The sequence below is a fragment of the Neltuma alba genome, unplaced genomic scaffold (assembly GCF_004799145.2).
Source record: "Neltuma alba isolate B1F8T4 unplaced genomic scaffold, ASM479914v2 tig00010927_pilon, whole genome shotgun sequence".
NCBI classification, from domain to species: Eukaryota; Viridiplantae; Streptophyta; class Magnoliopsida; order Fabales; family Fabaceae; genus Neltuma; species Neltuma alba.
In genome coordinates, this window is record NW_021635703.1 from 240879 (window position 1) to 312967 (window position 72089).

The following is a 72089-nucleotide window of genomic DNA, read 5'->3' on the forward strand; positions in this document are numbered from 1 at the left end:
TATATGAAAATGATGAACTTGCCATGGTAGCTACATATCCAATTGCTTATCAAGAGGAACTTGAAACCATAGAAAAGAACTCAACTTGGGAGTTGACTATAACACCTCACAAAAAATTTCCACCAAACATAGCAATTATTCAATGCATAACCATGATATAAAAGAAATAAGATACAATTATCCATGACTCACCATATCGTGGTCATAAAAGATTCCTTATGCCTTAAATTTTATAACCATGTTAGAAAAAGAATTAAACTACTAACATGGTTATAAGGAGCCCATGTTGTAACTGATAAACACAATTAAGATAGCAAAATAGATAAATACAAAATGAAACAAATCATCAAACTGAGTCCACTTATTTACTGTAAAAAATGTTGCCAATTATAATACAAATCGGACCCTGAGTCAGGCTACTCAACAAAAATCCAATTTAAACAGAAAATGTGACCAAAACAGAATTAACAACCGAGTCAACAACTTTTACAATAATAGAGAATACCTATATCCTAGGTGGCAATTAAGCAAAAGTTAACATAATAGAAAGACTTGCGAGGTAGGTTCACTTCACTATGTGACCTTAAGCCTCAGGTTCTTTTCTTGCTGCAACTCTTCTAGTACGCTCACCTATAAAAAGTAACAGCATGAGATGTAATATCACAGTAACAAAATTCCTACCCACCACACTTACAGGCACTGCTAAGAGGTACCCAGGTAGGACTAACAATTAAAGTGATTATCATTTATAATCATGTTCCACAACAAGCTACCGATATCAAACATCAGGAAAGTAAGTAATTAAAATATGATCAAGCAACAAGTCATAATCATTAATACTATTTTTGAATAGTTGAATTTAATTCCCGTCTTACATCATTCTTATACCTATCAAGATTTAATTCACATATCCGCTAGTGGCTAGCATACTATATCACATATTTATCTCAAGTATGAGCATTACACAAGTATATAAAGGAAGAATAAACCAACATATGAACCTGAGCTCCTTGTCGTAGTATTATTGTCTGTCACCGCTTTGCTGCAGTGTGCTTTACCTTGGCGATACTCACAGTATCATGATAAACAGATGCAAAATCAATAATCAAAATTTAGGCTTTTCTCCATTCTTAGAGTTTAAAAAACTAGGATTTTTTTGACAATCAACTATATAGAACTAAACCCTAGATATATCCAATGATTTTGGAGGCTGTTTGATTTATTTTTCTATTCTAGGTCATTTAAAATCTGACCTCAAGGTTACTCTTTTAATTAGAGGCACTCTCAAAGGAAATAGCAAGAGAGACGGATAAGAATTCATATTACCTGGATGCCAAAAGTAGTTACTAGTGCTCCTGGATCATCCATCAAACGTTCCTTAAGCATTTAAAACTACCGTCACCAGTGGAATTCTAAAAATTCCAAAAGGTTGCTCTGAGTTTTTCATAATAGAGAAAACCCTATTTTAAAACTTTTAACACCAAATGACGCCGTATGACCCTTACCCACATTTAAAAATTTGACCTTTCATCGTGATGATTGAGGTGCATCACCGTGTTAATGTTTTAGGTGTTCATCAAATTGATGTTACCCTTGACCTCATCGATCTATCCTGAAAAGAGGATGTTACATTGACAGATTTGTTAGATTTAAGGTTTTAATGATGACAACGTAAGTAGTTAATTTTTTTTTACATTACTATTAAGATTTGATAACCTACTGCATATTTGATTTTATTGATAACCTTAGAAATAGATGTATTTATCGACCACGTATTAGATAAATAGCTAAACCTCTTTGAATATTGCTAGTGTTAAGAAATTATCAATCACTTGATCAATAAACAAGGTTTTCGATAAGCCATCAAGTAAAATGATAAGTTTCTCTCTATGTGAATAAGTATTTATTGATGACCTTAGGGATAAATAAGGTTATCAATCACGTTTCAAATACTTCGTAAGTCTCATTCAAACCATATCTTGTTCAAAACACTTTATGAGGTATCAATCATCTTATTGATGCTCATACTTATCGATAAATTATTCTAAAACTGAGTAAGTTTGGTTTACTAAACTTCTTTTGATGTTCAATAAGCTATTCGATTTAGTTTCATTTTTTTTCTCTAAAACTTCAAGTTTATTTAGACATTAATCAATAACCTTGTTGATAACCACATTTATCGGCCAATTAATCAGTAAATACACTTATTGATCACTTTATCAATCAAAGTAACGTTTCCCCATCGTGTTTTGTCTCTAACTAAGTTACCTTTCTTGAAGAGTTTTTCTAGCAGTTTTTTGATAAACCCATTTATCGATAACCTTTTAGATAAAACTATTTAAAAAAGTTTTCTACAGTTTCTTCAATTATTGATAAGCTTTTCGATAAAGCAAATTATCGATAACTTGTTTCATAAGGTTCAAATAAATTTCTTGAAATTGTTCTTCACAATATTTTTCAAAAAATATGACATTATTCTATCTTTAAGCTTTCCTTAGCCTTCATTATTCATCTTATATTCTTTTAAAAAACAGAAGAAGGCACCTGATTCAAGTTACAAATTTTTTAATTGACTTCAGAAGTATTTTCATGATAAAATCACTTTGATTATAATTCACTCTTAATCGATAACCTATTCCATAAAGTGGATGATCCATAATGACTTTGATAAATGAATCTAATTTTCAAGTTCTCTTATTTCCAGTTAATTGATAACTTTATCGATCAAGTTGCTTATCGATGAGATCTTCGATAATTTGATTCACTAATTATCTGATCCTTGATTTATGATTTTTACTTTATGCATTAAAAAACCAAAAATAAACATTTCTTCTATTGTTCATTCATATTCTCTTATGAAGAAAATGTATTTTTCTACCAAGACATTTCTATAGGTTACGAGGCTCAATGGTTATATTATAGGCTCAAACTACCTGTGTCAAAAGTGCATTTATTATGAACAACCATTGCAATTGCCAACATGCTCAAATGATATCTCAATGGTTACAAGCTCATATGTCTAATGGAAAGTTAGAAGTCTCTAACTATAAAAACTGCAAAGAGCATTTAATGTAATGAATGAGCTGAACTACCAACTATCGAATTAATTTTCTACATTCAATACTCTGTTTTCCATTCTAAGCTTCAGTGTTTATCCTATGCACTCTTAAGAGAGAGTTTGTAAATCGTTTATTACTTTCAACGAGTGACTAAGAGTATAGGACTCTTGAGGGGATTGTAACCTTACGGGAAGTAAACAGGAGTGAATTAAGAGTGAGCTCAATTACTATACTATGGCACCAAGAGTCCATTGAATATTGGGGTATAGTGAAAAAAACAGAGGTGTTCTGAGAATTGGATATAGGTCAAGTGGTTAAAACCAAACTAGTATAAATTCATGTGTATTCCTCTTTTGCTCCTCTTCGGTGAAATCCTGTTGAACTTATTTCCTTCTCTTTATTCAATTGTTTAATTTTTAAAAGGCATTTTTGTATTACCCAATTCACCCCCTCTTAGGTGAAACTACCACTAACATTTAGTATCAAAGTAGGTCTCTTAAAAAAGGACTTAACCATCTGAAGAGAGATCATAATGGCAAGATTTGGTGATAATGTGCTACCCGAAGGATGCTTAACGACAAAACCACCAGGCTTCAATGGAGAAAATTTTACATTTTGGAAAATGAAAATGAAGATTTTCATCAAAGTGTTAGAATACAATTTATGTGACGTGACATAGCACTACAACTATGTTCCAATGAAGACAATAAATAATCAACAAGTTCCCAAGAGTCCAAGCGAGTTTGACGATGAGGATAAAAGACTTATTCTGCTAAATGACAAGGCAATCAATATGTTGACTTGTGCCTTAAGTTAGAAAGAGTATTTCTAGGTTTCAAGCTTGGAAACCATAAAAGAAATGTAGGAAACACTAGAGATTACTCACGAAGGAACAATCGGGGTGAAACAGGGCAGGATCAATACCCTTACCATCGAATTTGAGTTGTTTAGAATGAAACACGGAGAAAGCATTTGAGATATGGAAGTAAGATTATCACACCTCATCAATCACCTGACTGCTCTCAGCAAGAAATATAGCCAAGAGGATCAAGTAAGAAAAATATTGAACGGACTCACCAAAGAGTGGAAACTGAAGGTAACAGCCATTGAAGAAATGAAAGGAGAATCAATCAGCCCTGTTGCTATACTCTTTTAAAGCTTGGCAAAATATGAAAGCAAGCAAAAGTATAAAAAATAAATGAACGAGAAAACCTACAAAGGTATCGTTCTTAAAGCTCAAGGGAGTGAAGATGATAATGATGAAGATCTAGAGCAAGAAGACATGGGTCTCATAATTAAGAGATTCAAAAAATTCTACAAGAATAAAGTTGGGAGAAAATTCCAATCAAAGTGAAGTGCCTCTACATCTCAAATAGAGCCTAAAGAACCAATCATATACTTTGAATGCAAGAAACAAGGACATATCAAAGCAGATTGCCTGCAATTATCTAGATTGAAGTATATAGACAAAAGAAAAGAAAAATTCAGAAAAAAAAGGGCCTTCGTTACTTCAAGGATAGTGACGATGAAGAGATGGTCAATATTTGTCTCGTGGCACAAGAAGAGGCAAATTCAAAGACCGATGAGGTAATTATTTCTAAACCTTCCTATGATGAATTATAATCTGAATACAATGTTTTACATTCTGAATTAGTAAGAATAGCTAAGGAGTTGGTAAGCTACAAAAAGAAAATCAAAAGTTTAGAAGAACAGGTAAAGCAGAAAGAGGTCAGCTTGCCAACATGTACAAAGTGTGAGTAGAATAAAAAGAAAAATGAGGGACTCACAAAGACTCTGGAGAAGTTTACAAAGGGCAGTAAGATGCTCAAAGAAATATTAGGAGCTCAACAATGTTCATTGGATAAATTTAGAATAGGATATGATCCTACTTAGAATAAGAGAAAAGGAAAGAAGAAAAGCGGTGAATGATCATATCTAACATTCTTTAGAAATTCAGTTCATTCATCTAATCCTTTTGCATATTGTTCTTACTACAACCGTAAGGGTCATACAACATCTTCTTGTCATCATAAGACGAAAGGAACTTATGGAACATTAAAATGGGTGCCCAAAGGTACTTATGTACCACAAACAAACCAAACTAACCTGAAAGAAACCAAGAAGGTATGGGTACCTAAAATGTGATTTTTCTAATGCAGGTTTGTTTAAGGCATCCAAAACAAACAAATGGTACATCAGCAGCGAATGCTCAAGACACATGATTGGCGGTACTGACAAATTCTCCACATTCAAACCTAAAGAAGGTAGTAAAGTAAGCTTTAGAGAAAATCAATCTGGAAGAATAGCTAGAATTGGAGAAATAGGAAGTGACAAGGAAATAAAAGTCAAAGACGTGTACTACGTTAAAGGACTATATCACAATCTGCTCAGTGTCAGTCAAAGTGCCAACAAAAACAACTGGATAATTTTCGATTCAGAGGAATGTATGATCATCAACAAGGAGAACCTGCCACTTAAGAAAGAAGAACTAAATGTGAAACTAAGAGCTCCAAGAGACGGTAACTACTATACTATTCAAATAGATTCAACTCTTTTTGAAAACTATTTTGTAAGTAAAAATGATGAAAGTTGGCTTTGGCATAAACGTCTTGCTCATGTAAATATGAATCAACTTTCAAAATTAACTAAAAAGGATTTAGTAATTGGCTTACCTAAAATTCAATTTAAACACAATATTATCCGTGATGCTTGTCAAAAGGAAAAATAAGCAAAGTACTCTTTCAAATCAAAGAAGATAGTCTCAACTAAGAGACTACTTCAAATGCTTCATATGGATTTAGTTAGTCCATCAAGAGTCAAAAGCTTTAGTGGAAACTTACATACCCTCGTGATAATTGATGACTATTCAAGATTTACTTGGACTCTGTTTCTCTCCTCAAAAGATGAAACTTTTAGTGCATTCATTGTTTTTGCCAAAAAAGTCCAAAATGAGAAAGGTATGTCTATTATGTCAATAAGGAGTGATCATGGAGGAGAATTTGAGAACAATAAGTTTGCAAACTATTGTGATGAACACGAGATTGATCACAACTTCTCAGCACCAAGAACACCTCAACAAAATCAATAACTTGTTTCATAAAGTTTAAATATATTTCTTGAAATTGTTCTTCATGATTTTTTTCAAAAAATATGACATTATTCTATCTTTAAGCTTTTATCAGCCTTCATTATTTATCTTATATTATAAAAAGAAAAAGAGGGCACCTGATTTAAGTTACAAATTTTTCAATTGACTTCAAAAATATTTTCATGATAAAATCACTTTGATTATAATTCACTCTTTATTAATAACCTGTTCCATAAAGTAGATGATCCATAATGACTTCGCTAAATGAAGTCTGATTTTCAAGTTCTCTTATTTCTAATTAATCGATAACTTTATAGATCAAGTTGCTTATCGATGAGATCTTCAATAATTTGATTCATTGATTCTCTTATCCTTGATTTATGATTTTCACTTTATGCATTAAAAAACTAAGGGTAAACATTTCTTCTATTGTTCTTCATATTCTCTTATGAAGAAAATGTATTTTTCTACCAAGACATTTCTACAGGTTAGAAGCTCAACAGTTATATTATAGGCTCAAGCTACCTATGTTAAAAGTGCATTTATTACGAACAACCGTTGCAACTGCCAACATGCGCAAATGATATCTCAACGGTTACAAGCTCATATGTCTAACAAAAAGTTAGAAGTCTCTAACTGTAAAAGCCATGAAGAACATTGAATGAAGTAGTGAATGAGCTGAACTACCAACTATCGAATTAATTTTTTGCATTCAATACTCTATTTTCTGTTCTGAGCTTCAGTGTTTATCCTATACACTCTTAAGAGAGAGTCTGTAAACCATTTATTACTTATAACGAGTGACTCAAGAGTATGGGACTCTTGAGGGGATTGTAACCTTATCGGAAGTAAGAAGGAGTGATTGAGAGTGAACTCAATTACTGTACTATGGCACCAAGAGCCCATTGAATCTTGGGGCATAGTAAAAAATTCAAAGGTGTTCTGAGAACTAGACGTAGGTTAAGTAGTTGAGACTGAAGCAATATAAATCCTGCATATTCCTCTTCTACTCCTCTTTGATGAAATCCTTTTGAACTTATTTCCTTCTCTTTATTTGGTTGTTTAATTTCTAAAAGAAATTTTTTTTATCACCCAATTCACCCCTTCTTGGGTGAAATTGCCATTAACAAGATTTACCGGAAGTTAAGGACGTGATGTCACATCCCAAATTTTAGGTCTAGAAATACCAAAATTAGTCTAAAATGGGTAGGCTACTAGACCTCTTTTGACAGAGATCCCAGAGGTCCCCTAAAGGTAAAGAGGGATTCCCAAGGACTAAATGGAAAAGGAAAATTTTTCTAGGACTGAGAAAGGAGAAAGTTAGAGACTTTAGTGAAGTCTCGAGGCCCAAGAATGAGAAATAGAGATGAATGTAGGCCAAAGGTTATGTTGATGCCTCAATGAGGTGAATTATGGGGTTAAACCAAACCAAGGCAAAATCATAATTTTACAAAGTTTTGTGCTAGTAAGGACAAAAATAGAAATTATACTCGAAAATCTCAAAAAATAGGAAATAGCATGTTAAGACTAGTATGTGAAGTTTTGGGATCCAGTATAAGCAGTTGAGGTAATTAACGGCTAAAGGTTGTGTTAGGAATCTTAGTAAGAGGACTCATGAGGTTAAACTCAAGCAGGGACCTAAAACATAAATTCGGAAAGTTTTCAGGCCGAAAAAGGGCAATGATGGAAAGGTGGTCTGAATACTTCAGATAAATTCCAAAAAAATAGGAATAAGGTCCAAAAGCCCGTATAAGGCTAAAAATGACGAAAATACCCCTGGAAGGAATTTGTGGAATTCCCAAGGTTTCGGCTAATTTTGAATATTAGCAGAAATTGAATTATTTAAAATATAGGGAGGCCTTAGATAATTGGATGAAAATGGAAAAAAATACTTAAGGAATTATCACAGCTTTTAAAAATAATTTTGTCCCCAAAAAGCAAAGAGATTAGCTTTAATAGAATTTAAAGCCTATTTATACACTATCCAAGTAAACTATCTAGAGGTTGACTTTTGACTTAAGAAAAATTAGAGAAATTTCCTATGATAAATAAATAGTATTGGTACTCGGAGACAGATTCTTAGAGTCATGGACCAGTAAAAAGAATTTAGTCAAGTTCACTTTGAAATAAATATTATTAATTGTTTTAATGGAAGAACAAGGGAAGAGCATCACTTCCTCTTTAAGCATGTTATATAATGCCATACGGACTTATTTGAGGTGAGAAAATGGTGCTAGAACATGTCCCAGTAGTCCCAGGTGAGTCAAGACCCAAAAAAGTACCTGATATGGTACAAAATGACAAAGATAAGTGAAGTAATGCCTAAGGGCTATATTTTGCACCAACTTTATATTAATTTTCTCCCTATCTTAATGCCAAAATGATGAAGGGACATGTAAGGGATTATGTGTACAGTTGTACGGTTGGATGCAAGACACATGTATAATCGGATGCAAGACACGTGTATAGTTGGATTAAAGACATTTGGTTTGATGATGTAAGCATGATGAGGTAAGCATGATATCATAAGGACACTTGTCATTACAAGACAGAGAGGAAAAGATGAATGGCCAACATTTAATCTTGCAATTTTAAGATCAATGGCTAGGATTTGTTCACAAACTCTATATATACCCTGTAACATCCTGAGTTTTATCGGGTTTTAATAGCCTCTTTTAGGTTGATTTTGAGGATAGATTAGTGATTTAATCTTGATCTTGGTGTTTGGGTTGGATTTGAGGTTTGTTGGAGGAATAGGTGAACGTACCCCTCTCAGGGTATGCTCGCCGCGGCGCACCGGGAGTTTCAGAGGGGAGTGTCTTTTCGGAAAGGTTTGGCCGCGGCGAAGTTGTTCAGGTAAGCGAGGCTTCCCTTTTTTTCGCCGCGGCGAAGGTAGGGGTATGCCGCGGCGAATATTTTCTGGGCGAGCGAGAGTTTCCTCTCGGGAAGCTTTCGCCGCGGCGAAGTCAGGTTTTCAGGCGAGTAATCCCTCTTGGGATTAGTTCGCCACGGCGAAGATGGAGTTCGCCGCGGCGAAAGGTCGCGAATCTATATAGTCGCGGGAGGGTTCAGCGTGCGAAAATAAAAAAAATCTGAAGGAGGAGAGAGGAGCTCTGCTAGGGTTTCGAAGTTTTGGCTTGGAGGAGACATTTCTAAGGATCCATTACCTCAAGTAAGTGATTTTAACCTCTAATCTTCTTTCTTTATTGGAATTTCTTGGAATTTCTGAGAATTTTTGGTGGAACCCTAGGATTTTCTAAGTTGTGATGGAACTGAGGTTTTTGACCGATTGTTTTGAGTTTAATTGATTGCATTGGGTTAGTTTAAGTATTTAATCAGTGTAGTTTTCTTGGATTTAAAGAATCTTGAATTTTTGGAGCTAGGGTTTATGGAATTGGATGATTTGGGATTGAGGATGACAATGTAGAGGTTGATTTTGAGTTTTGTGAATTGGGCTATGTTAAGGAGGGTTAAATTGGATGTTTAATCGGTTTAGATTTGTTGTTGGAACCTTAATTGCTCAAATGAGATGTTGGAGGTTGAATTCCTATAGTGGGTCCTTGAGGTTTGAATTCTAATTGATGCTTGGAAGGAGACTTGATGTTTTAATAGACTTTGAGGACTTTAAAGTGTTGTTTTGATAGTTATACCCTTTGAGTTGGGTAGAGTTTTGATGGGAGATAGGAATTTTGTGTCCCCAAGTGTTGTTTTGGCCATATTATTAGTTTGAAAGCTAATATATAATGGTTGTGTGTTTGTGTGCTTGTGTAGACCGGTTGTGAGTCGTGGTGGTGCACGGGACCACATTGTCAGTTTGTTATTCCTTGCTCAGGCGAGAGGTAACCACTTTCCAATCCTTAGTACTTGCTTCTGTGGTATTGTAAGTAGATTTGTGTTTTGTGCTCCAAATAGTAATTGTGTTCAAACTATATGTTGTGTATAAAAAGGAAAACCGTCTTGTGGGGTTTTGATTGATGATGAATGAATTTTGGGATTGTGAAAGATATGCCACTGAATGAGGTTACTTGTGAAATGATTATTACTCTTTGATTATGATTTGAGCATGATGCATTAATTGGGAATTGGTGAGAGTTTTGTCGGTTACTACCACGTGGTAAGGCCTCCATTAATGCATGATGGTTGGCTTAGTACGTCCCCCGTAGTGAGGGATAGGTCGGCTTCGGCTCCTGAAAATCCCCCAAAGTGAGGGATTTGGTTGATGGGATTGCATCATTGCACTTACATGAATTGTTGTGGCTATCGTTGTATATTGTTTGTGAACTGCCCCACTTGACACCGCACGAGCACCTATTTAGTAGTACCTAGTATTGGAAAGGTTGGTTACTGGGACTTTGTCTCACCCCGTGGTTTACAATGTTTTCAGGTGAAGGTTCCGGGCGTGCGCCTTCGGGAAGAGACGCAGAGGCTTGAGATTGGTTAGCTTTAGGCCTCTAGCATTTGTATATGTATGACTAGTATATATTGCCACATTTAGGACTGCTTTTTGATATATTTGATTACCCGGCCTTGTTGTAAACTGGAGAGAATGTATCTCCTTATTTTGATTGGCCGGAGGCCATTACTAGTGTTTGATGAACTCTGGATTATATGGTTGAAAACTTTTTAGATGGGCTGACTTTGATGTATGTGTTACCCGGGCTGGAGGCTCGGAGGCCCAGTAGATATGAATGGATTATTTTAGTTGCATACAACGTCTATCGGGTTGACCCGAGTTTGAAAGTCAATTTCTAAAAATATGAAATTTTCCTTCTACTATGGTAGCTCATTGTAACAGCTTTCTTTTTCTACCATAGTAGTGGTTTTATGACGGGTTATAATGTTTTAAGGTTAAGGGTTTTACATACCCCCTCCTCTCCCCTCATTTCATCCAAGACTGTTTGAAACCATGGGAAAACTCTTACAAAATGAATTCTAGAGAGAGAAAGAAGAAGGGAAGAGAAAGACCAAGTGATCCCATACAAGATCAAGCTCTAAAACAAGGTATGTTTATGGTCTTTGATGTAGTTTTCACTACCATAGTTGTTGTTGAGCTTGGTTATGGATTTTAATAGTTTGTGGGAGCTTGAAACCTAAGAGGATATGCTGCACGAAATTCTTAAGAGTAAGGGAAGATGAAATTGATGTTAGAATAATGTTTAAAAGCTTAAAAGGAACAAGAATCGAGTGGTTTTATGCTAAAATTAGTTGAATTTCAAGATTATGTAACTTAAGTAATATTTCAGATAGAGCTGGTTCTTAGGGCTAGGATTGGATTTTGATGATTTTGATGCTTCCAATATGTTTAAAATGAAAATTTATGCAGGGTAAAGGTGAGAAAAGAACTTTGGAAGCATTAGAATTGAAAATAAAAGTTTTGAATCCTAAGTGCTTGTTGTTCGGCCAAATGGAATTCAAAGGGAAGGGGTTGGATTTTGATAAAACCAAACTCATATTTGGATTTCTTATGAAAAATTGATTGGAAAATGGCTAAGAGAATGAATTTAGAAATCAAGATTAAGAAAGTGAAAAGTTAGAGTTAAAGAGGAACCAAGTTAAAAAAGTAAGAGTTGTTAGTGGTTTTCGTGGTCTTAGTGGATTTGTTATTATTATGTATTATGAATTTAGGACTATGAGATACCAAGAAAGAGGAACGAAAAGGTTGTTCAAGTAATCTTGTTGGTTGGAAAGTAAAGAGAGTAAAAAGAAAGCTTAAAGGTTAAAAGGTAGTGTACTTATATTTCTTGTGTGCTTGATGTGCATGTTTGTGTGTCGATATGCATTATGTGATTTGATGATGTCATGAGATGTTAATGCTAGTATGATGGTCTATTCCATTGATGTTTTCCATGGCCATGCATGTTAATATAAAACATTGAGCATGAGAAGATGTTATAAGTAAGCATGAGCTAGATCAAGTAAGCATGTCATATACTTGTATCCATCTTGTATGTATTGGTGGTAATGTTTACTACTGAGATTCTCCCAAATCTCACTCTCTCTTAACTAATCATAATAGATGATAATGATTAAGCAAAGGATGCATGGAGTGGAAGCAAGGAAAGAGGAAAAGAATTAAGGAAATTTATTGGGTTACATTGTATAATTTATGTGTTACTATATGATAAAGGCATGCCATTAATGTTATGTAATATTAAACGATGATGATGGCATGTATAGCTGACCATGATAATTTACGGGGTGGTTAATGCATGAATAGAAGGAGATTATGTATGGAAAGAATTAATTACGAATTCTTAATGCAAGTTAGAGAGATAAAGCATCCCTAAAGGAGCCACAAATTAGTGACAGAGCGGAGGTAAGGCAAATGATTGATTCTGCCCATGAAGTTTGGCATGGTGAAAGTATACATCCTACATTTAAAGCAAGTGGTAGATCACTTAAAATGGATGTGTGTGCTAAGAGTTATGCTTGATCAAAGTTAGGGCAAGGAAACTGAAAAGTACATTTTTTACCAAATGAACAGTAAATTTCAATGAATAAAATGTTCGAATTGGCAAGGGTTAAGTTTATTATTATATTTTTTCCCTGTAGAGAGTTGAAAGAGCTTCAAATAAAATTTTGAACTATCTCAATACGATTTTTCTATAATTATTTATGATTTTTTAAATTTGGACTAAAAATATGGAAGTTAACTAGTGAATAATAACATGAGAAACAAATATTAAATTTTTAATCCATAGGCTTGTTTTGTGTTCCGCTTGAACCATAACGCTTCCAAATGTGTATTCTAAGAGATTAAAGAAAGCATGTTTCACATGATTAGGCTGATATGTGTTTTTAAAGCAAAACTTAATGCAGATAGGAGCTAAAAACACAAAACCCGATTGGTGGCAAAGGGATATTCTCAACAAAGAATTGACTTTGAAGAGACTTTTTCACTTTTAGCAAGGCTTGAAACAATAAGACTTCTCTTAGCACTAGCAGCTTGACACAAATGGTTAGTGTATCAACTTGATGTCAAATCTGCATTCTTGAATAGAGGCCTCAAATATGAGGTTTAATTGCTAAACATTCAAGTTTTGAGACTTAAAGAAAGAAGGATATCACACCCTAGAACTTAGGGCTGACTACCAAGGAATATGGGGAACAACGCATATTCCTTAAGCCTTAAAATATAATTAAACTTTTGACTAATGGCTTTTATAACATTTACAACAACATATAAATAATATTATAGTTTAAAAAATATATACATATATTTATCGTATTTCTTTTAATAAAAAGTTAGGAATGTTGTGGAAATTTTGACAGAGTCTTCCTTATAAAGTAGATTTTTTGAAAATCCCAGAACAGCCTACAAGTTTCATACAATATAACAAAAGAAGACATGATCTTGCCTATACAGTACGTGGAGCAACTCTAGTATAATGCATCAAAGTATAGTCAAATATTTACATCAAGTGTGTAGTTCCAAAAGCAGTCCAAAAGCTTCTTATCTTAGGTTAGCTTCAACAATCAGCTAGAGGAATAAGTCTACTTCTAATATCTGAATGCCAAAAGTAAGGTACCAATAAATAACATTCCCACAGTAACAAATAAAGGAATCATAATATCAAGTTTATGAAGATATGACCAATAGAAAAACTTGAACTTGTAAACAAGATCAATTAATTTATTTGTTATTAAGTTAAGAATACAAAACAAGCAAGAAATAAATATCACTCTTAAGGAAAATATTAAAATAGAATTAGAAACCTTGCTCAGTAAAAGCCAATAAAAGGAATTTAGAAACCAATTTTTTTCTGATTAGGACTTTAACACAACTGTAATAAGCACAGACACACAATCCATAAGGGTAAGTAACATATCCGGCGTGACTAGAAACCATGAAAATAAGTATGAGTGCTACTCACAAAATCCACCCTCTATCCCATGTGCGTTGGCCGTCACATAAGGCTAACACCTCCCAAATCACCCTGCTAGCTAAGTGTGCCATGTTATGCTAAGGGCTAACAAAATTGCCATTAGCAACCAATGTTCTGCTTTCAATCCCTTGAAAAGGTTTTCCAGCATACATGGAAGTAAACGATTTTGGATTACACATCAAGTTCAATACTAAATGGACAAAAACTTCCTTAAGAAAATCTTATCCCTTCCATGTATACATAAATAAATGAAATTCTTATTTCTTTTTCAAAGATTTTTCACATTACCTACAAGGGTGTCAATAAAAATGTTATGAAAAATATAATACTAAAAAACATACAAGTTTAATAAAGAAGAATCAATTATAAGTCTTATAGGATACTATTTACTCACCTGACAATTCAATAGTTATGATCTAACTATTTAATAGTCTTGAGACATAATTCAGCTTTAATCCCTTAATGTACAAATAAAATTATTAGAAATTAATCATACATATATATGTGTAATAAAATTCTTTTACATTCTACATAAAACCCCTTTCTCTAATTTTTATAGAACCCAAATAAGTTTGTGAACTTTATGATTCATTCAATCATTCAATATAGTTGTAATACGAAGATCTGAAGCACCTATACAAATAAGCAATCATTCACAAATCTATGGTTTACAATAGGTCTAGAAAATAAGAACCATTTTAGCTTCTACAAGTATAGAAAGTGTATATATAACGGTCAATCCGGTATAAATGAGATCATGTAACACCTTATCTTTGTACCCAATAATGCATCAAATAGAAGCATTTGAAGCCACATATGTTGGCCACAAGGCTTGAAAATTTAGTTTTCAAGAATTGTCCCAGGGTTACTATTCACAACAACCTTCAAAATTTTAGACAATTTTGAAAAATCATAACTAAGTCTAGAAACATCAAAATGAAGTAGTTCCAAGTTCTAATTAAAGCTCTGTTAATGATCTATAAGGAAAAACGCTTGCTGGTCTCATTACATTCTCAATCATACCCAAATTTAATGCCAAGTTGTACTATTCATTTGGACATTTTTTAATTTTTTTAATTTTTCAAAATGTTTGCTTAATTTTGGATAGGTGTAACTTTTTGTACAAAATTCCAATTTTAATGTTCTACCACTCATTTTAAAGCTTAAAATGAGATCTATCAACCTAAATTTTGTGATGCTCTACTATTTGCTTAGATTAACGTGGTTGCCAAGTTTGGCCCTTATTTAGTCATTTTTATTCCCTTTGTGAGTCATTACTTGGAAATACATGTCAAACCAACCCATACAAGTAATTTTCATACATAACATCATCTCAATATATTCTAACAATAATTTATAGTATAATAGGTCATTGTGTCATACATCCACATTCATTACATAATTATATAAAACATGCTTGAAAGGTTTAAAGTCATATAAAAGCATGATATAATACTTGCTTCTTCAATCCAAGGCTACCTCCTTCCTTTTTTGTCTTGTAATTCCAGCTCTTAGGTGGGAAGGATTTGGACATAATAGGGGTGAGATTTTGGAAAAAAATCTCAGTAGCATAGAACCACAATAATAATGTGAACGATGCAAAGTAAGTCATGCTATGTTTCTAATTATCAATATGCTTTCTTGCAATGTTCATGCCATAGTCAACGAGCAAAGTAACATGCCATAAGTAACTCAATAATGGCATAGCTAAGACATAAAATGCATGGAGTTTAATACATTTCAAAATAGCAAGTTATATCAAATTATGGCATTAAGACAAATAGCAAACAAATGATGCAAAGTTAACATCAAAATTGGAAGTTCTAGCTACCTTTCTTTGGGTTTGTCCTTTTGCCTCTTTGCTCTTCCTCTTAGGACTCTTCTTGCTCTTGATCAATACCTATTAATCATGCACCAAGGCATTTCATATTACTACATAATTCAACATCAAGCACTTCCTAGTTTCCCTTAACCCTTTCTCTTGACTCTCTGGAGTCAACGTATCTCCTTTATTTTACTAACTCTTTTAGATTTTTCCTACACAATTTTGCATGTAGAATTCATGTATCAACTTAGTTTCATCAAAATCCATCTCCTTCCCCATGATTCCATGTTGGCCGAATAGGATAGGATTTTATGTTCAAAATTTTATTTTCAATTTTTAATGCTTCCAAAGATATGTTCTCAACTTAATCCTACACACTTTCAACTCCTAAGAGGTAGGATAGGAAGCATTAAATCAACTTGAATCAAACCCTAGCCTATACTTCTTCCTTGGCCAAGAGGTGTACATGGGTTTAGGGTCTTGAAATTCTTCCTCAATTCATGCATAGTCATGTATTTCCAATCAATCTTTAACCGTTAATCCTTAACCCAATCTCTAATTATGTTTATCAAACCATATGGTGATTAAGGCAACATAATCCTCTCGGTTTAAGTCACTTAACCTCATCAAAATTAAACTCTAATCATGCCCTAATCAATATAATTAAGCCCTTAATGAAAGCTTAAACATATCTTAATTGAGCACCCAGGCTTGGATAATCACCTCTTTCTTTCTTTCTCTCTCCTGAAATTCAAGAGCAAACATTCCCTCTCCAAGGTTCCTCTTTGGCTGAAATTTGAAGGGTCTGGGGTATTTATAGCCTTTTGCTTAATGCTTTGCCCTTGACGTTGCTTGGAATTACAATAAGTATGTGGCTTGATCTTTCTTTCATCATCCATTTCATCCCTTTGCCAAATGTACAAATCCTAAGCCATATAGTTCCATTAAGTGCTAAGTGTTTCATTACATCATCTCCTCTTACACCACTGCGCTTACATCAAGTTTGCCACCTATTAACATGTGATTCTTATGCCTTACAATGTGTCTCTTAATCAAGCCATCAAGTTCCATGATCTTGCCACATGTTTCTTGCTTACATCATTAAACTAATTCCACCACTAAGAAGCTTTACACGTGGCAGCTAAAGTGAAGAGGAAGAGGGAATTGGAAAGCTTTCGATCTACCGGTCTCATTCGCCTCTTACCGGTCCTTTTTTTTTCTCACATGTCTAACCAACAACTTGGATAATTCCTTTCATGTCCCTTTCATCATTTTGGCATTAAAATATGGAGGAAAATGAAGGAAATTCGTGCACAATTACTCCATTAAATATTTCTCCACCTATCTTGCCAATTACACCATATCGGGTACTTTTTCGGGTCTTGACTTATCTGATACCACTAGGACATATTTTGGCACCCTTTCCTTATCATAAATAAGTCCACATGGCATTATATATGTGTGTTATTAAGGAATAAACATTCTTGCCTTTGCTTTCCTTTAAAATATTTAATAATATTTATTTTAGAGTAAACTTTACCCAATTCTTTCTCCATATCCATAAATCTAAGAATCTGTCTTTGTGTGCTATCACTACTTGTTCATCACGAAAAATTTCTCTAATTTTTCTCAAGTCTAAGGTCAACCCATAAACAGTTTATTTTGACTTTTCCTAGATAGTATATAAGTAGGCTTTAAATTTCATTAAAGCCAACATCTTCGCTTTCTAGGAGAGAATTATTTTTAAAACTTGTGATAATTTCTCAAGATTATTTTTTATTTTTCTCTAATTTTCTGAGGCCTCCTCATATTTTAAATAATTTAATTTCAGCTAACAAATAATTAGCCAAAACCCTGGGAATTCTATAAATTCCTTCTAGAGATATTTTCATCATTTTTAGCCTCATACGAGCCTCTGGATCTCATTCTTATTTTTCTAAAAAATTTTTGAAATATTCGGACCTCCACCTCCATTTATGCTGATTTTCTAGCTTAAAACTTTTCAAATTTGCATTTAGGTCCCCTCTTGGGTTTAGTTTTAGAAATCCTCTTACTAAGGTTTCTAACATGACCTTGGTCCTTTGTCATCTCTATTCTATACTCAAGTCCTTAAAACTTTATTAAAGTCTCTAACTTGTCTATCTTGAGATTCCAGAAAGTTTTTACTTTGTAATTTGGTCCTTAAGAATCTTCTCATCCTTCCACGCAACTTCTAGAATTCTTTCAGTCAAAAAAAGTCAAATAACTTTTCATTTCAGGCTAATTTTTGCGCATCCGGACTTAAAATCCCGGATGTTACAGATCACAAAGCAAATATATATTTATATAATCAATATAGGTAATCTTTCAAGTTACACATGAAAACCAAACTCAAGTCATAATCAATCCAAAATGGCACCTATATTATTCTCCGCCATCCACCATTATGTAAATACCCATCAAATGAACCCCCTCCTCTTGTAAGACATTTCATTAAACACCTTAAAAGGCACTCAAAATGAATTTATAAAACAAGCTTTAAGTTAATCTGAAGGAATTCCTCAAGCCTTCTTCTTTACTGTATTTATCGAACAATTCAAATAATAACACCCAAACAATTCTTAAGCTTCAAACAATTCCTCCAGTCAAATATTATGAAGTACCTATCAATATAACTCTTCCTCTTCAATTTTTTTTTTTCACAGCAACCTCCAACCGCCCTTTTCTCTTTAAACAACTAGATACAGCAGAGAATAGTAAACTTTAACCCTTCCTTGCTCATAGATCACGATAAGAAGAAAAAGAACAAACCCAACTTACTCCATCCAAGCTATCATAAATCGTAGGAGGATGAAGGATCTTGAACTTACCACAGAGAGAGTAGATCAAAAATATGGGGGGGGGGGGGGGGGGGAGGCAGAGATCGTAATATTCACATAGGAGAAAGAAAAGGACAAACATTCCTCTTCCTTAGATTGCAATACTGAACACACAAGAAGAAAAGACAGAACGAAGAACCCACGGCGGCGAGAACGACGTTGATGGAGAAGTTGATGGTGGAGAAGAAAGATGGCTAGGGATTTGGGTTCCAAACTCCTCACCCACTTTGATTCTCTCTCACATCGTCCTGATGGATCGAAGGACAAAAAAAATCTGAAGCTGATCTCTTTTTTTAAGGGCAATATAGTGACTTCTTTGCATAAAAGGAAGGAAAAAAAATCCTCATTTTGCATAGTTGGAGCTCAAAATTGGTACCTCTGGTAACGTTAGCAGCCGCTAACGACACTTGACTCTGATTTCTTTTCTATTACAAGCTACAATAAATAATACAAGAGTTAATTAATTAGTAATATGGGTCATTACAGATTGATGCATACTTTTAGCAGAATGGATTTGAAAAAAGTGATAATGAGCCTACTCTCTACACAAAGAAGCGAGGTACTGATTTTATGATTGTGTGCCTATATCTAGATGATATAATTTATATGGGCTCAAATATGTCCTTATTAGAAGAATTCAAATGTTGCATGATGAACAATTTTGTGATGATAGATTTAGGCTTGTTACATTATTTTTTGGGCTTAGAAATTATGCAAGACAAACTTGAAATTTTTGTTTACCAAAACAAATATGCAAGAGAGTTGTTGAGAAGGTTCAACATGCTTAATTACACTGCAAAACTACTCCAATAAATCTGAAACAAAAGTTTAGTTGGCAGTTTAATGTATCTAACAAGGCCGAATATATCTTTTTCAATATATACTTTGTCTAAGAGCATCACAAATCTCTTTTGGAGGCGATAAGGATGAATAAAGATCATAAACCTATGGGACAATGTGTTTATAATATGAGCATGACACAAATTTCATCCTCCAGTCTCTTCTTGCACCAATAGGCAATGTGTTCATAATGTACATGAACTTGAGACTGCGAGCGCTTCATCCTCTAATCTTTTCTTGGGCTTAGCTTGGATAACATCACCATCATTGGATTTTGCAGTAGGAAGAGGCTTCAGATTGGTATCAAATAAGTACAAAATTTTCATCCTTGTCAACAAAAATATCAACTTTGCCTTCCATAACAACCATATCCGACCCATTGGAGTAATCCTATTCGATGAAGTCTTAATTCATGATGTTAAAGCAGATTTCACATCTTGCTTGATTTCCAAATTACTACATTTAGTGGGGATCGGAACCTACCAAGTGCCAAGTGCTTTTCAAGCGTATCCATAACCCACCTACCTGGTATTTTATTCCACTTTCTTTTTTCCCTCTAAATCCATTTTCTTATCTGAAGCGTGTTGATGGTTTTTAAATCTTTTTGAAACTTTGTTCCTACCTAACGAGCTAAGGTAATTGGGCATCTCGCCCATCACGCTTAATTTCCAAATTAATAGTGTATACAATATAATCTCTTCTCAACTGTTCATCAGTTCTAGTCCTACTCCTTATTCTCTCTCTCTCTCTCTTTCTCTCTCTAATTCCAAAACCTGCAAATATAGTTGTAATTTTTGTGGACTTTGTAGCCAGAGATTTGGCTTCACCAATAATCCGAACTCAAGCAGTTTCATAGGGTCATGTTCATACTCTGTTTTCTGGAATCGAGAATATTTCTAATTTTATAATGTTTATTTCGTGTTTTATTTGACACTCAAGCCCATAATCCGAACTCAAGTCACTGTCAATGAAGCTTGTGTCTTCCACAATCTCATCTACCATGACGTTGGGGTTGATAGAGGTGAGCGATGGCAGAGAGCTCAGCGGCAAACATGAATTTGGCGCAAAGACTTTGTTCATGCCTAGAATAGCTCTCTCCTTTTTCCTGCTTCATATCTCCTCATTTGCACAGAAGGAGAAATGGGTTAGAGAGGTAGATCGGAATCAGGGTGATCACCAATGGATTAGCAAGGAGCATGCATTAAGAGCGAGAGTATCTGTAATGCAGGCAAGAGATTAGGGAGGGGGGGAGAAAGGTGGGGTGGGTTTGAGTATATTAGCTTGCGCTTTCTTTTCCAACTCATCTTGTGGTCTTTGCATATATTGGTCAAAAAAGAACATCTAATAATCAAATAAATGACGACAAGCACTTTCCAAGTCCTGTTTGACATACAAATTAAGAAAAAATCAAACAGAAAATGGGAGCAGCTTTTAGTTAGCTAGATCCCAAGGAATGCCCTGTTATAGCAATCCGACATACTTTTAAACATGATTGGCAATTTCGAATCAGACATACTTTTAAAGAAGGAAACTTTTGTTGACAAGCTAGCTGATTGGAATTTACGTTAAGCTGAGGACCATAATTTTTTAACTAATTTGCCTCCTAAAATTTTGCTTTTGAATTCTTGTAAAGGAAAAATCGTAGTTGTAGTGAACGTCTAAATCTACAAATTAATAAGAAGGTTTTACAATTTACCACTTGTGTAATGTAAATGCGAGACAATTTACCATTCATATAACGCAACCTTATAATTAAAAAATATTACCTCCAATTTTTAATATAAAAGTTCATTTGATTTTTATTTAGTTATAAATATAAAACCCCATTCTACTTGTCTCTTATATTTATTTATTTATTTTCAAGATGGTTCTTGTAATAATAGCAGTTCTAACCAATAACAAGGATCTTTTAGAAAAGACAATATATATTTATTATAAATAACTAATTTAACTAGTTTTCTTAATCTATTCAAATTAGTCAAATAGATCTTATATTAAGAACTAAAAGTAGTATTATTTAACACTATTTTCACTCAAACAATACAAATTTCTCTTTCGTTGTTTATGATATTTTTTTTTGGCCGTCAAATATGAGTTCTGAAATAAGTATTTGCCCACCAAATACAGACAAATAAAAGTATTTACCGACCAAGTGTATAATAGTAAAATATGAACATTTAAAACAAATAATTTAGTTTACTTTATTATGTTTGATATAATTATCATTTAGAAATTAATGTTTATAGTTCAATAATTAAAGTAATTTTATGTTTACTTATATTAACTGAAGCTTTTTATTTTAATTTATTCTAATAGTTATATTAGATTCAATTATATTCGTTAAATCATTCGCTTAACAATTAATGTAAATAAAAGATATATTATTTTCCGTTAAGATCCATATAAGACACACTTCATAGTACAAATTTTCACAACAAAATAGATTTTAGATTAAAAACAGGAAGTAATATCACATAAGAGTAGCAAGTGGCATAGTGTGTATCTCATTAGTTGAGATGAATTTTTGCTTTAAAGAAAAATTCTTACCGTGGGAAACAAAGGATATATGAAAAGTTCTTAGATCTTGAAGTGTTCCAGTATTTATATTTTATATTTGCTACATATAATCTTAGGGAAATAAGTTAATAACGTATCTTTTCAACCTATATCATTTCCTTGGAGCCACTTTTACGGTATACCATAATTCCTCACACTATTTGCCAAGAAATTCAGCTAGCAAAGTAGCAGCAAGCAAGAAAGAAAAAATTATGAACATTTCACAAATATGCACTGACATGCAATGTTGTACTATTGTATGTTAAAATTTGAAAAACTCAATTATTCAATCTTTTGCAAAAAAAACTCATGTAGTTTTGACTTAATTAAAACTCAGATATTGATCTTCGATTCTTTAAAATTTAATCCCTATAGTTTTGACTTAATTAAAATTCCTACATTTAAAAAAATAAAATTACACATTTGATGAAACTTTAAAGTTTTCGGTGGGTAAAATTATAGCAACTTAATTGCAAGGGACTAATGTTTAGGAACTAAATTTCAATTGAGTTGTTAATCAAAAAAAATTTCCACTAAGTTTTAACCATAGAAATCAAGTAGTACCGAGTCAAAATTGAAGAACCGAGTTATGATATAACTAAAACTATGCAGATCAAATGATTAATTTTTCCCAACAATTTCATGGGCAAACGGGCAAAGTTATACTCGTATGAAACCAACCCAAATCCTCAATAGCGACAAAACGAATGTAGAGATTGTGTATTAAAAAAAAATAGAGAGAAATCCAGCAAAAAAAAAAAAAAAAAGGTTAAGGTCCTTAAATAACTTGAAAGCATCCACGACAGAGTACTCAGGATTTGGATTTTTCTTTTTCTTTTTTGGCTCTAATATATCCAGAAAATTTTATTTCATAGCATTTTTGGTTTGAACCATACCTACTATTAAATTTAACTGTTAGAGCCATATGTCAAATCACATAATTTAATACTCTTCCGGTCCTTAATATAAGACCCATTTAACTAATTTGATTAGATTAAGTAAGTTAGGTAAATTAGTTAATTATAAGAAAATTGACTCATTTTTAAAACACTATAATCATCTTTCTTAATACCCCTCTCTCTTTTACTTAATTATGGTTGAGGGAATATCTATAGGGGTAATTTAGAGAAAATTGATAAATATGATAAATGGGTCTTATATTTATGACCAAAACCAACTCAAGAATTGGGTCCTATATTAAGGACCGGAGGAGTAGTATATTTGCTGTGAAAATAAATTTTCAGGATTTAAAGCCTTAAAAAACTTTCAGCTGCAAAGTGCTCCTTCGTAGACACTTCCAGGATATTTAAACACCTTAAAAAAATAATAGTAATAATAAAGAGAGAAAAAAGGCTAAATAGCACGTCCGTACGTAATTATGAGATATAGGTCCCATATACAACATTCAGAGAATGGAGACAATCAATAGTTGTGGGAACTGGTAGTTAGCGTATTATATACGTGGATATCAGTCCTTTTTGTTCTGTGTTTGATAAGAACCCGTACGTATAGCTATTAGATGGAAGCAAGGCTGCCTCCTTTCAGTACTTTCTGAACACACAGAAGCTGAAAAACGTAGCTCTCAAATGTTACCTGTCCAGAAAAGTCATTTTGTTCCTTCTTGTTCTTTCTAGCTACCATGCTTCTTTCTTGAGGCTGCCAATTTTTCATGACTGTAAAGAGAAAGAATAGTAGCATGTATATATCTAATTATCTATCCAGAGAATAAGAAATGTCAACCAAGTTCTTTTCGCAAAATTCGTAGAATAGCATACCTTCATTTGCAATGTTACATTTAAGAGGAGTTTCAGCAGCACAGTTGTTCCTGCCGAAAATGACAGTTCCTTAGTACACATTTCATGTGAGGAAAAGAAATGTGAATTGAGACCAAACATACTTGGTATCATCTACTTTTGTTTCATTTTTGTCTGGTTTCTTCATCGACATCGATGATATCTCCTCCACATGGCCAAGTGACTTTGTTGTCTCAAGACTCTCTGTTATCAATAGGTTTGGGTCCCTCTCAACTCCAGAACCCTGAGTATGGTTATTGGAAGTTGAACTATCTCCTACTGTTTTCTTTTCCGAGGAACATTTATTCTTCCCCATGAAAGTTTCTTCTATAATTTCAGACTTTCCTTGGCAATCTTGTTGCATTTCCAGCTTCACATCCTCATCTCTGCCGGCAGCATCTTCTTGTAAATCAGGAGATGGAGTCTCACAATGGAAGCTAGAAACAGTTTTTAGATTGCCTTTTAGTTGAAATTTCGATGGGGTCTCACAATTGAAGCTAGAAACAGTTTTTAGATTGCCTTTTAGTTGAAATTTCGGACAAAACTTGGGGCCTGTTGACCATGATCGAACATCTGAGAATACATGTGATTCGCCAAATGCAAACTTTTCAGAGGTAAAACAGCAAGGAGGAGAATTGACAGGACGCACACCGCTCTTTAATCCACTAGAGGAAGGACTGGCCTTGTCATGTGATTCAGGAATTGTAAAAATGCCAAAAGGATCTTCATCGCCATTATAAGAACCAGGAGCTGCAAACTTTGCCTCTAAATTTTGACCGAATGTAGAGTCACCGGAATTTACATTATCTGGAGGATATCTTTCCCCAAACTGCCAACTGCTACGAGCACATATGTCTTCCTCAATAATAGAATTTGAATGGGATGGCTTTTGCTTTGATGAGTTTGGCATGCTTCTGCATTTTCCTTCATTGGATCTGCGCTTATTTCCAGGGCTGCCAAAATCATACATGTGTTCTTCACTAGTCCCCCCAGCTGATAATCTTGATGGTGAATGAGGGATTGCCTCACCTCTCACTGACATAAAAAGACAAGCATCCAACAAACAAATAATCCTTGCCTTTTTGTTTCATGCATAAAATGTAAATATCCTAAAACTATATGTCTAACCATTTTGCAAGAAAGACGATTATTATATTACCTGCAGTGGATGAGCATGATTCTTCGCTGATAAGGTTCACAAATCTTAGTCAAATGACTGGTTATAAGGAAAAGGGTAAAGTCAACTTCAAAGAAGAGATCTTTTTTATGTTACCTAAGCAAGCTTGAATTGTCCCTTACATCTTCCGGGACTAAGCTTTGTACATGGAAGTTCCCACCAGATCTTGAACATCTGCTACAATACAATACATCATCAGAAAGCATATTCAAAACTCACCACAAACCTAAGAGAAGGTTCTCGTACCTTGCCCCAGTAGCGACAAAAAAGTCATAATCATTTTCTGGAGGGCATTTTGAATATGTAGCAGGCAACTCTGAAAAAAAAAAAATAAGGAAGGAAATAAGCAAAGAATATCAAATGCCACCATGAAGTCAGGCTTTCATTGTTCATTAGTAAATTCAAATCACAATAGCAAACAGTAATATTCCTCTTGTGAAATGAATATCAGAATTGTAACAATCCACTTCCCATGCACTTTTCGACAGAAAAATCATCAAAAGTAGAAGATTCTATCCTGAAATAAAAATGTCAGGAAAGAAAATAAATGAAGGGAGAATAAAACCAAGGATTGTCCCAGAAAAGGGAATAAAAGAAAAAAAGGAACATGAACTCAAATCTCTTCCTATGAGAAATCAATATTGAAATTACAATTCTGACCTCCTAAAACATGTTAAAAGTTGTAAGCATGAAAGGTAAGAGAGAGAAATCAGGGATATTCATGCATATTGAAATCATGGGTATTCATGCATATTAAAGTGACATGAATATCCTGTTTTCTCTGTCTTACCCGTTATATTTTAATCTTCTAACATGTTTTAAGGGGTCAAAAATAATTTCTACTATGATTCAAATGTTTCATCAAATTCACGTCAATTCATGCAAAATATTTTAGGTATGCGAATATTACAGAATCTCACAGTTGAGCACATAGAAATTTGTTTCAAAAAAAAATTTAAATACACTGAATAATGATTAAATGAGAAACTCAGAAAATACCTATTGTATCAAATCCATCAAACGCTGCTGCCAAAGACCTGTACATACTTTAAGTCATCAAAATCGTTTAAGGAAGCTGGAAACAGTGAAGGCTCTTTTTTGGCCATATACAGCAAAAGCTCTTGAAAATACAGCAAGTAACCTTTTCTTTGGCAGGTAATCTTCAAATGCATATCGTGCCTTGCAGACCCCGCTTTTTAATGAACCAGGAGAACTATTACCCCTTTGAAATGTCTTTTTCTTCCATAAGGTATCGTATTCCCTCTCATTCTCAAACTTCTCATCAAAGAAGCTAGAACTAGGTGCTTTAACAACTGGGATTAAATATTTTTTAGAGATTATAACAAAGAAAATGACCACGCAATATTTTCAAAAGAGCTAAATATGAGACCCTCGGCCTTGGCCACATCAAGTTTTTCATTAGTTTAGGCATGGTGAGAAATTAGTCAAAAATAGATGACCCGGTTAAGTTTCCAATGAATCACAAAAATGTCAAATCTGTTTGAATCTGTATGAGGGGAGTTATTAGAGATATTTTATCTTTATTTTAAGATGATTAAGCGTTTTATTTAAAATTAATATTTATAATGATATCCATATTATTTTTAAGATTTAATTAGGGTTTATCTAATCTTATCTCTAAGGATTTATGTTATCCTATCTTATCTCGGATTAATTTAGATTATTATCATTTTAAATAAGTGAACTCATGGATCTATAAATAATCCTCGGGTTTCCACATTTGTCAGACCTTTTCAACAAATTGAATAATACCGAGTATTTTCCTGTCACTCTCTCCCCCAGTTTCTTTTTCTTCCTCCTTTCTATCTATTTCTTCCCTTTCTCTCTTTATCTGTATATTTCTCCATCCTCCTCCTCTCCTTTCCTTCAAACTAACATAACATATGCATCAGGCTTTATATCAATAAAACATAATACTCAACCACCATAAACACTAACTTTTTACTAAAATTTTTCTTTCTATTTCGTATACACCTGAAATGAAACTGAAATTTAACTTGGTCACTAGTACCAGTAGTATGACCGCCGTTAGTTTCTTAAAATTCAAAGACTTGTGAATTTGTTGAAATTCATATGGGAGACCGATGCAATCCTTTCAAAAATTGTTATTTTAACTAATTTGTACATACATTAGATTTCTAAATTAGAATACTTATGATAGGCATACTGTACTTGATGAATACTGGAAATATACTATCAGAATTCCGAAATGTGACAATCCATGCATTATGTTGCGAACTCTTATAGAAGCAAAGAACTTAAGCAAGACAATGGCATTATCTATTTCACTCCGCTATTTGTTATCATGTTTTGTATTAGAAAAAATAACATTTTGCGTGTTGGGCATATGAACTAAACTTCCATACTTAGTTTTAAAACTACACATTTTTGAATAATTCAGTTTAAAAGGTACAGTATGATCCAATCTTTCAGCAATAGTCAACACTGCGGCAAGGTCTAGAGTACCATTACCATTCCATATGTCATCATCTTTAATCTCACTGTTATAGAAGAATCCTTGGCTGATGGAAACACCATTTTTGTTAGCTTGGTCATTAAAATGGTTATAGTCCTGAGAAGTAACTAAGCTCCGCTTTCCCTTTTTATAAGGAAGGTTTGAAAAATTGCTGATAGGGGCAGCATTGATATCTTGCATCATTGTATCCTACAAATCATGCATCAAACTGAATATTTCAAATCACATTCCCAAGAACTAAACATTAAGTTTAACACATGATTTCTGAGAGCGTTGGACAAAGTTATTTAATGCAAGAAAGTCAAAATGAATAAAAAAAGATGAAACATAATGCCAAATATCAGCAAAGGGACTATTTATAGTAGTGGCAGGGAGTACAAAAAGGAATCCTACAGATCCAAAGATCCATCAGACCAACATAGCCAGCCATTTTTTCAAAGTCTAAGTTGGCTTTCTAGGATTAAATAGGATTTATTATTATTCATTGTATCCCTATAATTTTGGCCCATATTAATTGGCCATCAATGTATTTATCTCCCCGATTTCATTCACTAAGAAGCATAAAGAATTATTCTCACTCCCTTCTACACCCTTATAAGCATTTAAAAATGTAGAGGGGAGATCCCTGCTTTCAGGGGACAGTTAATTGCTTGTTCATGAGTAGTAGAGGAACAGAGCAGCAGGGAAGTTGAGTTATTGTGCAAATTATCTTACATCAGCAGCAGGTAGTGGAAAATGGGTTCAACAATATATTATATCCAACAACACACCAATATCCTAAACAGTGGTTCCCGAAACCAACAACTGTCAACAGCACAGTTTGACTCTCAGAAATGGAACAGGTTCTAAACTACTTCAAATATAACAATTAAAAAATGTTAAAAGAAGATAAGTTACAAATTCTTCACATACCCAATAAATATAAGAGATTTATACAAGTTCTTGTAGGGAACTCGCAATGTGACTACTTATAGTACTGTTAGATGCATACTGGTTTAGTGCATTTAAGAAAAGAGATGATTTTCATTGTAGTCCTTACCACTTCAAGCTCAAGTTCTTCCAGTTCATGGTTAATGGCCTTTGACCACTTCTTTTTCCTTTCATCCCTCAGCATTTGGGAGTAACTATAAGAGATTCTGGTAACCAAAATTCCCAAATATGGTCAGATAAGTGAATGTCATGCACGCTACTGACCATCTTCAATAGTAACCAAGAGGTAGATAAGGATAAGATGTTTAATCATGCCACTATAGAAACGATCAGCCTCAAAGAATATCAATTTTAGAACCAAAAACCATGTTATGCTGCCTGACTGCTGCAACTAAAATTGAAGTCACAGGATTTTGCTAGTACATGACTACAAAGAGACAAAGTGCTTTGCTTTAAAAAGAAAAAAAGAAAGATATTTCATCATGGTTAGAAAGGGAAATTATTTTTCTCAAAGCATTTTCAAACAGTATGAGCATGGCAACAAGGAAAATTACAGTACAGTGCCTAGAAACAAGAAACTTGATGCAGCAACTTGTACGAGGAAAATATCTTTAAAAAGAAAAAAGAAAAGAAAAAAAAGTCTTAACCAATTCCATCCTTTGACTCACCCTGCGCTGGAACTTACTGGAAAATTTCATCACAAGAATTCAACACGAGTGGAAACTACAAAGAAAATTCACTACCAAGAATGTCAATGTGTCATACACTGACATTCTCACGCCTAGACATGTGTCTAACATCCATACATGAATTATTTGATAAGATGGTTTAACATAATATATATATATATATATGTGTGTGTGTGTATAACCCAAGTGGAAGCCATTTGGCTTATGAACAGTAATTGGCTTATGTTGGATTCCATGAATATCATGGAAAATAATGCCAGTTTCAAAAGTTATTCTCCCTCAATTTTTTCCCCAAATTTTATGTGACAGGCTAGAAACCCCATGTTGATGTAATAATAAGAGTTCTTTCCTAACTTACTTCACTGTAATTTAAATTATTTGATTGGTCCTGACAAATATTTGAGCAAGAATAAAGAGCCCACCCTTAAAAATTGGCTTGTAATTATGAGGACTCATGTCATTGAAGTAGTTGAAGAACAATTAGTGGCTATCTAATATGAGACTCTAATTGACATCCTTGATGGCTACAAATTTGCAGTAATAACATCACCAACTGGGTCACAACCTTTGCAGGTAGCTCTTTGGAGGTTGGTCTTAACTCTAATACCAATTGGTATGAAACTCTATAACCCTTGACTTATAGTTTATCTAAACACAAGCATTATTACAAACCAAAACTTTCATCAAAGTGAGTAATATCTTTGTAAGTTAAATCTAATTTCCACTTTTTTATAACAGTGAGTCGTTTGACATGAAATTCAAGCACCTAGAACTTATTATGAATTCTTGCATTATGATAAATCAAACTAGCAGCAGCAGCAGCAGCAGCAGTAATTTATGCCGAAAGCAGAAGAAATGAAGAACCAATGAGTAACAATAGTGACCTGTTTCGTTGTTGTGGTGAATGAGGTGGTGTTTCTGCTCCAACTTCACCCAAACCTGAAAGCCATCAGTTAATATTGAATGAAAATGATATGATATTGTAATAAACAAATAACAGAATCAAGAGTGAGTTAGAATAATAGGCAGTTACTAGTCGTTGGACTTTGCCTATAAAAACAGGCTTATCTCTCATTTGTAAATGTGCTGTATTGTGATCAACCTACAGGATTGAATCTCTTTTTTCTGCTACTCTCTTTCTCTTCCGTCTATTACCTTCTATCTCTCTCCCCCTTCTCTCTTGTTTCGCCTATTCTCTTTGTTTCTGTTCCCTTTCTGTTCTTTCTCTCTCTTGTTCTTTTCCAATAACATAACAGAAAACTTGTCAAAGTAACAAACAATAGAAAAAACATTTGATAACCATTAAAATAAACAACAACAACAACAACAAAGCCTTATCCCACTAGGTGGGGTCGGCTAGATGGATCGCATGACGCCATTAAGTCCTATCCAAAACCAAATCTTTAGATAGATTGTTAATTGAAAGATCTCTCTCAATGACTTCATTAAGCGTTGTTTTCGGCCTTCCTCTACTCCTTTTTAGAAGACTCCATACGACTTGCTCAACTCTTCTTACCAACACGTCCCAAGACCTTCTTTGCACGTGACCAAACCATCTCAATCGGTTTTCTACCATTTTCTCATCAATAGCAGCCACTCCAACTTTTCCTCTTATATGTTCATTACGGATCTTGTCTTTTCTTGTATGACCACACATCCATCTCAACATTCTCATCTCAGCAATAGCCACTTTATGTTCATGTTGTCCCTTTAAAGCCCAACACTCACTGTCATATAGCATTGCCGGTCTTATAGCAGTGCTATAAAACTTTCCTTTGACCTTATTTGGTACTTTTCGATCACAGATAACTCCTGTCGCTTTTCTCCATTTAAACCACCCAGCTTGAATTCTATGATTAACATCTCCATCAATTTCCCCATCTTTTTGTATAATTGATCCCAAATATTTAAACTTTTCCACTTGTTGAATGACTTGGTCTCTCAATCTGACATCCGACTCTGTACTAACTTGTCTCTTATCAAAACTGCAATGCATATATTCCGTCTTGCTTCTACTCAAACAGAAACCCTTCGATTCCAAGGTTCTTCTCCATGTCTCAAATTTAGCGATAATCTCTTCTTTTGACTCAACCAATAAAACTATATCATCAGCAAAAAGCATGCACTTCAGGATTTCTTCTTTGATATGCTTAGTTAAAACATCAAGGACTAAGTTAACAGATAAGGGTTTAGAGATGATCCCTGATGTAGGCAAATCCTTATAGGGAAGTCCTTTGTCTCACTGCCTGGTGTTCTAACACTAGTTGTGACCCCCTCATACATGTCTTGTATGATTTTAATATAAGCGACACGCACTCCTTTCTTCTCCAAGGCTCTCCAGAGCACTGCTCTAGACACACAGTCGTAAGCTTTTTCCAAATCAATAAAAATCATATCCAAGTCTCTTTTATGACTTCAGTACTTTTCCATTAAGCCACTTAATAAATAGATCACTTCTATTGTCGATCTTCCTGGCATGAACCCAAATTGGTCTTCAGAAATACAAGTCTTCAATCTCAACCTATGTTCCATCACCTTCTCCTATAATTTCATGGTATGGCTCATGAGTTTAATCCCTCTATAACTAGCACAGTTCTGAATATCTTTTTTATTTTTGTAAATAGGTACTAAAGTACGTTTCCTCCAATCATCAGGCATTTTCTTAGAGCGCAAAATCTCATTGAATAACTTAGTAAACCATTAAAATAAACACTACATCTATATATAAATATGCCAGAAATCTCTTAAGAACAACACCTTTGAGACTAGAAATGCGAAAGACATGATTATCAAAACTGAGCTATTGAAGGCAAACTTAGTGTCATACAGATGTAGTGTGCAAAAAAGGAGTCTTAAATTAAGACTTTGGTTTCACTCCTATATTTGAATTTCATTTCATAAAAAATTTCAGCATTTCTAATATACAATCCAATATAATAGTAGCCATTAATAAATATGGAGAATAGCATCTCTTCTTTCCCTGAAATGCAAGAGAAAAACATGCTCACAAGTTGTTAATGAATGATCCCACTAATAGTGCAATCTGAAATGGGACGGGATTTAGTTCAAATGATAAACCTTCAAGTGAAAAGGCAAGATGGTCTTCAAAGGTAGGGTGCTCTTCCACAGTGATTTTTGGTCCATCATCGTAAAGCAAATCAATAACAGATAATCCCACATCTGATAACAAGGCTTAAGAGGTGAGAATCTTAGTAGAAGGTGTTCAGTCTGACGACAATCAATATAAACAGAAAAAAAAATCAAGTGCTATCATCATAAAACCAAAAGTACTAGAAATAATATCCATCTTTAATTGGAAAGTTATGAATTGAAATAAGAGTAAAATCCTAGGTAAAATGAAGTCCATAAAACAGGGGTGATGAATATCTGTAATCCGCTATTTACATATATTCTTTTCATTTTGGCATAGGAACTGCTACTTACATTGATCAGTCACCGCCTTTGAGTTGGTTGATGTAGAAGGTATCCCACTGGGAGCACTATTCTGATGATCAGGAGCGCTTACTAAAACCCTAAGAAGCAATATAAATTAATGCTTCAAATGGATTGCATGCCTCTTGGGAAAAAAATCAAAATCTATTGTTGAGGTCCAATGGCCTAAAAATTTGCATATGCACCTGTCCTTCCCAGAATATGCCTGGAGTCTATAATAGTTCATTCTTCCCTTATATCAAGAAAATAAAGGGGGGATTGAAAAAAGGATCAAAATGCTATCAGCAGCAAACGTACAAATCCATATTACATTTGACATGCACGCTTAACCTCATCAAGACACCTATCTATATGCTCACTTTAGGATGCGTTGAAAGCAATAGTTTAGAGAATCAATCATGACAGCGCATATATATCCACAAAGCAATTGATTTTATGACCTATTCTGCCTATTTAACTGCATTAGCATATAAGGTAGTTGCACAATAGGAGTCACGTCAATGTAAACCATGCATTTACTCACTTCTTTTGTGATGCATCCATCTGGCAGCCTGGTGGTACTCCTGCAACAACATCCGTTTATCATACATTACATATATCAATCACCTTCAAACAAAACACTAAGTAAACAGTCTACACAATTAGGCAAATACATCAAAGCGCATACTTGCTTCTTCAATTCTAGGAGATTCTACAGGATTACCCATGCTAGTAAATACTGATGGTTGATTTTTCAAGATTTTGGCTGGCAAAACTTTGGCCTCTGCATCTGCACTCTCTGATAATTGTACAAGTAAAATAGAAAAGAAGTAAAAAAATTAAATTTTAGTAAAGTAAGATAAGAAAGAAAGAAACTGACAAGAACAGAACCTTCAAACTAAATACATCATTTTGCAAGGCTTTCTAAGCACTAACAAAAGTGTAGCTACAGGAAAAACCTTGACATTAACAATTATTTTAATTGTTCCAAACTTCAAATTGGAAAACTATTCTCTTTGTTGGAGAAAAACAGAGCAGAGAAGAGTTGGTTCAAATTTGATGCAAGGTTTTCAACAATGAGTCAATGACCCCATAGGGAGGAGCAATATGACTGTTATACAGAAAGGATATCAGCCACTTACCTTCCACACAGGGAGAATAACATTCCTGAGCATTTGTGGACAAGTTTAGCAAATTGAGAATGTCCAGAGACCGACCTTCTTTCAGGTACTGCCCACTTATACCTAACACATCAGAACTGCTCTCTGACCCCGTGATCTGCAGATTTTGTTGTTGGCGTTTCCTCTGTTCAAAATATTGCTTTTGCCTAGATGAAATACGAAGTAAACTTAAATTCCGGTATCAATTCTCCATGTCCCAGCAAAACCCTCTCCCCAGTTCATTTCACTGAATTTAAGGAGATAACTAGAAACTCAAAAGTAGTCATCACTAAGGAAATCATTCTAGAACAGCAGATTTATTCTTTTACCTTTTCTGTGTAGACCTCCTTGTCTGAAATTTCCCATTTCAGCACAAGAGATATCCATGCACCAAATAAAATATTCGGACATCAGAACAAAAGTCCAATCAGCATCAAATTTTTTGGTTCAATTGATTTGCAAATTTCAACGGTCTGTCAAAATGCATGTTAACGAACGAGCCACAGATTTATCCTTCAATTCAAAATTTGACCCAACGCAAAGTTAGTAACTAATCTTTTACATAAAATTGTATGGCGCACATAGAGTGCACACATAAACGTACATGAAAAAGAGGCGCAACAAAAGAAAGCAATAATGGTTATGTTGTAATCAACTTGAGATTAAGTCTTAAGCAAATAGTTTCCGCAGCATGATATAACATCTCACTGGACTGAAACGCATAGATATGATAGAAGCTATCAGAAAATCAAGGTTCAATGGACTTCACAAATTGTTGGGCATTCCTAGAAATACATCGTCACCAGCAAGTAGACTGCGTTACTTGCCACAACATTAATGGCTTGCCCTATGGGATATATTAGTGTTATAAAAGCAATTCGGATATTTTTCAATGCTAACCGCATCATAGTCAAGTTTCAGTTTTCTGTGATTTAACATGAAAACCAAAACCACAGTCCAACTCACAGTAGTCACTTTCCGCCTTGAACCTCCCATCCATTGCAACATCGTGCAGATTACAATCTGCAACTTCAAACCAAAAAAAAATACGGAGTCATGAAAAGTAAACTCGATAATAAACATTATTACAATATAGGAAAGAAACGTATAGACTATCGCCGCAAGTTCAGCGAGTTTGCACCATTCAGTTGTTAATTCTGATCGCAATGATGTTTGTGGCCAATATCAAAACATACGCATTGAAGTTTTCAGAATCCAAGAAGAAACTACGAATCCAAAATTTAAGCGTAAAAAGTAGCACCGAGCTAGGGGGATCAGATAATGACGATTTCATCAAAGAAAAAGAAAGCAAAGCATCGGAGCAATGTTAAGAAACAGAGATACTCGAACATGCAAATATTACATTAAAATTCAGCAGAAAACATTGCCCTGCAGAAATGCAGAGGTTTTCAACGCAAATGCCATAACGAGAAAGCGTGAAATCGGGGAGTTTTTGCAAATATGGATAGATGCTAAGAGGAATTGCCGAAGAAGGCCTGCACTCACCAGAGTCTTGGTCTTCGACGTTAGCGGAAGCTGATGGAATAAGGTGGAGCTGGATGAAATAGCCAACGCTCCTGTGAATTGCGCACACTGACTGAAGTTCCAAAGCAATTTTTTTAATTTTTTTTTGGGTGACAGTTCCAAAGCAAGTTGCACCGAAAGGGTCACGTAGTGCGGCGAGAACAGGAGAAACAAAACAGAAGAATGTCTTAAAAAAGGGAAATTTTCAATTAAGAATCACAGTAGGCAATTTATTTCAAATGGACCCAAAACATTATGAGATTTTACTGTAGGACCCCAGGGCAAAGTGAAATCAATTGCAGAAACTAATTGATAGTAATACCCTGCGAAATCTGATGGTGCTGGAAAAGAAAGAAGAAAGAGGGAAAAAGAGAAGTTGGCGCCATTTGTTCCCCTTATCCATAGAGTGATGAAAGGAGATTATCCACCACAATGAGTTGAGAAAATGTAATGGCTGATGGTCAATCTAAAGGTGCATCTGTTAGCCGTCTTTAGGAAATCACCATCAGTGTTGGTGCAAGTGATAGAAACCGTAACTCCACCTTACAGTGTTGCGTTGTGATCGTCACTGGCACTTAAGGTTTGTTTGGTTGGAGGGGAGGGGAGGGGAGCCCCTCCCCTCATTTGGTTAAAAATTTTGGAGGGGAGGGGAGGGGAACTAAAATGTCCCCTCCCCTCCCCTCCCTCCCTCCATTTTGACTCCCCTCCAAATTGGGGGTTTTTGGAGGGAGTCAAAATTTTGGACCATTATGCCCTTATAAATTTTTTAATATTCCACTTTTACCCATAAAATATATTATTACAATATTTATTTCAAATAAAAAATATATTATCCTAAGTACAAAAATAAAAAATATACATTATTATAATTAAAAATATATTATAAAAATTATTTAAAAATAAAAAATTATTTAAATAAAAAATTATAATATTATAAAATTAATTGTTTTTTATAAATATATTATTTATTAAATATATTTTAAAGCTGGAAAAAAAGATAGCCTAAAGAAAATAAAATTTCATTTTTCTTAGAGCATATAAAATTTGTTAATTTGATTATTTTAAATATATTATTATATTAATTAGAATAAAAAATTACTGTACCAATTTTTTAATACACATATTAACATGATAAGACTGAATTTTTATTAAATTATATGATTTAAATTAAGATGTAAATTAATTTATATAATATATCAATAAAAAACATAAACTAATATGTAAGGGTAAAATGGTAAATTAATTATTACTATCCCTCCCCTCCCCTCCTTTTTAATCAAACCAAACAAGGTGAGGATAAAACCTCCCCTCCCCCTCCCTACCCTCCCCTCCCCTCCCCTCCCCTCCCCTCAAACCAAACAGGCCCTTAGTGTGTGAGGTAAAATTTTATTTTCAAAATTTTTGTTTTCTTGATCTAACTTGATGAGCACAATTGGTTGTGATATGTGAATAATGTAGAAATAACTATTTAAATTTAAATGCATAGATAAGTAGGTAGTGAGTGAGGGAGAATCCGACAATGCTTTTAATTTTAGAAAGAGATTGTTATCATCTTCTTGTTTAAAGTTAATAAACATGAAGTGTTGGTAATGTTCGAAAAGTGGGTGAGAATGGGTGAACACTGATTATAATGCGCTGTTGAAGGAACTTAGGGAGGGAGAAATGAAAGAGAAACAAGAGAATGTGGTTAAATAGGTGATATGAAAGCTAAATGTGCAGAGAAATGGTAACTAGAAGTTGCAAAAATATGTCACCACTACAAAAAAAAAAAAGACATAAAAAATCGCAATTTAATGGCAGTTAAAAAGAAAAATGCTGTGGAAAACAAGGCGGTGGCATTTTTGTAAGTAAAAGGCATGACGTTTAACCTTCCACTGCGGTTATCTTAATAACCACCGTGGAAAGTTTTAAACTTAATCCTATCTCACATTTCCTTTTCCACAGTTTCACAATTTCACAGTCCAGAGCGACGTAGTCCTACCTGTCCCACCACTGAAACTTCATTTTTCAGCAAATCCTCACCATTTTCTGTAGTGTTTGGTCCTCCATTGGCGTCATTGTCGATTTTTGCTATCTTCTGCAGTCTTCTGCCATGGGTAGTCACCTCTTCTCGCGTTTTAATCGTCTCCTACTGAGTGAGTTTCTTCTTCATTCATTCTTTTTGTTTTTTTTTATGTCTTGGATATTTTGATAATAGAAATCTGTTGTATTTCAAATAGGCTGATTGGTTTCATATTTTGGAAGTCTGGTATTATTTATTTTGCACATCTTATGTGCTTGAGGTGTTGATTGGTGACATTTGGAGATAGAAAACCTCAATTACTTCCTATATACACGACATTAGAAATAGAGAAAATTACACTCAGGTCCCACAGAGTATAATTAATATCAAAAAGGTCCTTCAAAATCCCGAAATGATTCTGAAGTCCCTAGGGACCTGTATGTAATTAATTCTAATTGTGAAATTACCTACTTACCTCTGTTAATTTTATTGCAGCAATTTGTTTACAATCTCAACAGTGGTTGTTAATAACTCGAGAAGACGTGATTAACAACCTCATCAGTGCTCATGACAACTCACTCTGTGGAATGCTAGGGGCGTTGTTGAGGTTGTTAACCACCTCTTCTCGGGTTGTTAACAACCACTGTTGAGGTTGTAAATAAGTTCTAATTTTATTGCAGCAATTCGTTTACAATCTCAACAGTGGCTGTTAACAACTCAAGAAGACGTGATTGACAACCTCAGTAGTACTCATGACAACTCACTCTGTGGAATGCTAGGGGCGTTGTTGAGGTTGTTAACCACCTCTTCTCCGGTTGTTAATAGCCACTATTGAGATTGTAAATAGGTTCAAATTAACAGGGGTAACTACGTAATTTCACAATTAGAATTAATTACACACAAGTCCCTGGGGACTTGAGAATCATTTCCCAATTTTGAGGGACCTTTTTTATATTAATTGTGCTCTATGGGACCTGAATGTAATTTTCCCTTAGAAATATGTTTAAAAGTTCAAAGTTGATTAGTTCTTATGTTTGTAATTTTTTTATAATTTTTTTATATTTGATTTCAAATTTTTGTCAAATTTTTGTAATAAACTTGAGAATTTAGTAATAAATAATATGTTAAGTGTTTTGGCCAATTTTCTTTTTTTTTTATGAACTTTGATTGATGATAAAGTGTTGTTTAAAATTTCATGAAAAATGGATATCATTTGTGTTCCCATTTTGGATTCAGAAGTTTTATTCATTGAATTGGTTTGAGATTGAATTGTTACTTTTGTTTTGTTAGTTATAGTTTTTCAAATTTATCTTGTATTGTTTATTAAATTTTTGGTTTGTTGATTGATTGATTTGTCCATTGCTTAAATAATTTAGGATTAGTTATATTTAAGAAGAAATTTTGTCAAAATTTTAATAAAATAAAAAAGACATCCCTTTAATTTATAATTGAGTGTTGGTCAATTTTAATTTATTGACTAACACTTAATTATTTTATTTATTTGAATTAAACAATTAGAATTGAGATTGACAGTACAACTACGCTTTTTGACTCTGTAGAACAATGGATCGTAGTTGGATGAAAGCTAAGAGAATTAGCAAAGAATCTGAGGATGGGATTGAAGGATTTATTGAGTTTACTCAAAGAAATGTCCCTAGTAAAAAAGATGACTTGTATTGTTGTCCTTGTATCAAATGTTTAAACAATAATCGACAGAGTATTAATGAGATTAAAGAGTATCTTATTTGTGATGGGATAAGTTTAAGGTATATAAATTGAATATGGCATGATGAAATTAGAAAGACTGCACTATCTAGAAAGAAGAAGGTTATGAATGATGACTTTAGTGATAAAATTTTGGATATGTTCCGGGACATAAGGTCTGAGTCCTTTGCACAGTTCTCTCCCACATGTGGAAGATTGTGTAGTGATACAAAGACACCTTTGTACCCATGGTGTAAAAATTATTACACAAGGTTGACAACCATGTTGAAATTGATGAATTTAAGGGCAAGAAATGGTTGGACCGACACTAGTTTCACGAAATTGCTTGAGTTGTTGAGTGATATTCTTCTAAAAGGAAATTCACTTCCAAAAAGAATGTATGAGGCAAAGAAAAGTTTGTGTTCGATGAGTTTGGAATATGAGAAGATACATGTGTGTCCTAATAACTACATATTGTTCAAAAATGAGTATGAAGGGTTGAATAAGTGCCCTAAATATGGCAGTTCAAGATACAAAGTGAAGCAGGGTGTGGTGATTATGATGAAATGACCAAAGGTCCTCTTTTAAAGGTATTGTGGTATCTTCCAATAATACTACGGTTTAAGCATTTATTTACTAATACCACAAAAGCAAAGAACTTGAGATGGCATTCTGATGAGAAAATATGTTATGGAAAACTTCATCACCCTACAGATTCTCCTCAATGGAAAGCAATAGATCAAAAATTTTCTTAATTCGGTAGTGAGCCAAGAAACCTTTGGTTAGGGCTCTATACGAACAAAATTAATTCATATGGTAATCTTAATAGCACACATAATGATTGGCTGGTTCTCTTGGTAATTTACAACTTGCCTCCTTTGTTATGTATAAAAAGAAAGTATATCATGTTGTCTTTGATGATCTCGGGGTCAAAACAGTCGGGAAACGATATTGATGTGTATTTGGCACCTTTGATTGAGGACTTAAAGAAATTATGGGAAGAAGGTGTTGATGTGTTTGATGCATATAAACAAGAGACCTTCCATTTACGTGCCGTGATCTTCATCACGATAAATAACCTTAAGGGGCATAAAGCATGTCCGATATGTGAAGAAGGCACTCACTACATGCAACTCAAATATAGAAGGAAGACGGTCTACCTTGGTTACAGAAGGTTTCTTAGACGGCACTACCCTTACTGTAGGTTAAAGAAGGCATTTAACAGCTCACAAGAATATCAAATGGCTCCAATACCATTAACTGGAGAAAAAGTTTATCAATAGATGGAAGCAGTTAATCTGATCTTTGGTAAAAAGAAAAAGAAGACAGCCAATGAGAGAAATATATAGAAAAAAAATCTCTTTTTTTTATGTTTCATATTGGCAGAGTCTTGATGTGAAATATAGCTTAGATATTATGCATGTGAAGAAAAACGTGTGTGAGAGCCTTGTTGGTACACTTTTACACATAAATAAAAAGACTAAGGATGTACTCAATACAAGACGAGACTTAGTAGAAATTAGAATACGAAAACTCCTTCACCCACAAGAAAGAGACGGTAAGAGGGCTTATTTACATCCAACTGCGTACACATTATCAAATGAAGAGAAAACAAGTTTTTGTGATTTTTTGAATAGTATTAAGGTGCCACAAGGTTATTTTTCTAATTTGAGGAAGCTTGTTTCAATGCAAGATTTGAAGATAACAGGGATGAAGTCTCACGATTGTCACATGTTGATACAACAATTACTTCCAGTTGCTATTTGAGACATTATGAAAAATGATGTGAGAAGCACTATTACAAAACTTTGTATGTTTTTCAATGCTATTTGTAGCAAAGTCATTGATCTTGTTGAGTTAGATGAATTAGAAAATGAAAGTTATGTGATCCTCTCCCAATTAGAAATGCACTTTCCTCTATCATTTTTTGACATTATAGTCCATTTGATAGCTCACCTTGTGCGAAAGATAAGATTTTGTAGCCCTATATGTTTAAGGTGGATGTACCTATTTGAGATATATGAAAATCCCAAAAAAGTACTCTAAGAATCCTTATCGACATAAGGCATCAATTGTTGAGAGATATATAGTTGAGGAGGTAGTTGAGTTTTGTAACGCATATTTGGATAGGGTAAAGGTAGTTGGACTTCCTCAATCTCTACATGATCAGGGAGAAACAAGGGTTAAAATGAGGTCCATGTCTCGTGAAGTTGTAATACAAGCATATCTATATATTTTAAACAACACGAATGAAGTTCTGCCTAACTTGGATGCTCAGAAGAATATGCTGAAAAACTTGAATTCAAGAAAGAACGATATGTAACTAGCTAATGAGCATAACAAGTCATTTGCAGAGTGGTTCAAGCAAAAAGTGTTAAAGGATGGCAATCTTTCTAAGACAATATAAAGGCTAGCTGCAGGGCCTCATTTTGAGGTTGTATGTTGGGATGGATATGACATAAATGGTTATTCATTTTAACAAAAACCTAAGATGATAAGAGTACTATGCAGAATAATGGGGTGATGGTAGTAGCCGAAGCTATACATTTTGCTAGTTCAAAAGATAAAAACCCAACATTAGTGTCAATGTCCTATTATGAAGTAATAGAAGAGATATGGAAGGTTAGCAATACCAAGTTTAAAGTTCCTGTCTTCAAATGTAAGTGGGTTAATATTAATGCAGTGCATTTCTTTCGGTTGATTTTAAGAGGGTTAGATATAGAGATGAGCTATTTATTTTAGCAAGTCAAGTGAAACAAGTGTTTTATATCACCAATCTAGTAAAAATAAATTGTCTATTGTGCTCCAAGATAAGAGGCAAGCAATTGGTAGAGATAACGGTGACTCAAAGTTCAATCTCGACGAAATCCTACCTTTCACAGCTATTCAACCTAAAATAGCTAGATTATATTTGGCAAATGATGACTATGCTATTAGGAATGATCATTGTGAAGGAATTTAGGAGGATAATTATCATAAGCCCTAAATAAATTATTTGATATTTCTTATTAAATTTATTTGATATTTATCATTTATTATCTTTCCATTATTTATTCATAATGTGATATTTTTTGTTAAATTTACTTCATATTTTTTATTCTTATATTTGTTAGTTGTTCTTTGAACAAGAAATGGACGAATCCAGTCAACAGGGTTTTGACGACAATAGCTCCTTTACTAGCAAGAAAAAGGATAAAGGGCTGACCTATATAAAAAAGTTGGCTTTGCGTGATGAGACCACACAACCCACAGGGATAATAGTAGATTTTGATGATGATTTGAATGGAATAGGTCTTGAAGGGACTTAGTTTAATAGTTATGGGGGTTATCTAGCATACAGTAAGATTGGGATTGATATTCCTCATTGGAGGATGATAGAGTAAAATGTGAAGAACAAGCTTTGGGAGGATATTTTGGTACATTACAAATTCTTTTCTCTATTTATTTCAATTATAATTGATTATTTACTTCTAACTCTATTGTATTTTATTATAGCTCACATTTGATATTCCTGCAACAAAGAAGATGAAACACATATGTTAAATGATGAACGGTAGAGAGAGTTTAAATCCATGCTTGCAAGGGAGTATCTCGGTGGAAAAAGAAAAGACGAGCATCCTAAGGATCGATACTCTTTTATTAGTAACAAGGTATGGAGAGGTTTGTCAAGCAACGAGAAGACCTTACATTTCGAGTTTGGTTTCTTCAAATTTAGTTATTAATGAATTTATATTTTATTTTACTAAACTAACTTTGTTGAATTTGTTTTGTCATAGGTACTAAGTAGGAAGAATAAGCAAATATCTGAGCTAACTGTGTACCCACATATCATGTCTTGTGGAGGGTACAATGGGCTGGAAAAAAGTATGATGGAAGAGCGATTGCAAGCTGCACAGATGGCTGCTGCTTCAAACCCTACTGGAGTCATTCCAACCATCCAATGTCCTTCTCCTCAAGAAAAATATAAGGCGGCAAGGGTTAAAAAGAGTCAATATATGGTTCTAAAGACTGCTGTTGTTGCTGAGAGGATTGTAAGTAATATCAAATATTATGCTTCATTAATTGCTTTTTTAATTATCTTAAATTGAATTTGTTGCTTTTATAGATACACTTAAGGAGCAAGTATCCCAAGATACATCCGTTCCTCATGGACAGATGGATATATTGGCCACTCAGATTAGAAAGGCTGACCATCCCAGTAGAATTAGAAAGGCCCCTAAAGGGATTGGTATTAAACAGTTCTTTAGTCTTGCTTCAGGAAAAAGCACTGGTTCATCTTCCGCTAACATGGTATCTAAAGAGGAGCTTGACTAGTGATTACAAGAAGAAATAGAGAGAGTTTGAGCTCAACTCAATCAAGAACACAAGGCGAAGATGCAAAAGATGCGTGAGGAGTTCAATACCAAGTTTCAACAGGCTATGATGATGATGGGCACAACCGGATTCCAAATGTCTCAACCGTCTAAACCAAGGCAAGAAAGTTTCAAAGGATCAAGTAAGGGTGATAGTGCATAAAGTCCGTAATGGTCAAGGTGGTACGCTAGTGCCCAACCCTACTAATGAAGTTTGACTACTGGCTCAGGCTAGAGGAAATTTCATTTTGTAACCACAGGGACTTATTCGAAAGCCAATAGCAACGGCAAAAAAAGTGACAGCGAAGAAGATGACAAAGAGTGCAGATCCTGTCCTCCAGCCTCTTCTTTCTCACTTTGGGGTTATATATGGAAGTTTGGGGCTTCTTCATTCCATGGTGAAAAATATGAAAAACCACCGTACTTTCAACATGCTGCTAGGAATTATGGGTTTAGATTTAACATACCATTAAAAAAAAGACCTTGTTCAGTTCCTCAACTTTAAGGAGCTGGATATAGTCTCCATGCAGCTGGTTATTTTGTAAGTTACAATATCATTTTCTTATTTCATATTATACTTATGCATATCTTAATATTTCTTATTTGAACAATAGGCAATTTACCCACATCTACTGGGATAGAGGAATTAAGGGCACATATGACTTTATGTGTCCTCAAAAGGTATAGAAAATAATAAATATTGTGGAAGCGAGGTCGATCTACATGATGACTACAATGACTTAGACGGGTCCTTGAATTTAGATAGGGAGCATTGGGTCAAAAATGGTGTCACATATTTCTTCTTCTTTCCTTGTGTTAACTCTTCCTTCTTTCTTCTATATGGCTTTGTCTCAACATCTGTCATTTTCTTCTAAACTTGTGATGCAGCATCTGATATCACTTTCATCCCATATATCTCCTCTTTCTTATTTTTCCAAAAGTCAATCTTAAATACCTTCCACCCATTAACTTCTAGATCCTTTTTTGTCATCTTTTTTAAGCCTTCATACAATAATTATTATTTCATTAATAAATACGTTAAATAGTACATTGAAATCCATTGCATGTAACTCAATTTCTTAAATGAACTCCAAACTTGTAAATACACTAATTATTATTGAAAATTTCTTCATTTTACTTGTTACAGAATGATACATGGAATTGTTACAGTCAAGTTTTAAATGCACTAATTGGTCTTGTAAATTGCCTACTTCAGTTGTCAGGCCACTAAAAATCAAGTTGTCACAATGAACTTGTTAATGCACTATTTATTCTCGCAAATTGCCTCATTTCAGTTGTTAGGCCACTAGATATCAAATTACCACAATCAACTTATAAATGCACTAGTTCTTCTGCCAAATTGCCTTACTTCAATTGTTAGGCCACTAAATATCAAATAACCACAATCAACTTGAAAATGCACTAGTTCTTCTACCAAATTGGCTAACTTCAATTGTTAGCCCACCAAACCATAAATAATGACAAACATTAAGTTCTTCTCTCAAGCCCAAACCTCATCCTAAACATAACGTTCCCACCCACGATTTTGTTCACACGCCACTCATCACAAAAATTGAAATAAACACAAATGAATAATCTAGTATTGTTAAAGGTAAAAAACAAAGCACCCATCACAAAAATAAACCCAAACAATTAGTATTTTTCTTGAATATACTAACAAAATAATGAAAGATTCAGTCACACAAATAGACGTCCATTTTCCTGTCTCACTTCCAAATAAACCCAATCAGATAAATATAAGATTCAAGATACATGAAGAGCCTTACCTTCACTAAACTTCACTCTTGTATTTGTCTAAAGTCTCTTCTACTTTTCCTTCCTTCTTTGTGGATGGCCTTCTAACCGATGTCTACTTTTCCTTCTTCTTCTTTTTGTTATACCAACTACCATGCACCAAAGTGGCATCCTTCCAGGTTTCCTCATTTGTCCATGGTAATGGCTATACTAGAACCACAGCAACGATAACTTCAACAATCTTGTTTAGCAGTTAAAGTAGTTTGAGAGCTTTCAGAGAGGGAGAGATGCAACAGTTGTGAGAGAGAAGAGTAGGGAATGTGACTGATATGAGATAGGGAAGAGTGGGACAAAAATTTTTCATATTTTTGGCCCTCTCAGTTCCAAATTTCAAGCTACAACTAACAGGAGCATTACTGTCAATTAATTTCTGTAATTAATTTCACTTTGCCTAGGTCCTACAGTGAAATTTTAGAATGTTTTGAGGGCTGTTTGAAATAAATTGACTGCTATTGTCCTTAATTGAAATTTTTTGCTTAAAATTTTTTTTTAAATGGCGATAAATCCTAATTGAAAATTTATTTATAAAAAGACCCCTAAAATTAAAATTATGTGAAGTACTAAGGTGGTTTAGGAGAAACAAAAAAACATACGAAATGACTACATAGCTCTTGATGAAAAATGCAATGACTTGCCTAATGTGTAAGTGGCATTTAATAATATGCAATTAGTTTCTAAAATATGCAAGTAACCTTTTCTAATATGCAATTTGAACAAATGTGCAATTATTTTTCTCTAGATACAATTACATTATGTAATGTGTAAGTAACCTTCTCTAATATACAAACCCCTTCTGTAATATACAATTACCTTCGCTAATGTGTAATTAATTTCTATATGCAAGTGGCTTGCTTCAGATATGTAATTGCCTTTGCTAATATACAATTAGCCTCTATAATATGCAAGTGTCATTACCAAATATGCAATTACCTCGCATAATGTGTGAATTAACTTCTTGAATATGCAATCACTCATATCACTCAAAATAGTCCAACAATAGGAAAGGTGAAGCATTGATTGATATGGCCTTTTGTATGGATGCAAACTTTTTCCTCCTTGTTTTTTAACACCTTTCTACTAGCAAGTTGTCAAGAGGAAATCAAAGAAATTTGAAAGCTTTTGGATCAATTTTTCTTAATCTTTAATTATTATTCAAGATTGTTGGTCTCAAATAGTGGTTAGATTACCTTCTTTTCAACTCCAGGGGAAGCTCTCTAACACCCTTACTTCTCTAATTACATGGAGCAAATGCGAAAGAGGTAATATCTCTTATCAAATATCTCAATCAGAAATATTGCTTCATGATATTTCATTTTCTATCGATCTCAACAAAGATTGGTCTAATGCCTTAATCTCCTTCATTTTGAATGCAAAGCATGAGTTAGAATTTTTATATGATTGTAAATCTGGTTATTAATCACAATGGGCAAAAATCAAATGGGTAGTTGAAGGGCAAATGAATTCAAAATATTTTCATGCATGGTTAACAAGAGGGCATCTGGTAATTTTATTCAAGGCCTTTAGAAATTAGATGGCACCTAGACTTCAAATGAAAGGGATCTCTTAGACATGGCTCTTTATTATTTCCAAGATATTTACACGGTTATGAACATGCTTTCTTTTGATCAAATTTTATAAGGGTTGTCATCTATTCCCATCTCGTCTTTGTTAGATGTAGATTGTAACTTTCTCATGAAGCCTTTTACTTTGCTAAAAGTGAAAGAGGCAGTCTTTGGATTGCCTAAAGATAGTACTCCAGGTCTAGATGGTTTAAATACTAGATTTTATCAACCACTTTGGAATATAGTTAAGGATGACATTTACAATATGGTGCTTTATTTCTAGAATTTAGAACACTTGCTACAAAGCTTCAACAAAATCCATATCATTCTCATTCCCAAATCAGACTGACTGCAGAGCCTTAAAGATTTTAGGCCTATCAACTTATGCAACATAATATACAAGATAGTTTCTAAAATCCTATGAAATAGGCTTGAGAAAATTCTGAATTTTGTTATTGTACCTAATCAATGTGCTTTTCATAAAGGAAGATTAATCTCAAATAATATTTTATTGGCTTCAGGTATCCTCTCTCAAATCCATAGTGCTAGACCAGGTTGAAAGAAAATAACAGCTATTAAAATAGACTTCTCCAAGGCTTTCAATAAGCTCTCTTAGAATTTCATTCAAGCAGTTGTGAGAGCCATGAACTTCCCTCAAAAATAGATATCTCCCTAATAATAGAATGTATCACAACTATTCAGTATTAAATCCAATTTAATGGTAAACCTATTTGGGCAAGGTGATCATCTCTTCCCTTATTTATACATTCTTGCAGCTAACATTCTATCTTGTCTGATTAACAAGCTTCCATCCTCAAGACATTGGAAGGGCATTAAGGTTTGGCAAAAACTAAAGAGATTTCACATATTCTTTATGCCAATGACTCTTTTCTCTTTCTTAAGTGTAATCATATTAATTTCTTCTCTATTAAGCTTGTCTTAAGCAAGTATAGATTGTTTCTAGTCAATTAAGCAATAGTTCCAAGTCCTGTTTCTCATTTAGACAAGATTAAATTCTTAAAATTTTTGGGATATCACTTCTCATCTAGATTAGGCAAATATTTGGGGACTTAGATTGATCCAAGGAGAAATAAATATCAAATTTATCAGCAAGTAGTTGACTTTGTTGAGCATTGAATCAGTATTTAGCAATCTAAACTTCTCTCTCAAGCCTCAAGACTAACCTTGATGAAATTAGTTCTGGCTTTAGTTAATATTCATATTCTCTCTTGTACTAAATTCCTATTTATATTTGTGAAAAAATTGATGCTTGTTTGCTAGGTTTTTTTGGGGCTCCTATGGCAACAAAAGGACAGTTCACTTGTTAAGAAAAGATTAGCTTTTTCTACCAATTGAAAAGTGAGAATTTTGTTTAAGACCAACTCATATAGTCTATCAAGCTCTTCTTACAAAACAAGTTTGGAGAGTCACATCCTCTAAAGAACCTTCCTTGTTAGCTTTTTCCCTAAAACCAAAATATATCGATGTTTACTCCTATTCTATTATCAAATTTCCTTATAATTCTTCTTGATTTGGAAAGGTATTGGTGAATGTGCTGAGTTGATTGTCGGTGAGTTAAAATGGAGAAGAGGTAATGATAAACTTATTCCTCTTAACCGCCACTTATGGTAGCCCATACAGTAAGATTCCGAAAACTAGGTAAATATTCAACTAGTGTTGGATCTTTTATTGCATGTTCCTTCCTCTTGGAATCCTATTAGATGGAATACACATCTCATTAAGACTATCTATCACCCAGATATTGCAAAGGAAATTGTTAGCTTACCTCCATCTGTTTTAAATTTATCTCATAAACTTTTTTGAAATGGAAATCCTTCAAGTGGTTACTTGGTAAAAGATGGAGTGAATTATCTTTGGTCTAGCTAGAATCACTCAATACTGGGTTTAGTATCTGCTGATTTCTGGAATTTTCTCTGAAAACTTAATTTGCCTTACAAACAATTGCTTTTCATATGAAAACTTCTGCATCAAGCTTTGTCGTCATCTAATGTCTTAAGGAAGCATCATCTTCATATTGGGGAGACATGTCTTTTTGGCTATGATAAGGAAGAAACTCTTAAGCATATATTCTTCTCCTGTCCATATGCTCGAGCCTTACAGTTTGGATGCTTTTCTATTAACATTCTTATGGAGACTTTTATGGATTACAAATGTTGGTTAACATCAACTTTCCTTTTCTTGAATATGGAAAGTCAAATAAATCTAGTTCATGAAATCTTTTGCTTACTTAATACGATCTAGAGGAAGAGGAATAAGGTGTTACATGAAGGTAGAAGAGACTCCCTTCTTTCAATCATTCAAGAGATCAAGAATGTTAATTCCTTTTGTAGCTTTGCTTTTAATGGCTTCAAGTAAAGTGTTACATGAAGGTAGAAGGGACTACCTTCTTTCAATCATTCAAGAGATCAAGAATATTAATCTTTTTGTAGCTTTGCTTTTGATGGCTTCAAGCACATTAACATAGACATGTAGATTCAGTGCTATATTCCCTCTCAATTGGTTTTAGAATCTAATGGTTGGAATATTTTGATGTTTAAGTATAAAAGGCTTGGTAAACATTATTGTCATGGTATCATCTGTCTTATAGCAAGCCTATGAAAGAATTCCTCTAGAATAATACAATAGTAGCAGGTCCCAACCTTCACTCTAAATGCCTCAGCATCTCTATTCTAGATCCATCAATATGCTCTTGCTGAATTCTTGGACTAACTCTTTGCTAAGCATTCATTGTGTCCAAAAAAAAAAGATTCATACAAATTCTTTCAAACTCGAGTGAGGCTCTCACTATCACTTGGCAAAAAATTCTCGGGCTTATTCATGATTTTTCTTTTGTTAAAGTTATTTTTAAAGATTGTTTTGTAAATCTTAGTTCCTTTTTTGTTGGTTTGCTTATCATATGTAACCTTTAAGCTTGTTTAATTTTAATATACTTCATTTTATATTTGATTCAAAAAAAAAAGAAAATGCAATCACTCTTTCTAATATGCAATATGAATCTTTACCCTAAAAAAATGCAATATGAACCAATATGCAAGTATTTTTTTTTTTACAAAATGCAATTAGCTTCCATAATTTTGCAAGTGGGCATCTCTAATATGCAATATAAATCAATATGCAAATTACTTTCCCAATATGAAATTAGCTTTCATAATGCACCAATGAAGTTTTATAGTGTGCAAATTACCTAGTCCACACCAACAAACTGATATAGGGGAGAAAAAGAACACTGGTATGCAAATTGATTCCTTGTTTTTTTATCTTGGTCTTCCTTCTGTTTGTCTATTACATTTTAAGGATAATTTGGTATTTCTCAATTCTCCCATCATCCATATTTATGCTAAATGACCATCGGACATAGGGACTTTCTCCAAATAAATTTTTAATTAGGAATTTGTACCCAATTTCTCTTTTTTTTTTTAAATAAAAATTCTATTTCACATATATATATGTAATTTACAAATAAATTACAAAAATATAAAATATAAATAAATTACAAGAAAAAACTTTTCTAAAATAATGTAATTTAATGCAAATTTTAATGATTATGTCAAAAATAAGAAAACAACTAACAAAAGAAAATAAAAAGAATAAATTTTTAGTTTGTCAAATTGTAAAATAAAATACAAAATGAAAATATGGAGATTTTTGTATTTCCCTAACTCATTGTAACTTAGTAGTATCAAAAAAAATTTATGTGGTAAATTCAATTTTGTTTATAATCTCATTTGTTAGTGCAACTGTATCTTAGGAAAAAATTTGCATTGGAATTGGAATCATAATGCACATGGTAGTAATGTTTTGAATTCTTGCATAACTTGACATTATAGCACGGGAAAATCTGAAAAACAAAATAATAAAAACCTCTTGAATCACAAAATTTGCTATTGTAATACCTTAGTTTTTAACCCCTTTTCATAACAAATAAAAGTAATTAGAATCATTTAATAAATATTTAAGTTGGAAAATTTTAAATTTCAAAATAATTATTCTCATATTACTATTCATTATAACCCTAAAAGTGGCCTAATTTTAAAAAATCATAACTAAATCTAAAAAAATTGAAATGAAGTGGTTCCAAGTTCTAGTTGAAGCTTATTGAGTAGTCTTTAGGGGGAAAAAATACTCTCAGGTTACAAGTCCTTAACACTTGAGCCCAGTTTTAACGCCAACTTGCACTATTCATATGGTAAATTTTCAATTTTTTATAATTTATACCTAACTTTCGATAGACATAACTTTTTACAAAAAAAAACTCTAATTTTAATGAATTACAACTCATTTTAAAGCTAAAAGTGAGATCTATTAAATTGCCAAATTTCATCACCAAATTCCCTCATTTACTTAGAATCATGTGGACTCCAAAATAGGCACTAATTAGCTCATTTTTATCCTTTTTAATTTTCATTCTTGCACCATTATGCCATACCATATTATGGATATCATTTACTATGCCATTCAACTTAAAACCATTCTCTAACCATATTTTACAACATGTAAGAGTCAAAGATCATCCACAATCAACACATAATTACATAACATGATTCAAAGGTTCATAACAAGGAAAGGGATCTTCAAGCAATTGTCACCTCTTTGCCTTTTCCTTTAGTGCTTCCTGTAATATCCTAATATTTTATAAATTTTTTTTTTAAAAAAAGAGAGAGATAAAATAATAATATTTTAATAAAAAAAAAAGGAAGAAGAAGGAAGCAACTTTCCACACCTTCGTTGAAAATTTGGACCATGGAAAATTAGTTTGTGGAAAGTTGAGGCATGCATGGAAAATGAGGCATGGAAAGATGGGAGACGTGTGGAAAAAAATTGGCATTAGGAAGACTTTGGGGGAGAGGAATTAATGAGGGAAGAAAAAAAAATGAAAGGTAGTTGGGGAAATGAAGGATAAAAGAAGGAGAGAAAGGCTGAAATGAGTGCGTGCTGGAGAGAAAGAAGGAAAGAGAGTTTTGTGTGTGTGCGCAAGAGCGAAAGGAGCATACCGGTAAAGGAAAGGGCAAGCTTTGCAGATATTTTAGGTACATGAAATTATCTCTTTTCATCAAATTTTCTTCATAAATATTTCATATATATTTTATGCTTCCTAATAGCAGTATTACCATAGTGATTAGAGAAAATTTTGAGAGTTATATATGATCTAAGTATTGAGTTTTTACAAAAGATGACTATAGAAATTTAGAAGTAAATGAGTTGTTAATTTTAATTGGTTTAGATTTCTCTATTTGTTGGTTTTTAGTATTTAAATAAATTTTTCTAGTTGAAAAATCTGTTATATATGATTTATATTATATTTTTACCGATTAAATTTAAGTTAAATAATTTATTGGATTGTTTGATATATTATTAAGTTTTTAATCGGTTTAGTTTTATTTATTGGATGACTGGAGGTTTTAAAATAATTATTGTAGCTAAAAAGTCTATATTTATGGAAATATATATATATGGTAGTTGTACCATTAAAGTTTTGATTAGATTATTTAGTTATAAATATTTGAAGTATTATTAAATTTTTGAGAGTTTGATTTTGAGTTTAAACTGAAAAAGAGAGTTTTTTAGAATTTATAACATAATAATTTTGTATTTGGAAATTGTTGAAAATCCTTTTTATTAAGATAAATAATTTGGGGTTGTTAGAAATTTTAAGTTGTTTTTAAAATACTTAGTAATTTTTTGAGTTATGAGAGTTGCGGGAATTTAGAGTAAAAATTTAAATAATATAGAGAAGTTTAATTATTAATTAATTAATTTATATTAATATGTGGTTATATTAATTGTGTAGATTAATTATTGGTTGAGCAAAGGATTGACCTTGTGGTAATCCTAAGTATTGCTTTGGCGAGAGGTAACCACTTTCCACTTGTTATATGTGCTAATATGTTGTTTGTGAGTATTTTTGCTGTTTTCAGAATAATATTTGATATTTGGAACTTGAGTAGATATGTTATATCTTTTGAGCTTTGAAAATTGTCTTGTGGGATTTTTGGAATGGTGATTGAGAAGTTTGGAAAAGATATATGATTTATATCTTATGGATTATACTAGAAAAGATTGAGACATTTTATTATATTGTGAATGATTGGTTGTTATTTGGATTTTGGGATTGAGTCCTATCCTACCACGTGGTAAGGCCGCCATTGGTGCACATTGGTTGGCTTCTTCTTTCGTCCCCCATAGTGAGGGATAGGCCTTTGTGGCTTCTTATTCGTCCCCCAGAGTGAGGGATAGGCCCATATGTTTGATTGATCCCCCAGAGTGAGGGATAGACTTATGTGGCTTGTGTGTTGGCCCCCATAGTGAGGGTTTGGATGATTGAAATTATATATCTATGGATATATCTATAGTTCTCGAGAATTATAACTGTCCCACTTGACACCTCACGGGCACATGTTAGTATGTATGATGAGTTGGAAAGTTGGTTACTGAGGCGTTTGTCTCACCCCGTGGTTTAACATTTTCAGGCGATAGTTCAGGTGGTGGCCCATCAGGGAAGGCTCCGGAGGCATAGTGTGCTTTACAGCTTGTATAGCCTCCCTGCTTTTGTTATATGTGCTGACTTGTTATATATTGCCACATAGGGCTCATCTACTATCATGATGTAAAATAATACTTTTAATTACTACTATCTGATATGATAGGGTCGTGAGAGAGGCCCGAGACATCTTAGACTCTGCATGTAACGCTCCTTCGAAAGTGTTGACTTTTGACTAATGAGCTCTATAGTTTATATTAAACTGATTTATCAGTTCGTATGTTTGAAAATATCAGTTTGGTTTGGGCTAACGGTTGAATGATATTTCTAGACTTTGGAAGTCTAAGGCCCAAGGTAACGATAACTATTACTCTTATTATAAGTTTATTTCTTTTAACCATGATAGCGATTTTAAAATTTTAAGGTTTCTTCTTTTCTATCATGGTTAATCGTTTGAATAAATTGAAAATTTTGATTAAAATGGGTTTTAAAAGAACGGTTGTCACAATTTGGTATCAGAGCCAAAGATTCTGCGAACTGAGTTGCATTACACTGCATTTAGTGGCAATATATAATAATCTCACATAACCTTCCCTGTTACTTTGTGTTTGTGTTTGTCCTTACTTTGTGTTTCTTTTGGTGGGTTCCATCCTTAGGTGGGGAGGATGGTACGGACACGATCCCGACAAACTGATCAGGTGGAGATGAATCCACAAACCCACCTAATCAACCACCGAATCCTTTGCAGTTTAACCAGGAGACTTTACTTTTACTGCAACAGTTAAGGGAAGTGGTAGTTACGGTGGTAGATGAGAGAGTACGGAAGATGGAGGAAGATTTGAGAGTCAAGAAAGCTGTGGAAGAGTTTAAAGGGAGTGGGCTTCCTGGACCGTCTGTGGGAAATTCTGTCACCCACAGGGGTTCTATTGAAGGAACCAGAGAAGAGAGTAGTTCACAAAGGCGACCAGGAAAAGAAAGAAGCGGTGAACCTTAAAAGCGTATGGAAGGACATAGAGCGGCATCACCCAAAGACGTTTGATGGGGGTATGGATCCTGACAAAGCTGAGGCTTGGATAGATGACATGGAGACAATATTTAAAGCTTGTGGCTGTAATACCTACCAAAGGTACAAGCAGCGGTAGTTTTACTGAGGGATCGAGCTAAGAGGTGGTGGAGGAGTGTAAGCGGCATAGATGACTCGGGGATTACTGGAACGAATTCAAACAGATGTTCTTTGATCACTACTTTCCCCCGGCCATGAGACAAGAAAAAGAAACAGCTTTTTATGCTCTTCGACAAGAGAACATGCATGAGGATGAGTTTTATTGCCAAGTATATTGACCCTCCAAGCATGTTACCTATCTGCAGCATAATGATAACCCAGAGTGGATGGCCCGACAATTGATAGAACGGGCGAGGCCAGAGTTGAAGCAGCAAATGGCCTTATATGAGTTTAAGAGTTTCGTCGAGGATGCTTGCACGAAACTCAGGATGACAGCTCGCAGAACCCGAGAGGTAGAGGAGAGCGACGTCGGGATAACCGGGCAGATTCTCCAGTTTTATGAGGCCAATGGGAGGAATCAATAAAAAGAATAGCTATAGTTATGGGAGCTCGGGTAACTCAAGCCAGAGGCAAGAGCCAGAATCAAGAATTCAGCCCCGTGGAGGCTTTATGCAAAGGAGACAGCCTCAGGGGAGCCGTATAGGGGGGAGATCGAGTGTCCACCATGAGCCTGCCAGTTCTACACCAAAGTGTTAGTGGTCCTTCTTGCAATGAGATGTGAGAGAAATCACCCAGGACAGTGTTGGGAATGCTACCGATGCCATAAGTTCGGACATATAGCTCGCAATTGTCCAGAGATACTGCGCAGCAAACTCCTAGTTTCAGATCCACGGTGCCCGGGAGAGTTTTTGCTTTGACTAGAGAGGAAGCTGGTATGTCTCCTAATCTGATTAGAGGTACTGTCTCTCTTCAAGGACATGATATACCTGTGTTGTTTGATTCTGGTGCCACTCATTCTTTTATTGCTGCGGAATGTGCTCAAAAGTTTAAATTTCCCATGCATGATTTGTCTTATATGTTGAAAGTGTCAACTCCAGCGGAGCCACTGTGTTAACCACACAGGCGTGTTTAAGTCTTGTGCTTAAATTTTGAGAATCGTGAGTCTGTGATTGATTTGATTTGTCTACCCCTCAAGGGTATTGATGTGATTATTGGTATGGATTGGCTATCAGCAAATAATGCCATTCTGGATTGTAAAAGGAAGATAGTAACTCTTCCTTTGTGCACTACGATAGTTGAGGCTATTAATGGTCGTTTGTGGTTGTCTGCTACTCAAGCGACTAAGTGTATTCAGAAGGGTTGTCAGGCGTATGCTGTTTTCTTTTCCGTTAGTGCGGATAAAGAAGTTGGTATAGACCAAATCGAGGTAGTAAAGGAGTTTCCTGAGGTATTTCCTGAGGAAATATCCGGTTTACCTCCTGAAAGGGAAGTTGAATTCTCCATTGAGCTAGTACCAGGGACAGCTCCAATTTCTAAAGCACCGTACAGAAGTCACCTTCTGATTAGCAGAGCTGAAAAAGCAAATCGAAGAGTTACTTGAAAAGGATTTATTAGACCAAGTGTCTCACCGTGGGGATCACCAGTACTGTTTGTGAGGAAGAAGGATGGGAGCTTGAGATTGTGTATAGATTACAGGCAGTTGAACAAAGTGACTATCAAGAACAAATATCCTTTGCCTAGGATTGATGACTTGCTAGATCAATTAATGGGGTCAGCAGGTTTTCTAAGGTTGACTTAAGGTCGGGATATCATCAATTAAGAGTTAGAGCAGAGGACATCCCAAAGACGGCCTTTCGTACCAGATACGGACATTACGAGTTTCTAGTAATGCCTTTTGGTTTGACAAATGCTCCAGCGGTATTTTGGACTATATGAACCGATCTTGGCCGTATTTAGATAAGTTTATTGTGGTGTTTATAGATGATATCCTAATATACTCCAAGAATGAGGAAAGAACACCGAGAGCATCTTTACATTGCATTGCGAATATTGAGGGATCATCAGTTATATGCTAAGTTAAGCAAGTGCGAGTTCTGGCTTAGAGAAGTGAAGTTCTTAGGCCATGTAGTATCTGCCGAAGGAGTAGCTGTTGATCCGCAAGGTCGATGCCGTATTGAAATGGGAACGTGAGGTACGAAGTTTCGTGGGCTTAGCTGGGTATTACCGAAGATTCATCAAGGATTTTCTCAGATCGCCATGCCTCTAACTAAGTTGACCAAGAAAGACCAACCGTTTATCTGGAGCGAAAAGTGTGAGGCGGCTTTCCAAGAATTGAAGGCTAAGTTGACCACGGCTCCAGTGTTGACTATTCCAGATCCTAGTAAACCATACACCCTTTACACTGATGCTTCACTTAAGGGTTTAGGGTGTGTCTTGATGCAGGAAGGAAAAGTGGTTGCCTATGCATCTAGGCAATTAAGGCCGCATGAGGAAAATTATCCTACACATGACTTGGAATTAGCGGCGGTGGTTTTTGCATTAAAGATCTGGAGGCACTACTTATATGGATCACAGTTTGAAGTCTTCAGCGATCACAAGAGCTGAAGTATTTAATAGATCAGAAGGAACTGAATAATAGACAACGTCGGTGGATGGAATTCATCAAGGACTATGACTTTGAGCTTAAGTATCATCCAGGTAAAGCCAATGTGGTTGCAGACGCTTTGAGTAGGAAAACGGTGCATGTGTTTCACCGAGTTTGGAGGAAACTACTGCTTAGAGAGATTGAGAGATCTCCAAGTGATGCATGAGGCTCCAGCCACTCTACAATCAATTTTGGGTGATTATGAGTTCTTTCGAGACTTGAAGGCTGCACAGATGGAGGATGACCGGTTATTGAGCATTCGAGAGGAAGTGGAGACCCGTGGTGTGCCTGATTATGAAATTGGTGAAGAAGGAATCCTGAGGTACAAGAAGAGGATTTGTGTCCCTAATAATGAGGAAATCAAAAGGACTATTCTAGAGGAGGCACATCGAAGTAATTACACGATACATCCAGGGATAACCAAGATGTACCAAGACCTGAAAAGGAACTACTGGTGGCCAAAAATGAAGAGGGATGTCACGGACTTTGTAATGAAATGTCTGACATGTCAAAAGGTCAAGATAGAACATCAGAGCCTCCAGGACTATTAAAGAATCTTGATATTCCCCAATGGAAATGGGATAGTATTTCCATGGATTTCATTACTGGTATGCCAAGAACCCCCGGCTGGCTATGATGCGATATGGGTAATTGTAGATAGATTGACTAAGTCAGCGCACTTCCTGCCTATCAAGAGTACTTACTCGTTAGAACGATTGACAAAGCTGTATATAGATGAGATTGTTCGACTTCATGGAGTGCCGGAATCTATCATTTCAGATAGGGACCCAAGGTTTACATCGAACTTCTGGCAGTCATTACATGAAGCCATGGGCACCAAGCTCAAGTTTAGCACTGCTTATCATCCTCAGACTGATGGACAGACTGAGAGGACGATTCAGACTCTCGAGGACATGTTGAGGGCCTGCGCTATAGAGCTAAAGGGTAGTTGGGACACTCACTTGTCATTAGCTGAGTTTGCCTATAACAACAGCTATCACGCTAGCATTCAGATGGCACCATATGAAGCTTTGTACGGGAGGAAGTGTAGATCTCCACTTTGTTGGACTGAATTAAGTGAAAGAACAATTATTGGCCCAGATTTAGTAGACATCACAACCAGAAAGATTGAGCTAATCAAGCAGAAGTTATTGATGGCCCAAAGTCGACAGAAGAGTTATGCGGATCGTCGAAGGAGACCTTTAGAATTTGAAGTGGGTGATCATGTATTCCTGAAGGTTTCACCTGTTACTGGTGTTGGTAGATCCATTAAAGCCAAGAAGCTTACACCCCCGATTTATGGGTCCTTATGAGATTTGGAGCGGATCGGACCTGTTGCATATCGAATTGCGCTACCGCCACATCTTTCCAGTTTACACGACGTGTTCCACGTGTCACAGTTGAAAAAGTATCATCCCGATCCGTCTCATGTTATTGAGCCTGAAGAGGTGGAATTGCGAGATAATTTGACTTATCCAGCAGAACCAGAGCGGATTTTGGACATTAAGGATAAACAATTGAGGAATAAAACTATCCGTCTTGTTAAAGTCTTTTGGAAGGGCATGAGTCCCGGTGATGCTACTTGGGAGACAGAGGAACGGATGCGTTATGAGTACCCTTACCTGTTTTCTTAGTAAGCACTTTGAGTTACTTTTGTTTTTATTTCTTGTGTGGTTGTTTGAATTTTGGGGACAAAATTCTAATTAGGTGGGGAGAGTTGTAATATCCTAATATTTTATAAATTTTTTTTTTAAAAAAAGAGAGAGATAAAATAATAATATTTTAATAAAAAAAAGGAAGAAGAAGGAAGCAACTTTCCACACCTTCGTTGAAAATTTGGACCATGGAAATTAGTTTGTGGAAAGTTGAGGCATGCATGGAAAATGAGGCATGGAAAGATGGGAGACGTGTGGAAAAAAATTGGCATTAGGAAGACTTTGGGGGAGAGGAATTAATGAGGGAAGAAAAAAAATGAAAGGTAGTTGGGGAAATGAAGGATAAAAGAAGGAGAGAAAGGCTGAAATGAGTGCGTGCTGGAGAGAAAGAAGGAAAGAGAGTTTTGTGTGTGTGCGCAAGAGCGAAAGGAGCATACCGGTAAAGGAAAGGGCAAGCTTTGCAGATATTTTAGGTACATGAAATTATCTCTTTTCATCAAATTTTCTTCATAAATATTTCATATATATTTTATGCTTCCTAATAGCAGTATTACCATAGTGATTAGAGAAAATTTTGAGACTTATATATGATCTAAGTATTGAGTTTTTACAAAAGATGACTATAGAAATTTAGAAGTAAATGAGTTGTTAATTTTAATCGGTTTAGATTTCTCTATTTGTTGGTTTTTAGTATTTAAATAAATTTTTCTAGTTGAAAAATCTGTTATATATGATTTATATTATATTTTTACCGATTAAATTTAAGTTAAATAATTTATTTGGATTGTTTGATATATTATTAAGTTTTTAATCGGTTTAGTTTTATTTATTGGATGACTGGAGGTTTTAAAATAATTATTGTAGCTAAAAAGTCTATTATTTATGGAAATATATATATATATGGTAGTTGTACCATTAAAGTTTTGATTAGATTATTTAGTTATAAATATTTGAAGTATTATTAAATTTTTGAGAGTTTGATTTTGAGTTTAAACTGAAAAGAGAGTTTTTTAGAATTTATAACATAATAATTTTGTATTTGGAAATTGTTGAAAATCCTTTTTATTAAGATAAATAATTTGGGGTTGTTAGAAATTTTAAGTTGTTTTTAAAATACTTAGTAATTTTTTGAGTTATGAGAGTTGCGGGAATTTAGAGTAAAAATTTAAATAATATAGAGAAGTTTAATTAATTAATTAATTAATTTATATTAATATGTGGTTATATTAATTGTGTAGATTAATTATTGGTTGAGCAAAGGATTGACCTTGTGGTAATCCTAAGTATTGCTTTAGCGAGAGGTAACCACTTTCCACTTGTTATATGTGCTAATATGTTGTTTGTGAGTATTTTTGCTGTTTTTCAGAATAATATTTGATATTTGGAACTTGAGTAGATATGTTATATCTTTTGAGCTTTGAAAATTGTCTTGTGGGATTTTTGGAATGGTGATTGAGAAGTTTGGAAAAGATATATGATTTATATCTTATGGATTATACTAAGAAAAGATTGAGACATTTTTATTATATTGTGAATGATTGGTTGTTATTTGGATTTTGGGATTGAGTCCTATCCTACCACGTGGTAAGGCCGCCATTGGTGCACATTGGTTGGCTTCTTCTTTCGTCCCCCATAGTGAGGGATAGGCCTTTGTGGCTTCTTATTCGTCCCCCAGAGTGAGGGATAGGCCCATATGTTTGATTGATCCCCCAGAGTGAGGGATAGACTTATGTGGCTTGTGTGTTGGCCCCCATAGTGAGGGTTTGGATGATTGAAATTATATATCTATGGATATATCTATAGTTCTCGAGAATTTATAACTGTCCCACTTGACACCTCACGGGCACATGTTAGTATGTATGATGAGTTGGAAAGTTGGTTACTGAGGCGTTTGTCTCACCCCGTGGTTTAACATTTTCAGGCGATAGTTCAGGTGGTGGCCCATCAGGGAAGGCTTCGGAGGCATAGTGTGCTTTACAGCTTGTATAGCCTCCCTGCTTTTGTTATATGTGCTGACTTGTTATATATTGCCACATAGGGCTCATCTACTATCATGATGTAAAATAATACTTTTAATTACTACTATCTGATATGATAGGGTCGTGAGGAGGCCCGAGACATCTTAGACTCTGCATGTAACGCTCCTTCGAAAGTGTTGACTTTTGACTAATGAGCTCTATAGTTTATATTAAACTGATTTATCAGTTCGTATGTTTGAAAATATCAGTTTGGTTTGGGCTAACGGTTGAATGATATTTCTAGACTTTGGAAGTCTAAGGCCCAAGGTAACGATAACTGTTACTCTTATTATAAGTTTATTTCTTTTAACCATGATAGCGATTTTAAAATTTTAAGGTTTCTTCTTTTCTATCATGGTTAATCGTTTGAATAAATTGAAAATTTTGATTAAAATGGGTTTTAAAAGAACGGTTGTCACACTTCCATCCCCTAAATGGTTATGATTTAAATATAATAGGAGTGAGATTTCAAAGAAATCCCAATAGCAAAGAACATCAATTATAGCATCAAAATGCATAATTAATTCATGTCATATGCAAGCATTCAACTTATGCATTATCATGCCATTAATATGCTATTAACATGCCATGAAAAGGGAGCACATAAGATACCATTTAACAAATCAACTAAACATACTTGCCAAGGTATCAATGCAAGGAGTTAATCACATTTCAACATTCAAAACTCCACCACATCATGTCACATACAAATAACATAAACAACCAATACAATTCAATACCAAATAACATAAGTTCTTGCTACCTCTTGATAAACTTGATTTCTTAATCTCTTCTTCTTGTTCATGAGCTCTTCCTTGTTCAATGTCAATACCTATCAAGCAATAACAATAGTATTACAGTCAATTTAACAATTCCATTAACACTTAACCTAAAGCCCTAACTCTTTAACTTTTATTTTAGGATTTTAGTATCATCTTCTTTAACTTAACTTCCACATGCTTTTCTACATGATTTTTCATGTGGAATCTATATATGAGGTTATATTTATCAAAATCCAATTCCTTCCTCCACTTATAGCTTTGGCTAAGAGGTAGGTAGTTAGGATTCAAAAATTTTATTTTCAATTTTAATGCTTCCAAGCACATGTTCTCCACATATTTTTATACAATTTCACCTCCTAAACTCATTGGAAGCATCAAAGTAACAAAAATCAAACACTAGCTTCAAGAATCAGCTCCGGCCAAATGGTATCTCTAGGTTTCACAACTTGATACTCTTTCAAAAACAAGGTTCAAACACTATTTTCCAACCATTCTCTATCCTTAATCCATATACAACCTTTAAATCATTTATATCTCATCATGAACCAAATTAAATAGCACCAAACCATCATGTTTCTAACATTTGACTTCCATTGAAACTATATTTAAAACCATCAAACGAAAGAACTCCATAAACTAGAAGAAAATCCAAGCTATTACCTTGGTTTAGCTCTTGATTTGACCTAAGTTTTGGCTTGATCTTCTTCTCCTTCTTCTTCTTTCTCACCTTGGCCAAAATTGTCTACTCTCCCTTGGCTCTCAAACTGGCCAAAACTTGGCCTTGAAGGAGGGAAAACAGTATTTATAAACTTAGTCCAAAAACTACCACATGGTAACTCTAATTACCATTTACTTTCATCCTTGTACACTAGTCATCATCTTGCTCCTACTCCCTTCATGATTTAGCCACATAATCCTCACTAGGTGTCCCTCTCATTGAATGAAGATGTCACCTCATGTAACACCTCATAGGCCACATAGCATGCATGTGAGAAAAATCACCATTTTTTATTCATAATTTCATTCTTCCAAGCCTAACCTTCAACAAATTGTATTATTCTACTTAGGTCCTCCCCCTCATTTGGCACCAATCCAACCAGAGAATGGGAGAAAATTTTGTTTCACCAATCTTATGATTATTACACTGTATAATCTCATAATATTGATTGAATTTTTCTTGGATCCTGTTAAATCCATTGTTTTCAAAAATTTATTTCTTTATGCCAATAGTTTCCTTTTAATGTGGAGAGGTTCTCCTAATTCTTTCATATTTTATTTTGTCCTATAACTTCTTCAATTAAATTTTTTTCAAAATCAGCCTTTTACCAATATAATTTGGATTTAAATATTGTAAATTTAACCTCTGCATCTCCAGAGATCAAAAATAATTTTAAAATTCATAATAACTCTTCAAATAATTTTTCTCATTTTTTCATGAATTATTGAGGCCTCTACATATTTTAAATAATTTAATTTGTCTACTTTTTCTTTATTTAGCCAAAATTTCATGAAATAACAGAAAATTCTAAAATAAATTATTTTTATGTTATTTTCATCTTTCATGCCTCAAACACTATCTTAGACTTTTTATTCTATTTTTTATGAAGTTTTAGGAATTTCCAGGAATTTTAGGCATAATTTTTAATTTTGCCCTTCTCTGACCAAAACTTTTCAAAATGACGGTCAGGTCTTTCCCCAAGTTTTATTTCACAAGTTGTTTCGTCTACATTTCTACTATATTTTCTGGCCCTTGGTGAATCCTAAATTCCTTACTTTTCATGTTTGAATTAACAGGGTATGATAGCTGGCATATGTTTTTTTCGTATAGTCAATTGCTATTAAACTATAGTAAACAATACCAATTTAAAATTTTGAAAAGCGTTATATTTTAAAAAGTGAAAACGAATCATTAAACATGCACATGCACAGCTGTGCTAATAAAAGCCAAGGCGTGAGATAGACATTTTTTTACATTTTAAAAAGTAAAAGCGTGTATGACCATAAAATGAAGAATTAAATTATTTCAAAATTATTTTTAAAAAATTTGAAAATTATAATCATGTGAAATTAAACTCTAGCCATTATCATCACAAGCTCCCGTAGATTTGCAAATCTAAGACGTGCGAGCTCTAGTTGGGAAGGCTATGTCAGAATTCGACTTTTTGCTCGTCTTCGTTGTTGAATTAAAAAATAAATCGTTCAAATTTAATATTTTATAAAATTATTATTATTATATTATATAAATAAGATAGAGGAGGCATCTATTTTTTATAATACAACTCTGGTCCTCAACATAAGTTACTTGTAACAAATTTTCACATATCATAGAGTATATTGAATTGACAAAATTTTTTAATTTTATCCTTATTAAAGTTCTTTCTATGCATTCAAAAATCGTTCTCATATATCTTTTCTTCTCATTTTCTTTTTCACAATCTCATTTCCACCATTAGATCAACAAATGAATAGTTCATATTTAATATCATGCTAGTCCTAAATATAAGATAGTTGTAAAAGGTTTTGGTCCTAATAAGTCACTTGTATATTTAAAACATGTTTTTTCAATTTTACCTTATTTGATGGCAAAAAAAAAATATATCCATAGGGCCCATTTGGTATGCTGAAAATCTAACCCTGAAACAGGAAAATCAGGATTTTCCATAAGCTTGGTACGTTTGGTTGGAAAATTTTTATCTACATAAAGAAAAATTAGTTCCCATCCTTTTTGGTGAGAACATATTTTCCAGCGTAAGTAGACAAATATTAAAAGACAAGTTTGCCCCTCAAAACATATGGCATTGCTCTCTCCCTCTTCTCGTTCTCCTACTGCTTCTTCCTCTATCCTCAGCTTTCTTTCTTTCCATCTGTTTTTTTCCTTCTTCATCTTCATATCCAGAACCTCTTATCCTTTTTCTTGATAAAGAAAAACACTTCATTCATCATTTAAAGCAAACAAAATTTATGTAGTAGAGATTGGCCCGTTATTTTTTATCAAAATATTCTTTAATTAAAAACAAAAAAGAATCTTTTAATGGGCGAGAAGCAAAAGCATTCTATAACTGCTTCAAAAGGCAAGCATGTGCACCTAGAAGCACATCGACAAAAGTGAAAAAATATCACCCAAACATGACCCATAAGGCCTTTAGCTCAATCATCAAACTTAAAACTTGCCTAACGTTTATGCCCTATATGTAAATACCTTTGAAGTGAAACTTGTTGTATATAAAAATAGACTCAATGAGCTTTTCAACAACATCTACCTCTATGAAAATGTTTTCATATGAAAAAGATATGATTTTTTAAATCTGGCTCAAAATCTGGTGAGAAAAATGTTTCTAATCCTTGCTTATTATTTCAATCATAATTTTAAAATTATAAAGTATTTTTAAATGAGTCTTGTTGCGTTATGTCAGATCCCAAATTTTGGACCTACAAGTATTGAAATTAGCCTGAATAGGCAGGCTACTAGATCCTTTTTAGCAGAGGTCCCAGAAATTCTCTAGAAGAATAGAAGGATATAAACTAAATCGCAAAGAAAAAGTTTTCCGGGACTGAGAAAAGAGGAAGTTAGAGACTAGGAAGAAGTCTCTAAGCCTAGGAATAAGAAATAGAGATAAAAGTAGGCCAATTGTTATATTGAAGGCCTCAATGAGGTGAATTTTGAGGTTAAGTCAAACCAAAGGCAAAATCATAATTTTTCAAAATTTTGGGCTGGTAAGGGCAAAAATAGAAATTATGCCTGAAAGTTCCAGAAAATGGAAAATGGTAGGTTAAAGCATGAACACTTCAGAAAAATTTCATAAAATAGGAATAAAGTTCAGAGACCTGTATAAGGCTAACAATGATGAAAATGTCCCTAGAAGGAATTTGTAGAATTCCCAGGGTTTTGACTAATTTGGAATATTTTCAAAAATGAATTATTTAAAGTATAGGGAAGCCTCAGATAATTGGAAAATAATGAGAAAAAAATACTTGAGGATTTATCACAAGTTTTAAAAATAATTCCGTCCCTAGAAAGTGAAAAGGTTGGCTTTAATGGAATTTAAAGCCTATTTATACATTATCCAGGAAAAGTCAAAGTCAACTATCTAGAGGTTGACTTTTGACTTAAGCAAAATTAGAGGAATTTCTTGTGATGAATAAATAGTATGGGTACCCGGCGATAGATTTTCTGAGTTGTGGACTGGTAAAAAGAATTCGGTCAAGATCACTCTGAAATAAATATGATCAATTATTTTAATGGAAGAACAAGGAAAGAGCATCCCTCCCTCTTTGGGCATGTTATATAATGTTATGTAAATTTATTTAAGGTGAGAAAATGGTACCATAACATGTCCCAGTGGTCCCGGGTAAGTCAGAACTCGAAAAAGTACCTTATACGGTGCAGAATGGTAAGATAGGTGGAGGAATACCTAAGGACTATATTTTGCACAAATTTTATAATAATTTTCTTTCTATTTTAATGTCAAAACGATGAATGAATATGGAAGAGACAAGTGTACGGTTAAATGGAAAAAGAATGTATTACGTGTACGGCTGGATGCAAGACACGTATACGGTTGGATTAAAAGCATGTGGATTGATGATGTAAGCATGATATCATCAAGATGATGCAAGCATGATGTCATGGGACACTTGTCACCACAAGATTAAAAGAGAAAATGGACAGTCCAGATCAAGCCACATATTTTTAAGATCAACGGCCCAAATTTAGTCTTATTTTCTATAAATACTCCTTCCCCACCCCTCATTTTCGTGTAAGCTCATGGAACCATGGAGAAACTCTTGCAAAATGGATTCTAGAGAGAGAAAGAAGAAGGAGGGAGAAAGGTCAAGTGACCCCATACAAATTCAAGCTTTGAAACAAGGTATGTTCATGGTTTTTGATATAGTTTGCACTACCCTTGTTGTTATTGAGCTTGGTTATGGATTTTAATGATTTTTGGGAGCTTGAAACCCTAGGGGGCATGCTGTACGAAATTGTTAAGGATAGGGGAAGATGAAATTGATGTTAGAATAATATTTAAAGGCTTGAGAGGAACAAGAATCAAATGGTTTTATGTTGAAATTGGTTGAATTTCATGATTGTGCAACTTGAGTAGTAATTTGGCCAGACCTGTTTCTTATGCCTAGGATGTGATTTTGATGATTTTAATACTTTTAATGTGTTTAAAATGAAAAATTGTGTGTGGTAAAGGTGAGAAAACAAGTTTGGAAGCATTAGGACTGAAAATGGAAATTCTAGACTCTAAAGGCATACTATTCGATCAAGGCTGGTTCATAGGGAAGGAGTTTGATTTTGATTATTTTGAGCTTGGAAATGGATTCTAGAAGAAAAATTGTGTGGGAATAAAATGTGAAATTAATTTTAGAAAGATTGTAAATCAAGCCCAAAAGTTAGAAGTTAATATAGTTTAGAGAAAACAAAGTATTGATGTTGTTGATTACCATGGCTCTAATAATGAATGGAAATGATGTGTTGATACACTTAGGGCCATGAGACATCAAGAAAAAGGAATGGCAAAGGTTGAGCAAGCATTCTTAATGGTTGGTAGCAAAGGGAGCAAGAGGAAATAAAGAGAAAGTTTAAAGACACAAGGTAGCAAACTTGACCTTACTCTTATGTATTTGGTATTTGCTTGCATGAATGACATATTTCTATGTTATATGATTTTATGAACTCATGTGTTGCGATTGTGAATGTATTTGAAATATGCCATAAGCCTATGTGCTTTATGATAAATGCATGATGATTTCTAAACATGTCATTACGTTATAAAGATGTTAAGTTGCAAGCATGTTTATAAATATCAAACTTGTCATATATGTTTGGGTGGTTATTGTTTGCTACTGAGATTCTCCCGAATCTCACCCTTTCCTAACCAACCATTTATGTCAAATATGATAGACAATGATTGCATGAAGGAAAGCATGAGAAGGAAGGAGAAGAAAGTAGAGAATTATTCATGTTAATGATTGAAGCTATTGGTTAATGTATGATTCTCCTAATGTGTAAATTATGTATATGAATGCCAATAATGCGATGTATTTGTTTAAAATGTTTATGGCATGAATGGAAATGTATGAAAATAAATGAGAAAGAATAAAGCCAAACTATGCATGCCAAAATAATAAAAAGAATTAAAGCAAGAATTGTCTAATGGATAAAACATAGGTCTTGGAGCAGTCAGCTTCCAGCTCTAGTTTGACCTATCACATGTATGAGTTAAGCCATGAAATTTGGTATGGTTAAAGGACACATCCTGATATTTAAAACAAGTAGTAGATCACTTAAAATGGATATGTGCGCTAAGAGTTATGCTTGGTCAAAGTTAGGGCAGAGAAACTGGAACGTACAGTTTTGACTAAATGAACAGTGATTTTCATGGAATAAACTATACAAATTGGGCAAAAATAAGTCTGATTTCATATTTTTTTGCTTATGGAGAATTGAAAAGGCTTCAAATATAATTTTGAACCACCTCAATATGATTTTTATAGAAGTAGTTATGATTTTTCAAAGTTAAACCAAAAATTTGAAATTTAACCAGTGAATAGTAACCTGAGAGCCAATTATAAATTTTCAATCTACGGGCTTGTTTCGTAAATCGCTTGAACCATAACGCTTCCACACGTGTACTCTGAGGGGTAAAAGTAAGGATGTTTCAACTAGATTTAAAGAACTTTTTAATAATATGTCATTTGTCTAATATGAATTTAAATTGAGAAAGTTATATTTAATTGAAAGTTGCTCTATTCAATGCATCAAAAACAGAGTATAATAGAGACTGAATAAACTCAAATTTTGTGCAAAAATTGGAATGTATTGTGCATAAATTGAAATTTCCTGATACAAATTTTAATTTATGTTAATAAATCCATGGTTAAGTTTTAAGCTATGACAAGGAAATGAGCAATAAATTTTAATGCAAGAAAATTTCAATTTGCTTAGCAAATTCAAATTGTATGCAATAAAATTCAAATTTCTTGCGTCAGGTTTGAATTTGCTTGCTCATTTTCTTGTCATATTAAAGCTTAAATTTCATCAAACATAACTTTATCAATCTAAATCTAAATTGGGCCTATGACTTATCATTTAAAAAGCTATTTAAATCTAGTTTTTAATGAAATAAGATCCATTCAAAATTCTTCATATTAATAAAACTATGATCAAAATTATGAACAGAGGTCAGAAATGTTTTTACTTTGAACTTTGATTAATGTTATTATAATAACTCACAAACTATTAATACTTTAAAAGTGAAAAAGTGTTTGATATAAATATAGGCTCAATGATCTTTTCAATAACATCTATCTAAATAATTTAATTATGTAACATTAATCTATTTTTTGAAAACGTTTGTGACATTTGCTTACTGTCTTAAAAATAAATTTCAAAATACAAAAAGTTTATCAATGGGTTCTATTACATTAGTCATTAGAAATTAAACTAAGAAAGCTTTCCAATTATAGATCGTTTCACTCATTTAAATTTAAATTAAGAAATGTATGTTCACTAGAAATTTATACTTTAATTAACTTTATTCATCTCCATTCAGATTTATAAATTGCTTGATCATACTTCATTCTTTTTTCGTTTGTAGATTCCTTGTTCAAATTTCTCTATCATATTTTATTTTATATTTTATTATTTAATTATTTTTATTTATTAAATATATATAATTTTTTATATTTTTATTGAATATGCACATTTATTTAAATTATAATATATTTTTAATATATATATATATAATTTTTATATTTCTACCAAACGGACCCTTATTATTAACTTCTATATATAAATAAGAGATATTTTAGCAACTGGCAATTATGATACAGTGAGGTTATATATTTATTTTGAAAAATAAAAAAAAAATTATCTTGTTCAATGACTTCAAAATTTAAGAATATTTCTTGTTCTATCTAAAAGCTAATAATTAAAAAAATAAAATAAAACAAACTTAAGAGAACAAGGTATCACCAAAAAGAAAATATCAAGAAAGTAGGATTTTCCAAATCCATACAAAAGACAAAAACTAGGACAAATTATATTCCAGTCCCAAGTAAGAAAAATTATTATTATAAAATCCCATGAAATCATTAATTAAATCTGAAGTCTCAAGAGATTTGCAGGTAAGAGAATCAAATTGTGAAATTACCAAACTACCTTTACTGATCAGTTTAATTGTTAATATATGTCGTAATAGTTGTTAACATAACTAGTTTAGTTATCAATGACAAATATGTAGTGGAGGTGGATATTAGTTATTAATACATACTACAATAATGGTTAACATAACTAGTTTACTTATTAATGACAAGTGTATAGTGTAGGTGGATATTAATTGTTAATATGCCGCGATAATTGTTAAAATGACTGATTTAGTTGTCAATGACAAGTGTGCAGTACATGTGGATATTAGTTATTAATACATGCCGTGATAGTTGTTAATATAACTAGTTTAGTTGTCAATAACAAATATATGACCCAAGTGGACATTAGTTGTTAATACATGCCACAATAACTGTTAATATAACTAGTTTAGTTGATATTAATTCTTAATACATGCCGGGATAATTGTTAATATAACTAGTTTAGTTGTCAATGATAAGTGTATGATGCATGTAGACATTAGTTATTAATACATGCTGTGATATTTGTTAATATAGTTAGTTTAGCTGTTAATGACAATTGTACAGTGTATATTAACAATGGTTATTACTCATCTAGTCATTAATATAAGATCTAATTAACTAATTTGAGTAGATTAAAGATATTATTTAAATTAGTTAATATGATTTTTTTTCTAAAATATCCTAATCATCTTTGTTAATTCCCTCTCTCCTCTCTCATTTGATTATTGTTAAGGGATTCACCAATAGGGTTAATTCAAGGAAAAAAAGTTGATAAACATGTGAGATAATTCTTAAATATAAGACTAACATTAACTGTTAAATTAAATCTTATATTAAGAATCAGAAGAGTAATATATACTGCAATAGTTGTTAATATAGTTAGTTTACTTGTCGATAACAAATGTGTGGTATGAGTTGATATTAAATATTACCAACAAATTTGGGAATCACCTATTACATTTCTTTCATATAGGGACAATTTGTAAATGATAGAGAATATAATTTGTGATATATTGGGAGTAGTACACTACAAAAAAAACACACTATTAGCAATAGAATTTTTTATTTAGTGACGAAAATAGATTCGCGACAGATTCCTTCGTCGCTAATTCCTTTGTCGTTAATTAGATTAGAGAAAGAATTTTAATTTTGTCGCTAATTAGCCATAGATTAGCAACAGAGTTTTCTATTGCTAATTCCTGACAGAAATTTTTCGTCACAAATTAGCAATAGAAAAATTCCATCACTAATCCGTCGCTAACCTGATTTTTTTAAAAAAAAAATGCCACGTGGCACCTCTACCAGTCGCTACGTCATCGCCGCAACAACCTCCACGTGTCCCTACCACCTTGATGATGATTGCCACATGTCACTGTCACCTCATGCTTTGCCTGCCACGTGTGCTGGCACCTCACCTCTGCTACCACGTCACATGTCACCTTCTGCCTGCTATGTGTTGCCACCACATAATTCCCTCCTCAAAGTGACTTCTCTATGGCTCAAACCCAGGACTTCATCTGTGCTCGCGTGCAGCTTTACCAGTTGAATTGTAATGAACCTGTTGACTTATTATGTAAAATTATATATATAATATTATTTTACACAAACGATTATATATACATTATATTGTTAAAAACTAAAAATATACTATATGATAATTTTAATCATAACTATTTTAATGATAAAATGATTTTTAAATATTTGTTTTACTGTTTGTTTTATAATTTTTTTATTTTAAAAAAATATTTTTAATATAATTTTAATTTCTAAGGACACTAATTTTGAATTTTAAATCATAAATAATTTTTTATCAATATTTTTTAAATTTATTTTTTTAATTAACATTGATAAGATATACAATTTAACTATATATGTATTATATTACATTATATTATATTATCTATATGTGTTTTTATATATTTGAAGAAAATTAGTTACAATTAGTCAAAAAATCTTGTTATTCAAAAAATAACTACTATAATAAAATCTAATAAATTATTCTATATGAAAAATTAAATGATTTGAATAGATTATGGTAAACAATATTCTCCTACTTGTATATATATCCTATGTAATTTATTTTCTTAAAATTCTTTGTATATACCATTTGTTTTTGTATTGAAGACCAAAATCAATCTCTATCATGGGTATTAATTATTTTATGATTAAATTTTATTATTTAATGATTGAAATTCAAAATTCACTTTAATAATAATTTGCGTTCACATTTGAACAAATGATAAAATTATTTCTTTCTTATATTAGTTTGTATAAGAAAGTTATTAGTATTTTTATTATATTTTTTTAATTATTATTAATAATCAAGAGGAATTTATTTTAACGAAATATAAACAAGTTTTGTAAGAAATTGTCTTCTTATTTTCAGTATATACCTAATAGTGATATGAATGATAACGATATCTTCATTAACACCAATTCTACAAATATACCAATTTATTTTGTAATTAAAAATGTTTTTAAGTCATTATATAAATTTTTGTAAGATTATAATTTAAAATAATGAAATTTAAAATTAGTGAAGGATTAGCAACGGAATAATGACGGAATAGAATTAGCGATAGAATTAGTGACGAAAACTTCTG

The 72089-nt window shown here is 33.4% G+C and overlaps 1 protein-coding gene across 1 annotated transcript; it reads right to left on the reverse strand.

The window, feature by feature from the left end:
* Nucleotides 1-23364: 23364 nt before the first annotated feature.
* LOC114760012 (uncharacterized) lies at nt 23365-37372 on the reverse strand. Its single transcript, XM_028949255.1, has 21 exons — nt 37337-37372; nt 35154-35501; nt 34757-34819; nt 34120-34142; nt 33773-33957; nt 33319-33429; nt 33175-33214; nt 32643-32731; nt 32277-32378; nt 30083-30137; nt 28619-28715; nt 27576-27768; nt 26224-26395; nt 26082-26119; nt 25329-25398; nt 25179-25256; nt 25065-25090; nt 24425-24940; nt 24010-24364; nt 23888-23937; nt 23365-23785 (listed from the first exon to the last, which is right to left on the reverse strand). Exons 1-21 carry the CDS (start codon nt 37370-37372, stop codon nt 23628-23630), a joined length of 2805 nt encoding a protein of 934 aa, XP_028805088.1. The 3' UTR covers nt 23365-23627.
* Between the last annotated feature and the right edge of the window lie 34717 nt (nt 37373-72089).

What these genes read in the sequence shown, in the direction of transcription:
- LOC114760012 (XM_028949255.1), bottom strand. Translation starts at nt 37,372, where the DNA reads ATGACGCCAATGGAGGACCAAACACTACAGAAAATG. An exon ending in ATGGATGCATCACAAAAGAA is followed by an intron (nt 32,732 to 33,174) that starts GTGAGTAAATGC and finishes ATTGCTTCTTAG; the next exon opens with GGTTTTAGTAAGCGCTCCTG. An exon ending in TTTGTCGCTACTGGGGCAAG is followed by an intron (nt 25,257 to 25,328) that starts GTACGAGAACCT and finishes GTATTGTAGCAG; the next exon opens with ATGTTCAAGATCTGGTGGGA.